Source organism: Microplitis mediator, chromosome 4, assembly GCF_029852145.1.
Source record: "Microplitis mediator isolate UGA2020A chromosome 4, iyMicMedi2.1, whole genome shotgun sequence".
Classification (NCBI taxonomy): Eukaryota; Metazoa; Arthropoda; class Insecta; order Hymenoptera; family Braconidae; genus Microplitis; species Microplitis mediator.
In genome coordinates this window covers 8,102,986-8,157,985 of record NC_079972.1, presented here as the reverse complement: position 1 = coordinate 8,157,985, position 55,000 = coordinate 8,102,986, and the positions used below count along the sequence as shown (strand labels likewise).

Genomic DNA, 55,000 nt, shown 5'->3' with positions numbered 1-55,000 from the left:
ACTCGATACAAATTTAAATATTTGGAATTTAAGAACTTCATCGAGAGAACATATGGTAGAAGAAATATCGGGCAACTTGTGGCGGAATTTACAGAAGATAGTGCGTACCTGGCACTATCACTCAAGGAATTATACCCTTATCTTACCACACGAAGAATGAAAAATAGATTCACTAGAATAAAAAACATAATTGAAAATAACTGCCTGGACGACAGTCTTACAGACTCACTCTCTAGCTATTCAGAAAGTGATGATAATCTTTAAAAATTTGATTGTAAAAATGCTCATCATTCAGTGGAATTTAAACGGCTTCTCCCCCCGTCGTGAACGAATACAGTTACTCAAACAAAAATATAATCCAGCCATATTTAGCTTTCAAGAAACTAATTTTAAAAATAAACATGCAGAAAAGATCAAACAGTATAATTGTTTTCACAAAAATAGAACTAATATAGTACAGGCGAGTGGCGGGGTAGCCATATATATAAGAGATGATGTTAAAGCTACCAATATAAATTTAATTACCCCACTGGAAGCGGTAGCTGTTAAAGTTAAAATACCCTTCGAAGTAACAATATGTAGCTTATACATACCCAACTCATTAAGAATGGATAATACAGACATGCTAGACAATTTAATTGAACAACTACCGGGGCCCTTCATGCTAAATGGAGACTTCAACTGCCACAATCAGATATGGCACTCGAAAATTACCAATAATAGAGGAAAGCTAATCGAAAAAGTTATAGAGAACAATGATCTTATTATTTTAAATGAAAACAAACCTACATACTTCTGCACAGCTACTGGCCAAACAAGCATCATAGACCTAAGTCTATGCTCACCTAGCATTGGTCATCGATTTAGTTGGGATGCAGAAGATGACCCTAACGACAGCGACCACTTTCCAGTGCTCATAAACATCCATAATAACATAAATATTACTGATAATAATGACGTCACTATACGTCAGCATTCTTGGAATTTAAAGAGGGCAGATTGGGAGTACTATGCGTATTTAATGGATGAAAACATCACACCAATCAAGGAATTATTATGCACGGACTCAAATGGATTATCTTCCCTAGATGAATTTACGAGTAGGATGAAATTTGCAGCTAACCAATCGATTCCATCGTCCACTAATAAAAATAGGAAAAGAAAGATGCCCTGGTGGAATACCGAATGTGAACATGACGTAAAAGCAGCCAAGCACGCCTTCTACCTATATCGTAGGACACGTTCACAGGAGCTCAAGATAAATTATAAAAAACTGAGAGCCAAGGCCCGAAACACACTAAAAAAAAAGTAAATCCTTAGCATGGGAAAAATTTATAAAATCCCTAAATCCTCAAGCACCAACTACACACGTTTGGAACACTATTAGACGCATTCAAGCTCCAAAATCATCATACCTCACATCTACTCTGATAAATAGAGAAAATAAAGTGATCAGTTCTCAATCTGACATGGCTAACTTGCTTGCAGAAACTTTTACGCATAACTCAAGTGACGATAAATATTCCAAAGAATTCATTGAATATAAAAGGAAAACAGAAAGGGAAAATCCTATATTACCTACAACGGAGGTCTATGATAGCTCGGATCTAAATCATCTAAATCAGGAATTCACGATGGACGAACTTATGAGAGCCCTGGCAACTTGTAAATCTAACAGCCCTGGACCAGATGAAATTCCATTAGCTCTAGTTAAAGAATTGTCACCTAACTGTAAGCATCTCCTATTATCATTATATAACAAAATATGGTCAGCAAACTCCTTCCCGGAAATATGGAAGTGCTCTATAGTGATACCTATTGCCAAACCAAATAAAGATAAAACAATCCCTACCAACTATAGACCTATTGCTTTAACATGCATAATAGGGAAAATTATGGAAAAAATGGTTAGTTACAGATTAAAATGGTTTCTCGAAAATAATAATATATTGTCGCCGTACCAAAGTGGTTTTAGACAGTGCAGATCCACCTATGACCACTTAGCAATGCTGGAAAAAGTTATCTGCCAAGCGCTAGCCGAAAAGGAACATGTTATATTAGTAAGCCTGGATATAGAGAAGGCTTATGAATCTACCTGGAAACATAGAATCATCACTATACTAATTAAAATAGGCCTGAAAGGTCATATTATAGCCTTTATTACTAACTTTTTAGATAACAGGTCAATAAGAGTGAGAATCGGGCAGTTCTTATCCAATCAATTCAACCTGGAAAATGGTCTCCCTCAAGGCACAGTCCTTGCAGTAGTCCTATTCTTGTTAGCGATTAATGATATTGTCAGTTGCATCAGTCGCCCTGCCATAGGTGCTTGGTTTGCTGATGATGGGGTGGTGATGGTCAAAGGCAAAAACATCCAGACTTGTACCGAGATTATTCAAAACTCTCTGAATAGTTTAATAAAATGGTGTGAAACTTCAGGATTCAAATTCTCACCTACTAAAACAGAATTTATGATATTCACTCGATCAAATAAAATCAGTTCGGCACTTTCTGACTTATATCTTGGTAAAGATACTATAAGAAAGGTAGATTCTATAAAAATTCTGGGTCTAACGTTTGATTCGAGATTAAAATGGAATAATCATATCAAGGAATTAAAAAATGACTGCAAACGTAGAATTAATATTATCAAGACCTTGGCATCTATTAAATAGGGAGCGGACCGTAAAATTCTGATAAATACCTATAAAGCTATAATAAAACCAAAATTAGATTATGCAGCTATATTTTATATGTCGGCCAATAGTCAACTACTCAATACTCTAAATGCAATACAAATAACATCCCTACGGCTTGCCATTGGATCATTTAAAACTAGCCCGACTAATAGTATACTAGCAGAAGCGAATGAAATCCCCTTAGAAATACACCGTTGGACCTTGGCAATAAATTATAGCAACAAGAATAACAACAAACCCTGGAATGATATGGATAAGGCTACATGGGATCTTATGACAAAGCAACAATCACTTCCTAAGCCCCTCAAAATTAGAGTTAAAAAATATAAAGACCAACTGAATATACAATCGTATGTACCACTTGATAGAATCATCCCAAGCTTCCCACCTTGGTCAACTCTAGCTATTAAAATTGACTGGCATATATTAACCTTGGCAACAGGAAAAGAAAATACCTCAGATAACACCTATATAGGTTTATTTAACGAGATGATCTCCAAATACCCTAATTATGTAAAGATGTACACGGATGGTTCATCAAACTCACTGAATAAAGGATGTGCGTTAATAAGTAACAGCCAGGAAAAATTATGGAGACTGCCTAACGCATATTCCTCCTTCTCATGTGAAGCATACGCTATTGAACAAGCTATCCAACAATTCATATGCTCAGATCAGAATAAGGGAATCGTACTGAGTGACTCCAAGTCAGCATTAGAAGCAATAGACAACCCAAACTCAAATAATCCATTGATAATGAAGATACAAGAAGCCTTATGGATGAGCTATAATAAAAACAAGGACCTCATCCTAGCCTGGATACCTTCTCATATAGGAATCGCTGGTAACGAAAGAGCTGACCAATTAGCTAAAATGGCTGCACTATCTCCTCTAAACACAAACATAAAAGTTCCGCACAATGACCTTAATAACTTAACACTCATAAACAGAGATACATATTGGAACGCTGAATGGCTGAGTTCTAGTCCATCCAAAATATTCGCGTGTAGAGACAATATATGGCAACTGACACCTCACCCATACAAAAGGGAGGACCAATGTTTATTAACTCGATTGAGAATTGGTCATACTAACTATACGCATAAATATATATTCGAAAAATCAACACCGGCGAGATGCCAATTCTGTCGTATAAAGTTGGCATCTATATATCATTGGGTAGTAGAATGCACAAAATTAGAACTACAGCGTAGAAGATTGGATATTCCAGAGACTCTACATGAAAACCTAAATAGTATTAGTGGATTCAACAAAGTTAAATCGTTTTTGAAAGTAACAAAATTAATAAATTTAATTTAAACTACTATAAATTTGTATAATGCAAGGGAAACTAGATATTAAACAAATTGTATAATGTAACATTTATCCATATTTATATTATTTATATTCTTTATATTCTTTATATTAATTATGTAAATGGCGGTCGCTAATGACCTTGTTGTTGAAGCGACCTAAATCTCTAAATAAAAAAAAAAAAAAGTAAATAATATATTTACTTTGATAACTAACTTAATAAAACAATAAATGAAATATTATAAAAAAACTCATGTCTACACTGTGAAAAATTCCCAAAAAATTTTACTATGGGTGCATAGTAACACTGAATTATAAGGAAACTGATACAAAATTTACAAGTGTTCCATATTAAACGTATGCGTAGACTATACGATTGTGGCCTATGTGCATACGTTTACTATGGGACACTTGTAAATTTTGTATCAATTTCCTTATAGTTCAGTGTTACTATGCACCCATAGTAAAATTTTTTGAGAATTTTTCACAGTGTATTTGTTATTTTTTTTTTTTTTATTTCAACATTGAATAACTTTCTTTTATTTTTAATAACTAAATTAAATATTTCTTAAATTAACTATTTATTTATTATATTAAAACATCTTTTCAGTGATGATACTGCAATATCGCGTAACAAATATACTTTGTTAAGTTTTATACCAAAGTGTAATTATGCGGTATTGCAGTATCATGTCAAAAAATATTTCTAGGTAAAAGCTTCTTTTTTTATTTGTCACATAAAGTCATACAAGTAACATCATCTATTTTTTAATATTTGAAATTTTATGGTGGGTACAAAGATTTAGATCATTTATTTCATGCCAAAGCCTAATGGCCAGATGGCAAAATACAATTACATAACATAATTCTAAAATACATGCTATAATTGAGGAGACTGTAATTGGTTTAAAGTCTCCTGGTTCTGACCCTCGCGGATTTGGGGTTACTGTGAAATCACAGTGAAATCACAGTGAAATCAATTTTACCGTAAGTTTACTGTGTATTGATGGTAATTTCATAGTGAATTCACAGTCGTTTTGTGCCATTTCGTCACTCTGGTTATATAGTAATTTTACAGTAATTTTATGGTAGTTCCATAGTGATTTCACTTGTGATTCTTTTGTAGGTTTACAATTAAATTACCATACTTTCATGATAATTTTACTGTCGATGAGCTATCGATTTATGGTAACCCAACAATGGTAACACTGAGGCTTTATCATGGGTTCACAGTCAGTTTATCGTGATTTCACTACGAATTCACTGTGATTCCATAGTAATCTGATAGTGTTAACTCTGTGACTTTACAATAGTTTCACAGTCAGTTCATAGTGGTTTAACCATGAATTTACCGTGATCCCATGACAACCTAGTAGTATTAGCACTGTGACTCTATGATATTTTCACAGCAAATTATTAGCGTTTACTCCATGATTTCACTCTACTTTGATAGTGATCCGATACGGTACATCTATCATTAATCCAATTTCAAAATCAAAATTTGAATTTTTAATGTCATTAATCGATAGAAATGGAATTAAAAAAAAAATAATATCAATTATTTCATAAATGCTCCTATAATTATTTGTAAGTTTTATTTATTATAAATTTAGCTATTTTAGGAATTTCCGAGCGAAACTTTATCTGTAATTATCTAATTTAGTTAATTTTATAAAAGCTTAAGACGGTAAAATTCTTCAGAATTATGAAAAAAAATAAATAAATAAAAAAATTGAATAACTTTTTTTTTAAAACTGTATAAATTGAATTTAAACTACTGCAAAAAATAAAGAGAACATCATTTCGATTAATATTTCAATAGTAAATATTTATTATCTATCATAATTTAAAATAAAATATTCTTAAATTAAGAAAACTTGATGATTTACAAATGAAGGCAAAAATTTTTTTTTGATAAATATCGAATTCTTTTAATTTTATAGTATTTAATAAAATAATTTTTCTTATAGCTTAGTCTTGAGTATATATAGTATTGAATAGCATCAAGTAACAGATTAAATATATAGTTCCACATGCGTGTGGTGGCCGAGCGGGCTAAAGTACATGACTTAAGCTACTCTCAACCGAAGGGTCGGCAGTTCGAGTCCCATCATGCGTTAAAATAAAATAAAATTCCTTCTTTACCGAGGGTAAAAAAATAGCATTTAATCCTCTAGAGGAATTACATGAAGTCGTACAGAGGGATAATAAATAATTTTTTTTAAACAAGAAAAATTATTTATTGAAAAACCAAGATTAGGATTATTGTTGCTATTATAATATTATTTTTAATTTTATTTTTATTATCTTTGAATCAATAAATATAGGATCTCAATATTGCCCCTAAATCTCGATGAAAACTAAGCAGATCCAGGATTAAATGATTAAGAAATCACAGTAATATTACTGTCAATTCACAGCGATATTATTGTGATTTCACGAAGAATTTATAGTAAGACTGCTGTGAAATCACTGTATGATCACGGTATTATTACTGAGAAAGCATGACTGAAGCACTGCAGATCCAGCATAAACTGATAGTGAAATCACTGTAAATACACAGTAATACTACTGTCAACTTACAGCTATACTACTGTAAATTGACTGTTATGCTATTGTGATTCTACTATGAATCGATGGTGAAATCATCATAAAATTACCATCGGATGATAATTATCACACAGTAAGCAAATGGCACAAAGTTACAGTGATTTCACTGTCATTTCACTATGGGTTCACTATCTTTCCACTATGATTTCACCGAAATTTCACCATGATTTCGGAGTAATCCCGAGTCCGCGAGGGGACGCTCCATCCTTATTAGGTATGAGGGTAGTCTCAGACTCCAAAAGATGTTCAGGGAGTCGACCACAATACAAAAAGATGTTAAATATTCTAACCCATACACTTACTGGAACCTCCTTAAAGGTTTTTGCAGATAATCGATCTGGATCAGGAGAAGTACCCAAAAAGGGAAGAGCAAGCTCTACTTCCTTGGGAAAAACTGAGCTCCAAAGATCTTTAAGGTCGTCCTTCAAGTTAAATTTTGGCGTTTCGACACCTGGTGTTGTATATCTGCGACATTTAGTCATTAATCGCTCCCAGAAGGGAACCATGTTCTCTTTAGATGGATTATTATTTGTCTTTTTATCTTTGAGAAGATGTCGAATGCAATTGGATCTATTCTTTTTCCTCATCGTTTGGATTTTGGAATACTCGGCTTTACGAGTTTTGCGCCGTGACAAACCAATGTCCTGTTGGATGTTAATATTAAAATCAGTTTCAGGCTTGTGTTGGTGGTCGAAGATATATCCGGAGACACGGCAGTGTCTCGCGCCAAGTACACGTTCAAACACATAATATGTGTGCGTGTACATGGGCGGCGCGAGGTGACTGTGTGTGTCTCTATTCCCGAGTCAGAGGCTTGTTTAACCTCACTCGTATTTTAAATGATTTGAAATTGATAATTATCAATAAATATAGCATATTTTTATATTTTATCTATTTATTTATTAATAATTATCTTATTGCTATCGAATTTACTCATAATTTTCGTAATTTTATGATCTTAGAAAAAAACAATTTTTAAAAAATTTCTCTTGCGCCGATTTAGGGATCCACAGAGAAAAATTCCGATTTTTGTCTAATTTTCGCCTTTCAGCTGACTTCATATCGTAGTATGCAATGAAAGTAGCTAACTCAATTTTTTTTCTATAGAAATTTCTTCAAGTTAGCAACTTAACAAAATTAAATTTCTATAGTATGTGTATCTTATTGGAAACCTAATAAATATATATATATATATATATATATATATATATATATATATATATATATATATATATATATATATATATATATATATACTTAGATACCATAATAGCACCATTTGCTTTAGTAAAAGTTTACTTACAAAAATTTTATTGAATTGTTCGTCAAATTTGGACTTTTCTATTTTTTATGACAATTTGAATGCAACTTGCTATTTAATTTGACGTAAATTTACTACCTGAATTAGAATGCAAATTTACTTCAAAAGTTTGACTAGAAAAAAGTTGTCGTCAATTTTCAGGCAAATTTTATGTCAATTTATTGTTAATTTGACGAAAGATTATTAAGTATTTTTTTACCGTCAAATTGTAGACAATTTTATGTATAAATTCCCTTACCTTCTAAAATAGTTAGAATGAACATTACCGACTTTTTTTTTGTAAAAAGTTTCCTTTAAATTGAAGCAAAATTAACCGTAAATTTTTTTATTTTCAAGTTTTGCTGTCAAATTGTCAGCAAATTTGGGCATTAAAATTCAGGTAATTTCAACACCAAATTACCGTCAATTTCAAGCTAAAATGGCTATTTGGGTAGTCAGGTTTGCCAAGTCAATGTTTGTTCAGCAAAAATTATCATTAACTTGACGACAAGCTGTTGCCAATTATATAAGATATTTCAACTTTTGACTACAATATGATTTTGATAGGAAGTGTTGATGGAAAGTTGTGGAAAAGAATCTGAAGAAATACAGTTATTTTGATTGAGTGGAATCTCTGATAGCCAGAGTTTCTGATCAAAAAGTTGGTGTACCTGAGTTGCGACCAACTTGACGACAACTTTCAGCTTGTGTAACTGTTGACTACAAGTTGCTTAGAAACTTGGCAACAATCTACTGCCGCAACCTGTCACAAAGTTTCTGAGCAACTTGTAGACAAGTTGTCGGCAACAGTTACACAAGCTGAAAGTTGTCGACAAGTTTCTCTGAAAGTTGCCGTCAACTTATGGAAATGCCAGCTTTTGCGGCCAATTTGGCAACAGGTTGCGGCAGTAAGTTGTTGACAAGTTGCGGCCAACTTTGCTATCAGGGATACAACTGCCAGAAATTGACGTATAATCGACTGTAGAGAATTGTTGTTTAATTAGTTAACCATAACTTTTGAACGACTTCCTGTCAAATTGAAAACAATTGTTGTTTTTCGGTAACTTTCTCGTAACTTTCAGGCTACTCCTTCCATAAACTTACCTTCCAAAAGTGGCAGTTGATAATTATTGAAATTTATCTTACTTCTAATTGGCAACAATTTGTCGTCAAATTAAAGGAAACTTTCAGTGCGCAAAAGTTTACTAAAAAAATTTGGTTATCTGCTTCAGTAACCATTTTCCCCGCATATTATTATTAACGTAAAATTTAACGACGGAAATCTACTTCTATGATTAGGCGGCAAAATATAAGTAATCTCTTGCTCAGAAATCCTGGCTATTTGATTGGGGAAAGTTGCAGAAAAGTTGGTGTCAACTATGAGAAAAGCATCAGCTCTCGGCAGTCAACTTTATAATATTGTAGTGACTGGTATCTTAAATTAATATCACTTATACACTACAATGATAACACACTTAAATTATAAATAACAACACCACAATTAACAGTAGTAAAGAAAGCAAGAGAGAGCAATATAGTTTATTTAGATACAATGTTTGCTGTTTAGTTGTCAATATAAGACTGACTTTTGTCGCGTATCTATAAAACAAGAGAAGAAGGCATTTGTTTTTTAGCTATTCAAATATTTTAAAGATCAGTTTCACATTCGTTACACTACCCCCTTCTCAATAAATTATCGTCCCGATAAAATTTGTGTTGGAAGAATCGAACTTAATTGAAATTAAAACTATTTACAATCTTCGTTCGATTCCGCTATGGTCCCAACACACCCTATCTATCACCCTACAGGGAAAAAAACACCATAGCCCAAAAACAACCCTGTAGGCTAACGCAAAGATAATAAAAAAATAAAAAAAATAGTCTATAGTTTAATTGAGCTAAGAATTGATAATAAAAAAAAAATAAAATATTCTGCTAAGAAGTTAATTGGTATGCGTGACTCTATTTTTCTATTCACGAATCAAAAATAGATAAAATTTAAAATGTAACCCTCCTCTTGATTGAATGGACCTTCAATGGGAATGGGATCAGGTACGGGATGGGAACAGGAACTCCTTCCTCTCCTCCTTGAAGGACTAGGAATGGACTCCTTCTCTCCTTCCCCAATGAAATTGGAAATATTATCTGCACATAATAAAGAACAAAACAAGTATCTCCAATATTTTATTAAATTTTATAGTTAAACATATTTCATCGTTACATTCCATTATTTATCAGTTGTTAATTTATAAACTTTTATTATCGTGATGAATTCAATAATTTCGATCTTATATGCTCAATGTTCTGCCGTTCGATTCATCCAGACCATTCTCCGATATGTTATCTCGAGCTAACATACCAATGATTCTGAATAACACACGTTGCAACGAATTTCATTTTTCTCCCTAAAAGCTCCTCGGAAACTCTCCAGGGCATCCATCTATCTCTCAGAAGTCGTGGCCATCAACAAAAGAGAAATGTCGACTGTGTCAACTCCGGATGGATCCCAAAGCTCCAGTCAGGTTGCTCTTAGCCATTGATAAGTCCTCAGAATCAAACTTTTGATCCTCGTTGAGCTCACTTAGATCAAAAGAAATATCCAGTCTCCGATCAATGACTGAGGAATCTCGGGAACCCCGCAACGATTAATCGTTCAAGGCCCACGGCCAGACTTCCCTTCAGCTAATATACTCAAACCCAGAACATTTCCAGTCCTTATAGAATCCCGGGAATCCCTCGAATAACGTTACCACCGAGATCGTTCAGAGCCCTCAGCCAGACTTCTTTCAGAATCTCGGGAACTCTTCAGCAACGTCTACAGTGTGGCTATTCAGGGTCCACTGCCAGACTTCTCCTAAGGACTATACCAGTCTTTAGCAGTCGTTCAGATATCTTCAATTCTATCAGTTTGCAAGATATCCTAGACTTACTAACTGACTACAGAATCCCGGGAACCCTTTACAACGTCTACACTGAGATCGTTCAGGGCCCCAGCCGGACTTCTCTTTTATTTCTTCTCATTGATCACAGTACGGTGCAAGACGGTTTACATGCACGATTTTATATTTTCCTTTGGGGATTTTTCTGATTCTATAAACTACGTTATTTAGCCTATTTTCAATTTCATAAGGACCTTCCCAATCGCATTGAAGTTTTGGGGATTTTCCTTTGACTCTATGGGGGAAATAGAGCCAAACTAATTCTTTTTCCTTAAAAGTTAACATATTCATTTTTAAATCAAAATTTGATTTCGCTTTGTTTGATTTAATTTCAAATTTATTTCTTGTAATATTGTGGACAGAATTTATTTTCTCTTTCAATTGACTCACGAAATTAGACAGTGATTCAGATTCCCCCGAATTCTCCAGGTTTATCGGAGAACCTCGAAGAAGATCTAAAGGAATTCTGAGTTCACGTCCCATCATGAGCATTGCAGGAGAAAATTCTGTAGTTTCATGTTTAGAAGAGCGATAAGCTAAGAGGAAAAGTGGTAACCATTTATCCCAATCTTTTTGATTTTTCGAGATAAATTTTGAAAGGTATTGAAGAATTGTCCTATTCAATCTTTCTACCAAACCGTTTGATTGAGGGTGCAAAGGAGTTGTTCGAGTTTTCTTTATTCCTAAGTATTCCATCAATTCTTTAAAAATTAAAGATTCAAATTCTCTACCTTGATCTGAATGAATTTCTAAAGGAAGACCATGACGACAAATAATATGACAAACTAATGCTTCAACAATCGTGGATGTTTGGTGATTTGGAAGAGGAATCGCTTCTGGCCATCTAGTGAAATAATCTGTGACGACTAAAATAAAACGATTTCCCGAAGAAGATTTGGTAATTGGACCGAGAATGTCAATTGCAATTCTTTCAAATGGTGACCCTACATTATAAATCTGATATTCTGCTTTAGTTTTACGATGAGGACCTTTTTTCGAGAAACAGACTTTACAATTTTTACACCATAACTCAACGTCCTGTTTACAAGTTGCCCAATAGAATCTTTGACGAATTTTGTCAAGGGTCTTATTGATTCCAAAATGTCCACCAGATGAAGAGTTATGTGCTTCATGAAGAATATCGTTAATTTTACTTTTTGGAACAATAATTTGCCAAACAATTTTTGAGAGGTTTGGAGATTCCCACTTTTTATAAAGTATATCGTTTTTTAACTCTAAAGAATCCCAATAGAGTAGATAAACTTTAAAGGTGGAGTTAAGATGAGAAATAGACTGCCAATCTGGTATAAGATTTTTTTTCTTAAAATTAATGACAACTTTCAATAATTCGTCTTCGTTCTGGAGTTTGTTCCAATTGATAGGATCTGCAATACCTAAATTTATTTGTTGGATATAGAGACAATCTTCTGAAATTTTTGAATTTAATTTTTGACATTTTTTACAATTACAAGGACGACGAGACAATGCATCAGCGTTTTGATGATTTTTACCAGGGCGATGAATAATCTCAAAATCATATTGAAATAGAACCTCTAACCAACGAGCCATTTGACCTTCAGGGTTTTTGAAAGATAATAACCATTTCAGTGCGGCATGATCTGTTCTAATGATAAATTTTCCCCCTATCAAATAATGACGAAAATGTTCAATTGATTTTACAACAGCTAATAATTCTTTCCTAGTTACACAGTAGTTTCTTTCCGCTTTGTTTAATATTTTGTTATAATAAGCTACTACTTTTTCAACTTCTTGTTCTTTACCATCAGGAGTTTTAATTCGATGAACTTGAGACAAAACTGCACCTAATTGGAAATAGGAAGCGTCAGTATCTAGAATGAAAGGAAGATTCGGATCTGGAGGTGTTAGAACAGGGGCAGTACTTAAAGCTTTCTTTAAGTTTTCGAAGGCTTGATGAGCTTTATCATCCCAAATAAATTGTATTTTCTCCTCGGTTAATTTATGAAGATCCTTAGCGATTAGGGAAAAATTTTTTATAAATCTTCTATAATACGAGCAGAGTCCTAAGAAACCTCGAAGATCGGTTTTATTTTTTGGAATAGGCCAATTGGTGATTGATTCAACTTTCTTTGGGTCGCATTCGATTTTATTTCCGGAAATTACATGACCTAAAAATGGAACTTTGTGTTGGAAGAATACACATTTTTTAGTATTGATCTTTAGGCCTGCTTGAAGAAGTCTATCAAATATGATTTCTAAATGTTCGAGGTGCTCTGAAAATGTTTTACTACGAATGATGATGTCATCAATATAAACTTCACAAATTTTTCCTATTAATCCTTCTAAAACAATATTCATTAATTCGATGAAAGTAGCTGGGGCATTACATAACCCGAACGGAAGAACTAAAAATTCCCAAAGTTGACCACCTATGCAAAATGCTGTCTTTTCTCTATCTTTCTCATTCATACGGATCTGCCAGTATCCGCTTTTAAAATCGACGACTGAAATCCAAACCGTACCTACTATAGAGTCGATAATTTCTAATTGATTAGTAATTGGAGTAGCCTTTTTCTTTGTCACGGAATTTAATTGTCGATAATCAACACAAAATCTAAGAGTCTCATCCTTTTTCTTTTTAAATACGACTGGAGATGCCCATGGACTAGAACTAGGTTGAATAACACCCTGACTTTTCATGTCTTTTAATAATTCGAAAGCTTCTTTCCTGTAATGTAATGGAATACGCCTAGGTGATTGTTTAATGGGTTGAGCATTTCCTGTGTCAATATCATGTTCAATATAATTACAAACGCCAATGTCATTTTTATTTTTTGCAAAGATATTTTTATATTTTATTAAAAAAATATTAAATTTTTCTTTTTGTGAATCGTTTAAATTTTTAATTGATGAATCATAAACTTCTTTTAAAAATTCTGGTAATAATAAATTTGTTTTAGTTTTTAATTGATTTACATAAATCTTTTTGTTATTGTTAAATTTTTCATTTAAAAGTTTATTGAAATCTTTTATCAATTTTGATTTTTTTAGAAAGTCTTTACCCAGTAAACAATCCTCTCTAATTTCTGCAAAAACAATATCTAAATCGATGGAGAAATTCGAAATTTTAATCTGACTTTTATGAATAAATTTATATGGAAATTCTTCATTAGATGCCGTATAAATTTTATAAGGTTTATAATTATTATTTTTTAGATTATTAAATAAATTAACATTAGCAATAGTAATGTCAGCCGCAGTATCAATATTCATTTCGCAAGGAATATTATTAATAGTTCCGTGTAATTTAAAATTTATATCCGAATCTAAATTATCTAATTTAATTTTTTTTAATAGAATAGGTTGATTCGTCCCCCGTCGAATCAACCCCATTTAGTTTCCCTGACGCTGGTTAGATGTATTATTTTGGTTAAATCTAAACTTCTTTACTTGTTGAAAATTTTGTTGATTGTTAGTTTGTGGTTTTCTACAATCCTTCATAACATGACCTTGTTGATTACAATTCCAGCATTTACGAATATTATTATCAAATTCTAGTTTTCTTTTTAAATTATTTTTATAATTATCTAATTGTTTAAAATTATTATTTGGATGAATTTTATTTCTTTCCTCACTGTCAATTAATTTTGAAATTGATTCTAATTCTAAAGCTCTTTCTAAAGCTTTATTTAACGTAAAAATTTTTTCGGATCTTAAAGAATATCGTAATTTTTTGTCCAGTAACCCACTAATAAATTGTTGAGAAGATTGACGTTCAATCATATCATCCGTTAGATCGGGATACGCGAGACGAGAGAGTTTGTCTATTGTTTCAGCAAAGCTGTCAAGAGACTCGTTAAATTTTTGTTTTTGATTTTGTAATTCATTTAAATAAACATAAGAAAATTTTCTTTCTCCGAATCGCGATATTAAAATTTCTTTAATTTTGTCGTAATTTTTTAATTCATCTGACGATAATTTGTCTAAAATTGTTTGAGCTTTTCCTCTCAATGAAGCTCCTAAGTATGACGCTTTAATTTGTTCTGACCATCCGTTATGATTTGAAACGATTTCAAAATGTTTTAAATATCTATCAGCAGACACAGAAGCATCAAATGTGTTTGGTTTAATTGAGTCAATCGGTTTAAAAACAAATGATGGGTTTGATGTCGCGATTATTTTTGGTTTGTTTTTATCAAATTTTTCGCCCGATTTATTTTCTAAGTTTTTATTTATTTCCGCGTCAACATGAATTTCCGCGTCAACATTAATGTTCCGAGGAGGAACCGCATCAAATGTTGTGTCGCGACTACTATTATTATTATTATTATTATTATTATTAGTAAGGGGTACATCACCGGATATGTTTCCTTTTGATGTATCTTCTAATTTATCCATGATCCTGTTGAGGAAACCTTCCATCCTGGAGAATTTGGATTCCAGGCTGTCGAACCTCTTCTCATCCTCCTCTCTCTTCTTTTTATCTTCCTCACTCTTTTTTTCTAGATAACACGTAATTTGCTCGCGGAAATCTTCCAGCTTGTTGTCAAGCTCGCTCCGCAATTTATTGTCCCGAGCGTCCTCGATGATATCCGAGACATCATCGGAAATTGTTCGTCTTGTTTGTCGCGGCATAATTATTAATATTGTTTTTTTTTTTTTTTTATATATGTCACTTCACTCACTCACGCACTTCTGACACCAAATTGTAGTGACTGGTATCTTAAATTAATATCACTTATACACTACAATGATAACACACTTAAATTATAAATAACAACACCACAATTAACAGTAGTAAAGAAAGCAAGAGAGAGCAATATAGTTTATTTAGATACAATGTTTGCTGTTTAGTTGTCAATATAAGACTGACTTTTGTCGCGTATCTATAAAACAAGAGAAGAAGGCATTTGTTTTTTAGCTATTCAAATATTTTAAAGATCAGTTTCACATTCGTTACAATATAATAGCCACTTTGCATTGAAATTGACGGTAATTTGATGTTGAAATTACCTGAAATCTGCTGCCCGAATTTGCAGACAATTTCACAGCAAAAGTTGAAAATAAAAATTTGCGGTTAATTTTTCTTCAATTTTAAGGTAAACTTGTACGAAAAAAAAAACGGTCGGTAATATTCATTCCTACCATTTCAGAAGGTAAGCAAATTTATACGCAAAATTGTCTACAATTTGAGCGTAAATATATACTTAACAATTTTTCAAATCAAATTAACGATAAATTGACATAAAATTTGCCTGAAAATTAAGGACAACTTTTTTCTAGTCAACTTTTGATGTGAATTTGCATTCTAATTCTGGCAGTAAATTTACCTCAAATTCAATAGTAAGTTGCATACAACTTGTCGTAAAAAATGGAAAAGTCCGAAGTTGACGGAAATTTGAAGAAAAATTCAACGAAACTTTTGTACAGTAAACTTTTGCTCAAGCAAACTGTGCTATTAAGGTTAGAGTATAATTTGCGGTTATTATTTTGTCAATTTACACTTATGTCGTGGTTATATTTTAAGCAATTAAGTTTACTACCCTCCCTGATTAAAAACTCCGATTGAATCCGATTGAAAACGTCCAATCGGATTTTATCGGAAATTTCTGATTGACTTTCAATCAGTTTCAATCAGATTTAATCAGAAACTTCCGAATATTTCCGATTGAAATTTAATCGGAAATTTCTGTTTGACTTTCAATCAGTTTTAATCAGATTTAATCAGAAATTTCTTGTTGACTTTTAATCAGGTTCAATCAGATTTAATCGGAAACATCCGAATGATTCCGATAGAAATTTAATCGGAAATTTCTGATTGACTTTCAATCAGTTTCAATCAGATTTAATCAGAAACTTCCGAATAATTCCGACTGAAATTTAATCGGAAATTTCCGATTGACTTTCAATCAGTTTTATAAGATTCAATCAGAAACTTCCGAATAATTCCGACTGAAATTTAATCGGAAATTTCCGATTGACTTTCAATCAGTTTTATAAGATTCAATCGGAAATTTCTTGATAATTTTCAATCAGGTTCAATCAGATTTAATCAGAAGCATCCGAATGATTCCGATTGAAATTTAATCGGAAATTTCCGATCGACTTTCAATCAGTTTTAATCAGATTTAATCAGAAATTTCTTGTTGACTTTCAATCAGTTCCAATCAGATTTAATCAGAAATTTCCGATCGACTTTCAATCAGTTTTAATCAGATTTAATCAGAAATTTCTTGTTGACTTTTAATCAGTTTTAATCAGATTTAATCAGAAATTTCTTGTTGACTTTCAATCAGTTCCAATCAGATTTAATCAGAAATTTCTTGTTGACTTTCAATCAGTTTTAGTCAGATTTAATCAGAAATTTCTTGTTAATTTTCAATCAGGTTCAATCAGATTTAATCGGAAACTTCTTGTTGTCTTTCAATCAGATTTAATCGGAAACTTCCGAATGATTCCGATTGAAATTTAATCGGAAATTTCTGATTGACTTTGAATCACTTTCAATCAGTTTTAATCGGAAACTTCTTGTTGACTTTTAATTAGTTTAAATCAGATTTAATCGGAAACTCCCAACTGATTTCGATTGAAAGTTTATCGGAAATTTTTGATTAAAACCAATGGAGAGCTCACTGGAAATGTTCGATCAAACTCGATGGAAATTCCTCTCGTGATGTAAAATCCTGATCTAATCGTGTTAAAACTTAATCGGATTCGATCGGTACATCAAAAGTACTCGAGAAATGCTGCAGCGTAAAAGTAATGTAAATATAGATGATTATTTTCCTTCTGGAGAAATTTTTATTTATGACAAATAAATATATATTATTAGTTACAAAGAAATTTTTAACTATAATATTTATCCCCACTATTCTAATCATTTTCATTATCATTATTATTTTCTTTTCCATGATCAGTATCATTTTCAATATCACTGTCATAATCAGTATCATAATGGGAATCTTCATCTCCTGATATTTTCTCATGTCCCTCGCTCTCAATATTATCTGGATGATTTTCTTTGTTATTAATATGGTCAGTTGCTTTTGGTGTTTTTTTACAGCCTGGTTGCTGTGGAATCTTTTTGAGATCTGAACTGAGAACAGCAATTAGTCGAGGTATACTTGCAAGACCATCGTCTATCTTAAACTGGTCGGTAACTCCTTTATATCGAAAATAATACTTCAAAGAATCTAGAAGCAAAATATAACATATATTGTGTAGCAAAGTATGAAATACGACGATTTCTACAGGCAGAGAATTGCGGAGTAAAAATTACCCAAAAATTTGAGGTGACGGTGGGACATTCAAAAATTCTTCAAAATTATATTACATCTTTAACAGGGGTTATCGGATATTTTCGGCTGGGGTTTTTTGGGAAACAATATCTCTAAAAATGTTGGAAAATCCAAAATTGCACACCTCAATCGCTCATTTTATTGTTAATCATTACTTTTATTTTTTTTTTTTGTGAATTATTTTATTCAACTTTTAAATTATTAATTTGATTTTTTTATTTCTTAATTCCAGTTTAATTTTTTTTTTTTTATTAAAATTTTTTCTAAATATCCCGCATTTTTGTTGTAGATGTCGCTCTTTTTTTTTCAATCCTACTGTTTTACGCTAGTGCTGCTGCCAGTAGTTGATGGGGAGAAAAAAAGAAAAAAATAATTTACTTTTTTAATAATAACAATAGTAAAAATAAAAAAATGGCCGCTAAACTTTTCGTGAATAATCAGTCTTATTATTTTATTTAATTACAATTAAACTAAAAGGATTTAGACAGTAATTTTCAATAGGGTTCCTGTGATCAAAAATACAAAGATAATAAAAAAAAAGTTAGGCCGATTAATTGTGTCTATCGAGAGTTATTTGGTTTACTAAGTTTCATACAGGACAATTGACAACTCGTGTCACTGGGATTAAAATAATTTATATTTAATTAATGGAATAATTAATCGACTTAATATTGGGTCGAAGTTATTCTTTAATAAATTGTCTTTGTGTTGATATAAAATTTGACCCATTTTAGTGTAATCGAAAAAGTCTAGAGATAATTTAATATGAGTGAATGAGTCAAAAAATTTAGAGCGATCATAAAGGACACAAGCGCTTTCGCGCTTGAGGTGTGCAATAAACTACAGACTGCACATTGATGCACTACTGTATAATCTAGTGAAGTGCGCTTCAATTTTTTTGATAATATTCGATTCTTCAAGTGAAAAAATCGCCCGTTCAAATTAGAAAAAGAAATAATAATTACCTCTTACTATCGAAATTAATATGGGATCTAATTGCTCAGGAGTAACTACTTCTTCTTCTTTATCCTTACAAAGTTTAATTTTACGATTGCTCGTTTTTCCCGTGACCGTACTCTTCTTCAAAGTTTCTTCCCCAAATAAATATCGACATAGTTGTTTAACAAACAAAGAATACTTGTTGTTACGCAATAATGATTTAAAAGTTCTGGAATCAATCCAAACGTCAGGACCGAGATATACCTAAAACAAAGAAAAAAAAAATTACGCTTTAAAGGATGTTTAGATATTTCATTTATATAGTTTTACATTCGATATTATTAGTTTCTACCTTTGATACTTTCGTGTCTTCATAACCGCAAACCATACCACCGTTGCTCTCGGTTTCTTGGATATTCTTTGACATCATTTCTATTAAAGAAAAAATTTGTAAAAAAATCAGGAAAAATTAAAAATGTTTGCAGTATTAAATAATGCATACATTGATCACTCGCAGTAAGGATATTATTAATAAATACATAAAAATATTAAGTAATGTAAATAAAACATGACTTCCTTATTAAACTTTAAGTAATAACAATAAAAAAGTTTTTAGAAATTTGCGGAGGAGTTTATATTATATTTGGTCGGTTAGGCTTTAATCGCTGGTTGAGTATTCTGATTGAGTTTAATCGCAATGAATTGGTTTCAATCAGAAAAAATTGCCCAAAAAAAAAAAAATTTTATTTTCTGATTGAAACTAATTGAATCGCATTCAAAATTTTTAATCGGAATGAATCGGTTTCAATCGGAAAATAATAACGAAATGAAAGTATTACTTTCCGATTAAAACCGATTTATTCCGATTAATAATTTTAAATGGGATTTGATCAGAAAGTAATATTCTTATTTCTGTGCATTCTTTCTGATTGCAACCGATTTATTCCGATTAAACTCAATCGGAACCCAATCGAAAATGTCCGACTGAATCCTACTGAAGTGAATCTAACTGCCTTTTTGATTCTAATTGCTTAATTTTTTCGCTATTCGAGTCAGTTTATAATAATTTTTTTTCTAGATGACATTACAATCGCATTGAAAAAACAAACTATCGGATTTTTATAGTCAAAAGAAAAGAAAGTCAAAATTTTTCTAACTTAGTAACAAATTTTTCAACTTTTCCACGAATTTTCTAGTATATTTAGAATTCTCTGATATTTTCGGGTTTTACAGAAATGTGGCCACCATGTAAATAAAATTTTTTTTCCTTATCAACTAACACAAAAAAAAAATAATGGATAACGCTAATTAATTACTAAAAATTACCTGTCAACTGCTTAATTCGTTTTATCATGTCACTTTCCAATTTTAAGTTCTTCTCTGTTAGTTCATTTATCTGCTCTGCTTGTCGTCGCTCATTTCCGTTCTTTTCGTGTAATTGACTTTCCAACATTTCCATTGTTTTCTTCATTTTACAAATTTCAACGGTATATTTTTCTTGTAAAGTAAGCCAGTTGTTGCAGTTATTGCGTACTTAAATATTAAGTAATTTTTAGAACAAAGTAGGTATACGTATAGATTACTATAGTTTTAAAGATATCACAGAAAATAAAATGTGAAATTTTATTAATTGTATTTTATAAATTGAAATGAATGTGTGACAGAAAACTTATTGACAGTATAAATGACTGTGGAGAAAAAGAACTCATAATATGTAAATTATTTTTGGAAAGAATTGTGATAAAATATACAACTCATTCAATTAAACAGAAAATAAAGTTACAAAAAATAAAAAAAGAGGTTTTTTTTTGGTGGATTAATGACGGATCATTTAGCGTTCATAGAGATCACTTATAATTACAATTTTAACTATTTACTCACATTCTTAGCTATGCAACTGCGATTGCGCACATATTAAATAATTGGGAATAGCTGAATCTTGAAAAAAAATTGTATCCTTTTCCGGAAAAATTTTCTCTTAAAATGAATCAGTGAAAAGTGCTGCAAATCAGTGAATATTCACTACGAATCAGTCCCAAGTATATCACTGATTGAATCAGTGGTATACTTGAAACTATTTATGCTGTGAATATTCACTGATTGGAATACTTTTCACTGATTCATTTTAAGAGAGTTAATTAAATCTTTAATTATCTTAGCATTAGATTAAGATGTGACTAAATTTTTGAATAAATGATTTTCCGGACTTACCGAATTGACATCATGTGTTGTTATCACAGGCTCATCATGGTCATCATTGACCTTCTTACTTTTGGCATCTTTAGAGTGGTTAATTTTTGATAATGAACCATCATTTTCGTTCATATTTTTAATCAAATGGTTTGCTGAATCAGTCTGACATTTTCGCTGAAAATCAATGCATTTTTGTTGTTAATAATTTTAAAACTATAGGTTACTTTCTAATTACCTTAAGCGATTGAACTTTGATTTGTTCCAGCTGCATCTGAATGTTACTGTCAGTTAAACTTTTGCTCTTCGAATCGTTAGTTTTTTTTTTTTTTTGTTTTGGGTTGGTTATCGTCAAGTACACTTAAATCTGAGGCGCTTTTAAGCATTTTGGTAGGAGGGCACCGAAGTCTTTGTGACTTCATTTGTTCTCGCACAGCTTCTCTACTATCTAAGATAAAATTACGTTATTAAGATTCAACGATTCAAAATTACTCGAAATTTTTTGATGATACTGAAGTTAAACAACGTCTAATAATTGTTGGATTTTTTTAAAAATGGTAGATAATAAAAAAAAAAAAACAATTTTTTAAATTGCACCTATAGTTAATTGAATTTTTTATAAGTGCGGTTTGTAGAATTTTGATGTTTTAAAATTAAATTGTTGATACGGAAATTCAAAAATTTTGAATTGTCTGCTAGTTTTTGAATCATAATTTTTTGTGGATATATTACTTACCAGCTACACACATAACAACCCCTTGCTTATAACTATCTTCATAATAAGCGTAGTATTTTTTTTGCTTATCGTAACTTTTGGGATCAAATTTATTTATAAGTTTCGTTTTTAAAATGACTTTTTTACGATCAATCATCATACATGCCCATGTTTGGGGCGTAAAATCATCATTTGAATTTAAAAAAGACAATATCAAATTTTTAGCGGTAGCAAAATTTTTATTGTAAAAAATAATTATCTTATCATAATTATGAAGCACTTATTATTGTTTATAAATTACGTTAAGTAATTAATGATACTGAAGTTAGCAGACGTTTAATAATTTTTTGATTTTTTTTTAGACGATAAACCATAAAAAAAACATTTGAAAGAATTCCACCTGTACTTTTTTAAATTTTCTACACGCGCATATTTTTATTTTATTTTTTTGCAATTGATTTGTTAAAAAAAAAAATTCAAAAATTGTCAAATGTCTGCTAACTTCAGGATCATCGGTAATTTACATATGATTTTGATAAAAGGTTATACGGAAAAAAAAAAAAATTTTAATAAAATTTTAATTTATATATAGATGAATAATTACCATCACTTTTCTCCATATTGACACGGATTCAAATAATTTAAATAATTTAATTGCTTAAAATACAGGTTTAATAATTATGAAATGTTTAAAGAAAACCAATATGCACGCACATATACGTTACAGAATAAAAGGACGCGACCAATTTCTTACAAGTGAAGAATGTTCTAGAAGTTTCTTAAGAGTCAAGTTCTCGGCACAGAGGGGAAACTCACGGTAACTAGCGCGGGTAAATACCATGTTGATAAAGTAGAAAACAGTTGAGTTCGCTGTACCTGAAATGAATTTTACGCTCTCTTGTGCTTAATTTCATAAGCATAAAAAATAATAATAATAATTAAATTTTTATTTTCTAACTTATCATTAATAAACAGATATTATTACTGAAAAAATATTTATACAGAACCTTAAATAATAATTATAAAAGTGTATAAACTACACGTAAAATCAACTAGTGTTTGTATAGCTCAATCACTACTGGTAATTCTATAGTTAAATTTGGTTGTTTATGGAATTTGAAATATTTCATTAAAGAAAATTAAAAATTTTAACAAAAGAAAATAGAAGAAAAAAAATTGTACACAACTGTGTGAAATAATATTTGGAATACCGGTTAGTATAAAGTTAAGCATACTTATTAACCATATATAAATGTTTAATTTATAAATTAAAAATTTATAATATATCCATCTGTCTACCTATCCATCTTTGTATATATATATATATATATATATATATATATATATATATATTAGGGTGAGCCAAAAAAAATATAACTTTTGAACCGTGTGAGATAAAAATTCGGCTCTAGAATATTTTTGTATAGCATTAAATTTCTTTGAAAAAAGTCCTGGGAGTCGAATTTGTAAACTTGATATTTCGAATACTAACTCAAAGTCTAGAGTAAACAGAATCATACAAATTTAAGGCTTTATTATTAAAAATATCAATACTACGAGAAAATTCGTTCTACATGTAGTGCAATGAAATCACCAACAATATCCACGTTGTAACAAATAATATTTTTTTATCGATCACAATAAAAGAAAAGTATTTGGAGAATCCAAATAAAGCCTTAAATTTGTATGATTCTGTTTACTGTAGACTTTGATAGCCTGTTAGTATACGAAATATCAAGTTTACTAATTCGACTCCCAGGACTTTCTTTTAAGAAATTTAATGCCCTACAAGAATATTCTAGAGCCGAAATTTTGTTTCACATGGTTCAAAATTTATAATATTTTTAATTAAATAAATTTTTTTGCATGTTATTTAAATGGGAAATTTCAAATGGCTACCGACACCTTTTAAAATTGAGCTAAAAATTTTGCCCAATGGGAGAATTTTTTTCTCGATGTATAGGTTTATTTTAAGACGTAAATTCGATAGGTTGGTTTTTTTGGCTCACCCTAATATATATATATACAGATAAAATTAAAATATAACACTTAATTATTCCAAATACGATGTTTGTGTTCAAACTATAGACACAGATTAGTATACATATAATTCGATCTACTTACATTTAATTTATAAAACTTGGTTATATTTAGTTCCTTGTAATATAATTGATTTCTGTTGATTTTATAGACGATCAATCCAGTCTCAGTGGAATTGATTCAGTTAGTATGGACGTTGACGAGAATCAAGATGAAGCTGATGAAGTAAATGAAGAATATGAACAATCAAGTGGAGATTATGAAATCATCGATGAAGACGACAGTGACGTTTTTGAAGATTACGATGTTCTCAGCGAGGACGAAAGTGGTGTATCAGATGATTATGAAGTGTTAAGTGACGATGAGGAACTAATTATAGAAAATGAACCAGAAATAAATGATAATAAACAAGAAGAACATGATTCGACCGAGTCATCAAGCCACAAGTTTGATATTAATGAGTTGGTTAAGTGGGTCATGTTTAAATCGTCGGGAATATCTGTTTGGGAAGTTCTTCATATGGTCACTGCCATAACCATCCGATTCAACTTATCTGATGAAGCTCAGCAAGCTATTTTACAACTTATCAAACTTTTGGCTGGACCTGAATTTGATTATTTAGATACCTCAAAATATTTTATGAGTAAAATATTTCATCCACCAACGAATATCATGTTGTATGTGTTCTACTGTGAATCGTGTAATCTTCCACTTAATATACCAATGAGCAAATATAAAATAATGAAAAAAAAAAGTACAAAGTGTGAAAAATGTCTCGCTGAGTATAAATTATCGACAAGTAAAGATAACTTTTTTATGTCTTTGGATGTAAAGTACCAAATTAAAAATCTGTTATCAAATCAATCAGTCCGAAATATGATTGATTATCAGTTATTGGTACAAAATAATAATGATTCGCAAGTTATTCGGGATATCTGTGACAGTGACAGATACATTAATGATAATTATATAATATCAAAAAAAAATGTTGGAGATATTGTTTTAACTTTAAATGTAAACACTGACGGTGCACCTCAATTTAAAAGTAGCCAACGCAGTTTTTGGCCAATCCAATGTGTCATCAACGAAATACCAGAATCTGTGCGGCACAAATTTGTTGTGCTTGCGGGTCTTTGGTATACAGCTACTGAGCCGAAACCGCAATTTATGAATTTATACTTACAAACATTCATCAATCAAATTTCGAATTTAATGTATAAAGGCCTAGAGATAAAAACTGAAAACGGCGCTGTGAGAAAATATTTCTGCAAAGTATTCTCATTTCCGGTGGACTCAGTCGCTCGACCAATTTTACAAAATCGTTTGCAGTTCAATGGCACATATGGTTGTAGCTGGTGTTACCAACAAGGAGTATTCAGGTCTGGGGCAATCAGGTATCTATTTACAGAAACCACTCCAGAAGAACGAAGCCACGAGAAGTTTTTGAAAGACGTGGAAGACCGTAAAGAGCACGTGAAGAATCTTAAGAAAACCAAGAAAAATGAAAAATATACCGTCAGAGGTGTTAAAGGACCGACTAGTTTGTCTTCACTTAGTAATTTTGACTGCATATGGGGTTTCCCTCATGATTATATGCACGGCGTTCTTCTCGGAGTAAGTCGACAGCTATGGACAGTGTGGAGCACTAGAAATTTAGATGTAAATGACAAAAAAGTTATCAACGAACGTTTATTAAATATAAAACCACCAAACGAAATTCATCGTGTGCCGCGTGTGTTAACAAAAAGGAAAGCCTGGAAAGCAACCGAATGGAGATCATGGTTACTATTTTACAGTATTCCAGTATTGACAAATATATTAGATCAGGAACGTTTAGACTCTTATAAACTTCTTGTAAAAAGTGTTCACAAGTTGCTCTCCAGGAACATTAGTGACGATGATTTAACGGTCTGTGAAATGAATCTTCTGCGTTTTATCTATGATTGTCAGCGATTTTACGGGTCGTCATTTATGACATTTAATGTGCACAGTTTAAAACACATGGCTCGTAGTGTAAGAGAAAATGGTCCATCTTCATCGACATCTGCATACCCTTTTGAAAATAATATTTATAATTTGAAATTAAAAGCTACCGGTCCGCATGGAGTTCTTAACCAGATGGCAAATCGTTCCTTGCGAGATATTATGTTTAAAAGTAAACTCAATACAGTTGCTGATAGTACTTCATGGGTATTTTGTAAAAGTATTTTGAATAAACGAAAAGAAAAAACTATCAACTTTATGAGATCAAACGATGGAGCAGTCTTAATGAAGGAAGAAAAAAAATGCGTTATTAATGAACTGGGTGAATGTTACAATCGTTGCGTATATAACGATATTATGTATCATAGTTGTCAGTATGAAAAAACTAATAAGACAAATAACACGATAGTACAGCTAGAAGATAAACGCTTCGCCGAAATTCAATGTTTTTACTTAAAAAATTATTTAACGTTTATAGAAGTAGATATTTTAATAGCTGATTGCGTTAATGATTTCGAACATATATTTAAGATAACAAAAAGAGCGAATAAATCAATAATTTTACCTGTAACAAAAATTATTTCTAAGGTGATACTTGTAACTGTTGGTAATGATAACTATATTTGTATGCAACCAAATAATTTTGAGGTTCAATAAAAAAAGTTTAAATTTCAACCCTGATGTTTACATTTTTTTTAATCAACAACATAATTACCAACTTTAGGAAGAAAAAAAAGTTTTGGATGGTTAATATTACATAGAAGATAAATTTCTCTGTACAATGTCATTATTCGTATGTATATTATAATATGTGATGTAGAGACTTTCAGTGGAGAGGGTTTTCGAAGTTTTGATAAAATATTTAGTTTACAGCATTTATGAAAAACAACGACTGTCAGTACTTAAAGTGATGTATTGAGCTGTAATGTATGTCTAATATGTTTTGTTTAAATTGTAATTTAATGACACAGGGATAAATATAGTAAAATTAAAAAATGCACAATTTTAATGACTAAATTCGAGAGATAAAAGTTCAGATTTAAAATTTCAATATGAAGGTAATTTGGCAACAACTGATTTTTTCCGACTGAATCCGATTGAAAAAGTTCAATCGAAAATAATTTTTTAAAAAATTATTATTTTCCGATTGAATCCGATTCAAACTGATTGAAAAAATTCAATCGGATTTAATCAGATTCAATCGGACAATAATTATTTATTTTTCGACTATATCTCGATTGAATCCGATTGAGATTTTTCCAATCAGGTTTAATCAGTTTCAATCAGAAAGTAATTTTTAAAAAATTCATATTTTCCGATTGAATCCGATTAAAACTATTTGAAATATTTCAATCGGATTCAATCAGATTCAATCGGGATGTAATCAAGAAATAACTTATTATTTTCCGATTGAATCTGATTGAATCCGATTGAATTTTTTCCAATCAATTTTAATCGGTTTTAATCGGAAAGTGATTTTTAAATAATTCTTATTTTCCGATTGAATCCGATTAAATTTATTCCAATAAATTTTAATCGGTTTCAATCGGAAAGTGATTTTTAAATAATTCTTATTTTCCGATTGAATCTGATTGAATCCGATTAAATTCATTCCAATCAATTTTCATCGGTTTCAATCGGAAAATGATTTTTGAATAATTCTTATTTTCCGATTGAAACTTATTAAAATATTTCAATCGGTTTCAATCAGATTCAATCGGGATATAATAAAGAAGTAAATTATTATTTTCCGATTGAATCTGATTGAATCCGATTGAATTTTTTTCCAATCAGGTTTAATCGGTTTCAATCGGAACGGAATTTTTAAAAAATTCTTATTTTCCGATTGAATCCGATTAAATTTATTCCAATCAATTTCAATCGGTTTCAATCGGAAAGTAATTTTTAAATAATTCTTATTTTCCGATTGAATCTGATTGAATCCGATTAAATTCATTCCAATCAATTTTCATCGGTTTCAATCGGAAAATGATTTTTGAATAATTCTTATTTTCCGATTGAAACTTATTAAAATATTTCAATCGGTTTCAATCAGATTCAATCGGGATATAATGAAGAAGTAAATTATTATTTTCCGATTGAATCTGATTGAATCCGATTGAATTTTTTTCCAATCAGGTTTAATCGGTTACAATCCGAAAGGAATTTTTAAAAAATGATTATTTTCCGATTGAATCCGATTAAAACTGATTGAAATATTTGAATCGAATTCAATAAGATTCGATCGGAAAATAAGAATTTACTTCTTGATTATATCCCGATTGAATCTGATTGAATACGATTGAATTTTTTCGAATCAGGTTTAATCGGATTCAATCGGAAAATAATCATTTTTTAAAAATTCCTTTCGGATTGTAACCGATTAAACCTGATTGGAAAAAATTCAATCGGATTCGATCGGAGAATAAGAATTTACTTCTTGATTATATCCCGATTGAATCTGATTGAATCTGATTGAATTTTTTCCAATCAATTTTTATCGGTTTCAATCGGAGAGTAATTTTTTAAAAATTCTTATTTTCCGATTGAATCCGATTAAAACTGATTGAAATATTTCAATCGGATTCAATCAGATTCAATCGGGATATAATCAAGAAGTAAATTCTTATTTTCCGATTGAATCTGATTGAATCCGATTGAATTTTTTCCAATCAGGTTTAGTCGGTTTCAATCGAAAAGTAATTTTTAAAAAATTCTTATTTTCCGATTGAATCCGATTAAAACTGATTGAAAAGTTTCAATCGGATTTAATCAGATTCGATCGGAAAATAAGAATTTACTTCTTGATTATATCCCGATTGAATCTGATTGAATCCGATTGAATTTTTTCCAATAAATTTTAATCGGTTTCAATCGGAGAGTAATTTTTAAAAAATTCTTATTTTCCGATTGAATCCGATCAAAACTGATTGAAATATTTCAATCGGATTCAATCAGATTCAATCGGGATATAATCAAGAAGTAAATTCTTATTTTCCGATTGAATCTGATTGAATCCGATTGAATTTTTTTCCAATCAGGTTTAAGCGGTTTCAATCGGAAAGTAATTTTTAAAAAATTCTTATTTTCCGATTGAATCCGATTAAAACTGATTGAAATGTTTCAATCGGATTTAATCAGATTCAATCGGAAAATAATAAAAATAAAAAATTAGTATTTTCCGATTGAATCTGATTAAAACTGATTGAAATGTTTCAATCGGATTTAATCGGAAAATAATCGAAAATTGAAATTATTATTTTCTGATTGAATCTGATTAAAACTGATTGAAATATTTCAATCGGATTTAATCGGAAAATAATCGAAAATTAAAATTATTTTTTTCCGATTGAATCTGATTGAATCTGATAGAAATATTTCAATCAGACTCAATCAGAAAATAAAAAATTTTTTTTTCCGATTGAATCCGATTGAATCTGATTGAAATTCAATCGGAGACCTCAACCGCTCCCGAACATTTCCGATTGAAAATTCGTTTCCGATTGAAACTGATAGAATTCTGATTGAGTTTTGATCAGATTCAATTGGATTCAATCGGAGTTTTTAATCAGGGCTAATAGCACAGTTTGCTTTAGCAAAAGTTTACTTACAAAAGTTTCCTTGAATTTTTGTCAAATTTCCGTTAACTTCGGACTTTTCTGTTTTTGACGACAATGGGGTTCCGTTTTTGTCAAACTCGGCCCAGGGGGCAGCATTACCGCTAATTCGGTGGCGCGCCAAAATTTAACGTTAAAAATAATTTCTTAACTTGTCTAACAATATAGATACAAATAATTCTCAAAAACGAATATAAGAAAGTTGAATACGTGTAAAGTCAAATTCTATATTTAAAAGTTATTGTCATCGTTAAAACATAGAGAAAAATTGAGTTGAAAAAATTATTTTAGTGGTTAGTGAGTTGAGGCGACATGGAGGAAAGACGTCTCGGCAACACTGTCAGAGACACCTGTTGTGTGGCGCCAATTTTAAAAACATAAAAAATGAAGAAAAAAAAAAAATTTTTTTGGTCTTCTCGGTAGAAACTCCAATTTTTAAGCAAACATGAAGTATAATAAAACAGTTTGAGCGATAAACATTTTTCTCCATTTTTAAATGAAGGGAAATTATTTATATTTAAATTTTTGCTAAACACCCGACTTAAGCGGTTATGTACGTTTACACACATGTTTATATATCTCTATCAAAGAGTACTGGTGTCATATCTTATTTAAAATTTTTACTACGAAAGTATTTTTTAAATATTTTAATTTATTAAACATTAATTAATGTATGTATATAAACTACAAAAAATTTTTACAATTAAAAAAAAGAATTATAATCATATTTTTGTCGGCTGAAGAAATGAAAAAGCTTAGATGCTTTTTTGAGTCATTTAGTAACGCTTAAACCTCCTTAACAGAGCAAAATTAGAATTATTGTATGTGTATACAATTAACGGATTGGAACTCTTCAAAAAATAATTTGCAGCTTGAAGGAATTACTTCATTCCATTAATCCCTCGCAGATTTGAATCACGGTGGAAACACGGTGGGTTTGTTCCATTTTACCACTGTGATTACGCGGTGTATCCACCGTGATTCCACGGTGGCTTGACCACTGTGTATAAACGGTGTTTCCACTGTGATTACGCGGTGTATCCACCGTGATTCCATGGTGGCTTTGTGCTATTTCACCACCGTGGTTCCACGGTGTATCCACCGCGTAATCACAGTGGAAACACCGTGTATACACGGTGGACAAGCCACCGTGGAATCACGGTGGATACACCGCGTAATCACAGTGGAAACACCGTTTATACACAGTGGTCAAGCCACCGTGGAATCACGGTGGGTACACCGCGTAATCACAGTGGATACACTGTGTATACCCGGTGGTAAATTGGAACAAACCCACCGTGTAACCACGGTGGATTCACGGTGTTTACACTTCTACGGTGTTTCCACCGTGATTCAAATCTGCGAGGGATATTATTCCATACCAGAGAAAATTTTTTCATCGAAAGAGTAGTAAAATCAATAAAAATTATCTGTTACAAAAAAATTTGAAATCGCCCCAAAAACAGATTCTCTGTAAATGGTTGCGCCAAGTACACGTTCAACATTGATCTCAGGTTGCATAATAAATAATATTTTCACAAAAAAGGCTGAAATCATAAAACACCAAGTAATTGAGATGTTTAATAATTAAAAAAAAAAAATTTTTGAATAAAAATGAAAAAAAAAAAAATGCTTGAACGTACTTGGTGTGCGTAAATGCAAAAAATTAATTATTCAGTCATGTGATATGTTTTGAATATCTTACTCTTATATCTTACTCTTAAATTATTGTTAAAATTGATTTTAACAGCGCACACCAAGTACGTTCAAGTATTTTTTTTTTCATTTTTATTTAAAAAATTTTTTTTTTTTAATTATTAAAAATCTCAATTACTTGGTGTTTTATGATTTCAGCCTTTTTTGTGAAAATATTATTTATTATGCAACCTGAGATCAATGTTGAACGTGTACTTGGCGCAACCATTTACAGAGAATCTGTTTTTGGGGCGATTGATATATCCTCAAAAACTTGGTCTTTATCAGAGTCCCTAAGTGACTGTAGGATCATCTTAAGGCTCCTTGTGTTATAATTATTGTTACAGGCAGGTAAACTATCTAAATAGTCACAAATCGCATCTTCATAATTAACCTCGTCTACATTTGGAGTGTTTGGGTGGTTATCAACACTACCTTGATCTTCATTGTCTGACTCACTTGATGAAGAAGAAGAAGATACTGTCCTAGCGGTCTGAGACCGTATACTTTCAATAAGTTGGTTGACTTTGTTCTTATGATCATTCTTTCTTCATTGACCTTTTATCGACTCCAGAGTTTTGTCCGTGAACAGTTTATGCAACTCCAGGTTTAGGTTCTTAGTATTGTTAATGGTCAAGCGAGCTTCGTGACGAACGAGTAAAGCCATTTCCTCCTCTGTCCATCGTGCCTTTTTATAATTGGTGTTCTGTTGAGCATCATACCAATCCTTGTGTGTTTTTTGCTGGTGCACTCCACGACCGGTCTTGGTTTTGAATGGCCGGTTACAACTAGGAAATTCACAAATGTAAGCATGAATATCTAAGGACGGTACATTCACATTGTCTCTATTGACTGGTGCGGCCACATCAGAGGATGGGTCACTAAGCTGACCAGTGTCACCCATCCGAGGCAAATTATTATTGATTGAGCCAGTAAAAATAAGGTAGTTAGGGCAGGCAACCCTAAAAGCCATGTAGCAGCGGCATCTATTGGCTTCCCCCAACTAAAGTAAGGGTAATAATAGCGGGACTCACGAAGAGGGTGATGCTTGCTAACTATGACATAAAAAAAAAGATGTTAAGAGAGTCATAGTTACTCCCAGTAATTGCCGAAATGGCCAAATATGGTTTGTCACCTATGCCGAAGAAATGCTGCTGCTTTTCACTTGTCTTTTCAGGTCGAGATAAGAAGATGAAAGTGGTCACGGAGCAGTCATTTACAATTCTAGGAGATTCGGTTCCTCAACTTGGCATCAATGACTATTCGAAGCAACTTGGAGTAGAGTTTAGCGTCAGAGGTCTTAACGTGCCATCTTTGCAAATGAATGAGTTACTCGAACGTGTCATGAAAGCTCCATTGAAGCCGCAACAGCGTATAAAAGTTTTTCAGACATTTTTGATCCCGCGAATTATACATAAACTGGTATTTGGAAAGCTTACATATGGCGTCCTGAGAAGAATTGATAAACTAGTCCGCAAAGTAGTAAGATCGTGGTGTCGGTTGCCTCATGACACACCCACACCGTACTTTCACGCGCGTCTAAAAGAAGGAGGCCTTGGAGTCATGTCGTTTGCCCCGAAGATTCCTGAAATGCTACATAACCAACTAAGTAACCTGCAAAAATCAAGCTTTTCTGCTGCAGTTAAAGCTAGCAAGAGCAGTTGGGCACAGTCTAAAAGAAAATGGAGTCTAATGACGTCCCTAAAGGACAAAGATTGGGCCAGTAAGCTGCACAAGTCAACTGATGGTTTTGAGCTGAGATAAGTAAAAGATACGCCACTTTCGTATAAGTGGTTCGATGATTCGTACATTCGCACACCGGCCAGAGACTGGGTCTAGTTTGTTCGGCTCCGTATTAACGCGCTACCATCAAGAATGAGAACATCCCGAGGTTTCAGAAGGAACACACAACCAAGTGAATGCCAAGCAGAGTTCCGTGTGCAAGAAACTAGCGCACACACAATCCAACAGTATCACAGAACGCATGGAGGCAGAATTGAAAGACACAACGCCATTGTCGATACAATTGTCCAAAAGCTCGAGAAAATTGGGTACTAGGTTCAGAAGGAAAAACGCTAGGGTGTATGGTCAAAAGCCTCCCACGATGATCTCAATGGAATGGGCTTAAGCAATAGTTCGTTAGTTGGCATTACCACACGAGTCCTCCAAGGGTCACATATAAATTTTACACGGTTTAATCAAATAACCACCATGGCTAGTCGTGACATAATAAGAAATAGACCACCTTAAATGATACATGTTTTTCATGGGTTTAGCTTTTAAGTATTTATTTATTATCATACTTATATTAATTGTATTAATAAAAGCTTTTTTTTATTTGTCACATAAGTCATACAAGTAACACCATCTATTTTTTAATATTTGAAATTTTATGGTGGGTACAAAGATTTAGATTTAGCCTTTGTCGAAAGTGTGACCAATCGAGTTACTCTCAAGGCGTAGTCCCTCGGTTTCACTTTCTCGTTGAGTTGTGTTCTTGATGTCTATCGCAAATCTAAATTTTGCCTTAAAATTCACTATTAGGACGACTGTCAACTCAACCGAGTTGCTTGACGCTGGCTTCGGACCTAACAACCCATAGAAGCTGTTCGTCGCATTGCTTGAGATACTCATATGTGCATAGGACTTGTTACTCACTGACGATGAACCGTTTCCGGAACTTAGAACGTCATTGATTTGGGTTACTGCTCGCTTCACCTCAATCGCTAACAAATTTTTCACATCATTCTTTCACGGAGAGCACGCAGACGTCATGAATACAGAGCCATCCAGTTACTTTGGTCAAAGAATATTTCGAAGGCAGCTCACTAAATCCTAGACAGTGATTCTGAGGAGCCATCGCACCCAAAATTAGAGCGAAGAATTTGTGTCCAAGATCTGGCGTGACTCTAGGACAATACTAATACCGAAAGAATCTGGTACACTTTCACAGAATTTTTTCTAGCCGCCTTACAGATCTCGAAATGTTCGATGAGCGGCAGTGTGGCTTCATACGTGCAAACGGAGTTGCGGAGAACACCTTTGTCCTGTCTGCTGTTCTTGACGATACATGGAATAAATTACGACAATTCAACTTGGAGATGTTCGACACGGTTTCACATAAGACCCTTCTATAGATTCTGAAGAAGAATGGAATTCCCAATCGTCTGATATCCTATATAATGGAATTATATATCTTGTAATGAATGAAGTGATCCAAGCGTAAGTGATGTCGTTGGATACAAGCTAAAACGGGCAGCAGTCAATGCATTAGAATTTGTTGATGACTTAGTCCTACTTGCCCGCACAAAAAAGGGTCTACAACAAATCCAGAACGCCATCATCAAGGAAATGACTAAATACGGTCTGTCACTGATGCCAAAGAAGTGTAGTTGTCTTTCATTGATGCCATCAGGAAGAGCCAAGAAGGTGAAAGTCATCACGGAGCTCTTATTCAGGATCAATGACGTATCCGTCCTGCAACTCGGAGTTAACGACTGCTGGAAACAACTTGATATTGAGTTTGGTGTCAAAGGCCCCAAAAACCTCTGTTGCAGCTCAGCAACCTGCTCAGTCGGGTAACTAAAGCCCCTTTAAAACCTCAGCAGTGCATAAAGATCCTCCAAACTTTCCTGATTCCTAGATTTACCCACAAAATGGTGTTCGGGAAGCTAACGCATGAAGCTCTGAGAAGAACCTGGATTAGTCTAACTTTGCAGCCGCTGTTGAAGCCAGCACTAGTCAATGAGCCCAAGACAAAAGAAAGTGGTGTCGACTGACTTCTCTTCGGGATCGTGAATGGGCATCTAAATTGCACAAGTCGACCGACGACTTTGATATCAGGGAAACTAAAAACTCTCCATCGTCTTATCAATGACTCAACGACTCATTCGTGAGAATCCCAGCGCGCGATTGGGTCCAATTTTTTCGCGGCCGCATCCACGCCCTACCATCAAGGATGCGGACAACCCGGGGTATGAGAAGAATTGTGCAAGAGAGCAAGTGCCGTGCCGGATGCAATGAACCTGAAACGACATACCACATTATTCAGGGTTGTCACCAAACACACGGAGAAAAGTTGGAGAGACATAACGCAATTGTCGCGGCAACAGATACAAAACTGGAAAAAATGGGATACCAAGTTCAAGTAGAAAAGCGTTGCTCCACTCTGGTTGATGGCATGCAGCCTGATATGGTAGTCAAACGCAGCAACAAGGTTACAATCCGTGATGCTGAGATTGTCTCTGCGCATCAGAATCTAGATAAGTTCCATGAGAATAAACGAAATAAATATGTTAAGAACAATTCACTGATTTCATTAGTTTCAGGTAAATTCAATGTCCGCAGATCCATCATACCTAGCTGGTATAACTCCATTTATAACCATATATAAGTATATATGATCAGATCTGATCATGTATGAGTTTATATATAATTAGATATAATCATACCTAGCTGTTATAACCACATATATAATCATATATAAGCCTATACATGATTAGATCTGATCAGACATGGCTAATGTAAATTCATGTATAGTCGTGCATAAGTTTATATATGATTGGATCTGATCAGACATGACTTATATAAACTTATATGTAGTTATATATGTCTATGTATGATTAAATCTGATCAGACTTTATTGATATGAAACCTATAAATATTTAATTATGTGTATAGTTCCAATAAATATATATATATACACATATATATATATATATATATATATATATATATATATATATATATATATATATATATATATATATATATATGTATGTTGTATAGACGTTTGTGTGACATTTTCAGTTATATTTTATTACGCTTGTGTGACTTTAATACCTTTCTGTGACGTTACACAAAGGTTTTTATATTATACATTACGCTTGTGTGACGGTCACATAAGGGTATAGTGCACAAAATATTATTTACTATCATTTATACCTTGCTGTGACACACGTTACTGATAGTCAAACCTTGTGAAGCAAAATTTCTAATGAACTTATGAATGTGAAATACCTTATTTTGATTCATTAGACTACGATAAATTAACAAATTTTTTCCAAAAGAGAAACAACTTTTTGAAGAACAGCTCCAAGGATTTTTAAGGCTTAAAGATCTAAATAAAATATTGCATTTATGATGTGTAAAGATTGATGATAGGAGATTGATAATATTCTTGGTCAACTGTTTGAAATTTGATAAGATTAATAAGAATCGAGATTGTACAAAATTTTAATAATTGTTCAATTGATCTGCGACGATTTCAGTTTATCTGCAGTACATTTTTCGCAGTTTGCGATAGAGGTAGAAAAAAAAACTAAAAGCCCTTTGAACTTGCGAATCAGTATCCAAACTTTCCAGAGAAAGCATTGATAATTTTGATCTCAACACATAAGAAAAATTATCTTGAGTCAAGAAAACATTTCGGAAGACAAACGTTTTCAGGAACCAAGTCAAGATTTTCTTGAGCCACGAGAATTTGTCTTGGTTAAAAAAAATTCGTCGTGGTCGGAGAAGATTTCTATTTTATTTGAGAAAGTTTAGGTTTTCAAAAAAATTTTCTCGAATGAAGAATATTTACCTTCAGTCGAGAATTTTTTTTTCTGTGCATGAGCTGGAGAAAAGTATCAATTTATACTTCATAATAAAACTAGAGAACATAATCGATGTGTAAACAAATGATTTTCCAATTTTTGTTTATGCTTATGCTTGATGAACTCAATATATTCAGACGGAAATCAGAAGAAGTGATTAAAATAGAGTCAAATAAATTTTCAGTTAGATCAGACGGTAAATTTGTTGAACCTTCGAAAAAAATGTGAAAGAGATTTTCAGTTATATTTTATTACGCTTGTGTGACTTTGATACCTTTCTGTGACGTTACACCCAGGTTTTTATATATACAGGTTTTTATATTATACATAACGCTTGTGTGACGGTCACAGAAAAGTAGAGTGTACAAAATATTATTAACTATCAATTGTACCTTACTGTGACACACCTTATTGTTCGTTAAGCCTTGTGAAACAAAATCTTTAAAGACTTGATGAATGTGAAATAATTCATTTCGATTCATTAGACATCGAGAAATTAATGAAAGTATTTGACAAGAGAAATATCTTGTTAAAGAATAGCTCTGAAAATTTTTAAAATCAAAGGATTAAAATAAAACATTGCATCCAGGGTTTTTTGTTCGTTGAAATATTGATAATTGTAGATGAATATTCTTGCTAAACTAATTAAAATTTGATAAGATTAATTTGAATTGAAAATGTAGGGAATTCGCGATGAGGGTAGAAAAGGAACCTAATAACACTTCGAACTTCCAAATCAGCATCTAAACTTTCTAGAGAAAACATTGATAATTTTGATCTCTATACAGAAAAAAAAAATTATCTTGAGTCAAGAAAATATTTTGGAAGACAAACGTTTTCAGGAACCAAGTCAAGATTTTCTTAAGCCAAGAGAATTTGTCTTGGTTATTAAAAAATATTCGTCATAGTCGGAGAAGATTTCTACTTTATGTGAGGAAATTTAGGTTTTCAGAAAAATTTTCTTGAATCAAGAATATAATATTGACCTTCAGTGGAGAATTTTTAACTTCCTGCTAAGAAAATCGACGATTTTCGAAAAATTGAGAAGTTATTGTTTTTACCCCGATTTTCGAATGACGAGTTTTCATCAGATGTCGACGTTTTGAGGTCCTAGGAAGCTATTCTGTCTATTTTCAGAATGATGTCCGTGTGTATGTATGTGTGTGTGTGTGTGTGTGTGTGTGTGTGTGTGTGTGTGTGTGTGTGTGTGTGTGTGTGTGTGTGTGTGTGTGTGTGTGTGTGTGTGTGTGTGTGTGTGTGTGTGTGTGTGTGTGTGTGTGTGTGTGTGTGTGTGTGTGTGTGTGTGTGTGTAAACTCTTTGTAACTTTTTAACTAATGAATCGATTTTGATGGTTGAGGTGGCAATCGAAAGAGCTTGTTGGCCCTCAACTTTCTTGAAAATTTCAGATCATTAGATAAAGTAGACTCGAAAATATTGGCGAATTACGAAAAAAAAAAAATTCTTTTTTTTAGTTTTTAGTGATTTCTCAGAAACGACTCGAACGATCGACTTCAAAATCTAATCAGCTCTAGAACTTTATAAGCCGCGTCGAATGCTACCTCAACCATCTTAATTGGTTAATTTGTTCGAGAGAAATCGTTGGCGAAAGAAATGATAAAAAACGGTTTTTTTTTATTATCTTTGAAGTGACTCATCCGATCAATTTCAAAATCTAATCAGCTCTAGAACTCAATAAAACGCTCCGAATGCTACCTCAAACGTCACAATCGGTTCATTAGCTCAAAAGATATTGGCGCTGAAAAGTTAAAAAAATAACATAAAATGTTATTTTTTCCGGATAAATTAAAATATAATGTACTAAATGTTTTTTAAATCATACCCACTCTTTCTGTTTATAGTCCCTTTCGATTATCATTTAATGTCATCTAACTTGTTCTTTAGTTTAAAACATATTATCAGCAAAAAATTGAGAAAATCCAGTTTTTAATGTTTTTCTCGGATATTTCATATATAATTGCTCTGACCTAAGTCAAAACTCACTCAAATCTTGATTTGGATCACTGACATTGATTTCTGCCTCGATACATTTATTTCATTGAACATAATCGAGAATTAAAATTTAAAAACCGCTTCTTCATTAACAATTTTCGATTCTTAACTTGTCAAACTTTAGCAAAAAACGCAACTTGGTAGAGCTTGAAAAGCTCATAAAAAATAATCGCAGGTAATAGCATTCTCGATCTAGAAGAGCTCGAAAATATATTCAGAGTAATGTTTTCCAGCTCCTTGAGCTCAAAAACAGCGGGAAGTTTTGGAGCTGGCCCGCAGGGTCAACCGACGCCCAGATTTTTTTTTCTGCGTATGAGCTGGAGAAAAGTATCGATTTATACTTCATTATAAAAATTAGAGAACATAATCGATGTGTAAACAAATGATTTTACAATTTATGTTTATGATTATGCTTGATGAACTCAATATATTCAGACGGAAATCAGAAGAAGTGATTAAAATAGAGTCAAATAAATTTTCAGTTAGATCAGACGGTAAATTTGTTGAACCTTCGAAAAAAATGTGAAAGAGATTTTCAGTTATATTTTATTACGCTTGTGTGACTTTGATACCTTTCTGTGACGTTACACCCAGGTTTTTATATATACAGGTTTTTATATTATACATAACGCTTGTGTGACGGTCACAGAAAAGTAGAGTGTACAAAATATTATTAACTATCAATTGTACCTTACTGTGACACACCTTATTGTTCGTTAAGCCTTGTGAAACAAAATCTTTAAAGACTTGATGAATGTGAAATAATTCATTTCGATTCATTAGACATCGAGAAATTAATAAAATTATTTGACAAGAGAAATATCTTCATAAAGAACAGATTTGAAAATTTTTTAAATTAAAAGATTAAAATAAAACATTGAATCCATGGTTTTTTGTTCGTTGAACTAATTAAAATTTGATAAGATTAATCAGAATTGAAATTGTAGAGAATTTAAATTGTAGTTCAATTATTTTGCGACGATTTCAGTTTATCTGCAGTACATTTATCGGAATTTCTTTTAAGGTTGGGAAAAAAATTTTAAACTGGTTGAACTTACGAATCAAAACTTTCCACAGAAAATGTTAATAATTTCAATCTTTTTGAGCTCGAATAAAGTAATTAAGTAATTTCTGACAAAATCGTACTAATTTATTGCAGACGAATGTTTCATAGATTAGCGAGAGTTTTGATCGACAAGCTGGCAAATTTCTGAATAACAGAATGTGTCATTGCCTCATTAAACTAGAACTTACAGCTAAACTATTAAGTTTCCGAGCAATGTTATTGAAAACTTTTGAATAGACAACATAATTTCTGACAAAATTGTACGAATTTATTTTAGAAGTATCGATCATAATTTAGCGACTATTCTGATTGTCAAGCTGGCGGATTTTCAAATAACTGAGTGTTTCCTCGAATTTTCGTATTACCTCATTCAACTGAAAATTACAGGCACATTATCGGGTTCACGCGCAATATTATCGGAAATTTTTATACAGACGAAATAAATTCTGACAAAAATTGTACTAATTTAATGTAGACGTACCTCTCATAGTCTAGCGAGAAGTTTGATTGACAAGCTGGCAAATTTTTTTAAATAACTGAATTTTTCATTACCTCATAAGACTAAAAAGTACAGCTAAACTATTGAGTTTACAAGCAATGATATCAGAAACTTTTATATAGACAATGAACTTTCAAAAAAAATCGAACTGATTTATTGTAGCGGTATCTATCATAGTTTAGCGAGAACTTTAATTGAAAAACGAGCAACTAATATATTCTTTTCTACGTAAAGATGCTTTTCTATGTAAAGATGAGAATTTAACATGTGCGACTGGAGAAAGAATTGAAAAAAAATTTTTTTTTGTTTTTTTTTAAATTTCTCAAAAACGGCTAGATAAATCAATTTCAAAATTTGATCAGCTTTAGAACTTGATAAAACACGTCGATTGCTGCCTCAATCGTCTTAATCGGTCCATTCGTTTACGAGATATCGTTGATTAAAAAAATAGTGAAAAACGTTTTTATTCGGATATCTACATAAAAATTGAATCATTCGATTTCAAAATCTAATCAGCTCTAGAACTTAATAAAACGCGTCGATTGCCGCCTCAACCATCAAAATCAATTAATTCGTTCGCGAGATATCGTGGGAGAAAGAAATGCTAAAAAATGTTTTTTTAGAAAACAATGGCATACAAAAGTATTTTCGAGCTCTAAGAGTTCGAAAATATATTCACAATAATGTTTTCGAGTTCAAGGAGCTTGAAAACAGCGGGAAGTTTTAGGGCTGGCCCGCAGGGTTATCCGATAGACCGATTTTTTTTTCTTTAATTACTGTGAAAAAAATTGTTAAAAATGATGATAAAAAATTATGGTGAAGTTTGAGCTCCTAATATTAATAAAAAGAGATGCCTCTTCATGATTTTTATATCATTTAAATGACTTAGGAAAAAAAATTTTAAGTTTGGAACTGTATACCTCGGCCCTGGCTTATATATGTACAGATATATTTAGAATATAGTTTTGTAGGAAATTGAACGCTCTACAAAATGAGTCTCTTATCATTTTTTGATAAATCCATCTGTTCAAAAGTTATTGGAGCTCTAGGTCAAATTATCGTAAATTTCTAGACCTTTTTACATGTCCGGCGAAACTATTAGACTTATCACAAAACTTCAGAGGATCTTTTTTGTAGACAATTTCATCCCCTATAAATGATTTCCAGTCAAGTTTTTTCAAATTCCACATTGTTTCCTAGTTATTTCCATTTCAATATCGAGTTCTTGAGATCGACCCAAACACCATTTTTTTCAAGAGCTTTACATTAAAATAATAATAACTAGAAAACAATGTAGATTTTCAAAATACTTTTCTGGCGACAATTTGTAAGAAATAAAATTGTCTACAAAAAAGGTCCCATAACATTTTACGATAAGTCTGACAGTTTCGCCGAAAAAGTTGAATAGTGGTAAAATTTGCTATGAATCAAACTTTGGCCTTGAATAACTTTTAAAAATTCAAATTTATCGAAAAATAATAATATACCTTTTTTGTAAAGCGTTCAATTTCCTTAAAAAAATGTTCTTCAATTTTACGGATGCTTTGATTTTCTAATGCGTGATAAAATTCCACTCAAAAAAAAAAATCCCATGTTAATCAAATAGGTAATAGACAATCGCGATTAGGCAACCATTCATATTAATAATTAAGAGCTGTCATTTTAACAGGATCATTTTTCCGTAATTTTAATCAATATTTTCAGAGTATTTTAAAAAAAAAACTAGTCGATGTTTTTGTATAGTCTAGTGTATAATTTCCCACTCCGTAATTGATTTTTTTTCTCTTTAGGTTGTTACATTTATAACGTTAGTGATAGATTTTTTAAGTATATAACTTTTTCTGCTGACATATATCCTGCCATTTCTAACTTATTTATCGTTTGAGGAATGTAATTTCCAACAATTGTCAAAAAAATCGAAGAAAAAAAAAAATTGAAACTTTTTTTTTGTGTTCTAAATTTTTTTTTTGACATTTTTTGGAAATTTTTTATTTTTTTTGTCATTTCTTTGCATTTTCCGAGTCACCAATGCAAAAATTTGAGAAAAGTCCAGAAAAAATAATTTTTTCACTTTGATTATGATTACAAAATTAAAGGAACAAAACTTGCTCCTTTAATTGTTTAGCAAAACTTTGATCGATGATTCTCAAAAAACGGTTCGATAGATCAATTTCAAAATTTACAGGGGTCTTGGGGGTACATTAAGCTAAAAAAGTCCCTGGCAACATTATTTTTTTTTCGATATTTTTCGAGTAGCGGTTATTTTACTAAAAAACCAAAAAAAGTCATTTTTTTGTACTTACTTCTAATGGATGTTAAAAATAAAAAAAATTTTGTTTTTCAAAAAATGATGACAGGGTCTTGTAGGGAATTTATTCAAGTTTTCAACGCCGCCCTTTAACTTTCTGTGCAAACATTAGTACCTGAAATATCGATGATCAAAGCCAAAAGGATCATTTTCTGTTTGAAGGCTGATATCTCTGCGACAAAACGTCCTACGAGGTTAAACAAAAAACCAAATTGAAGCTGAATAAATTTGCTAAACAAGCTATGAATTTGTTTAGTGAAAAGAATTTTTCTGCGGTCCGTGGGCTCTTCGGAAAAAAACAAAAATAATTTAGAAATTTTTGTCTCGCGGTATTTCTCATCTTGGCGCAATAACCGGAGCTTTTAAAAAATTTTGAAAAAAATGCACCAAAACTAGAGATTTTAAGCTACAAAATGATTTTTCTAAAATCTCGATACGATTATTTTTCACCAAGTTACAGCCTTCCAAAAATCACTAAAAAATTTATAAAATTTTTCTGCTCCTTTAATTTTTTGCATTAGTGTATATAACAAATATATTGTTTATCGAAATTTTATATATTTTTAACTTCCCGCTAAGAAAATTGAAAATTTTCAAAAATTCGGGAAGTTATTGGTTTCGGTCCGATTTACGAAAATCGAATTTTCATCAGATGTCGACGTTTTGAAATCCTAGGAAGCTATTCTGACTGTTTTTAGAATGATGTTCGAGTGTCTGTACGTATGTATGTGTGCGCGCGCGCGTGTGTGTGTGTGTGTGTGTGTGTATGTGTGTGTGGATTCCGTCACTCGTTATTCGAAGACATTAAATCCGCGACAAAATATCCGCAACAAAATATCCGAAGACATTTTATCCGATAGACAAAATATCCCCGGACTAAATACTCAATAGATAAAACATCCCCGACAAAATATCTTATAATATAAATAGTACGGTACTCTTTTATCAGAAATGTTTAATATATTTTCACATAAAATTTGAGTGTGAAATATTAAAAATAGATTAACACATATGCTTGAAATCGTATGGTGCCCTTTTTTCACAGATTTTGGGTGGGTATTATTTTGGAAATAGGTCAATACATATGCTTGGAATGGTACAGTACCCGTTTATCGAAAACCATGAATTATTTTCCACTGAAAATATATTTTTCTGAATAAGATTTATCGACAGGATATTTTGTCACGGATTTTTTGTCTCTTGAATATTTAGTCCAAGGACATTTTGTCTATCGGATAAAATATCTTCGGATTTCATGTCGCGGATTTGACGTCGCGGATCTATTGTCCACGGATTACGATTCGTGTCACCGCGTGTGTGTGTGTGTGTGTGTGTGTGTGTGTGTGTGTGTGTGTGTGTGTGTGTGTGTGTGTGTGTGTGTGTGTGACCAGTCTATAACTTTTTAATTAATCGAAAGAGCTTGTTGGCCATCAAATTTTCTAAAAATTTCAGATCATTAGATCAAGTAGACTCGAAAATATTGGCGAATTACGAATAATAACAAATTTTTTTTTTAGTTTTTTATTGATTTCTCAGAAACGACTTGAACGATCGACTTCAAAATCTAATCAGCTTTAGAACTTTATAAGCCTCGTCGAATGCGACCGCAACCATCTCAATCGGTTTATTTGTTCGAGAGATATCGTTGGAGTAAGAAATGGTAAAAAACGTTTTTTTTCGATTATCTTTGAAGTGACTCATCCGATCAATTTCAAAATCTAATCAGCTTTAGAATTTAATAAAACGAGTCGATTGTCACCTTAACTATCACAATCCGATAATTCGTCCAAGAGTTTTCGTGGGAGAAAGAAATGGTAAGAAACGGTTTTTTGCGAATATATCTTTAAAACAACTGAACTAAATAACTCCAAAATCTGATCAGCTTTAGAATTTATTAAGACGCGTCAATTGCCACCTTAACCATCAAAATCGAGTCATTTGTCTAAGAGATATCGTGGAAGAAAGAAACGATGAAAAACAGTTTTTTGCCAATATCTTTGAAAAAACCGAACTAAACAATCCCAAAATCTGATCAGCTGGGAGAAAGAAATGCTAAAAAGCGGTTTTTTTCAAAAACAATGGCATACAAAAGTATTTTGGAGCTCGAAGAGCTTGATAATGTATTCACAACAATGTTTTTGAGCTCCTCGAGCTTGAAAACAGCGGGAAGTTTTAGGGCTGGCTCGCAGGGTCAACCGATTAACAGATTTTTTATACATAATTTATATATATTTATATATTTTTTATGTATTTCTTTTCATATGAAAAATATATTTTTTCATATTTTAACTTATATTTTTTTTATAAATTTTTTTCATGGGAGATATCTTTGTATATTATCTATGTGACGTACCGATCTGTGACTTATATATATAGTATACATATAAGTCACACAAGGGACTATATAATAGTTAATTCGATATCCTGTCAAAAGTCCTGTCTAGAAACAAAAATCCTTGAAGGACGAAAAAATATGCAGTTTTGAGGATACATATAGCAAACAAAAACGGGGGGTCACACAAAGGTCTATTCAACGTACATATATATATATATATATATATATATATATATATATATATACATATTGTAACGAATGTGAAACTGATCTTTAAAATATTTGAATAGCTAGAAAACAAATGCCTTCTTCTCTTGTTTTATAGATACGCGACAAAAGTCAGTCAGTCTTATATTGACAACTAAACAGCAAACATTGTATCTAAATAAACTATATTGCTCTCTCTTGCTTTCTTTACTGCTGTTAATTGTGGTGTTGTTATTTATAATTTAAGTGTGTTATCATTGTAGTGTATAAGTGATATTAATTTAAGATACCAGTCACTACAATTTGGTGTCAGAAGTGCGTGAGTGAGTGAAGTGACATATATAAAAAAAAAAAAAAAAACAATATTAATAATTATGCCGCGACAAACAAGACGAACAATTTCCGATGATGTCTCGGATATCATCGAGGACGCTCGGGACAATAAATTGCGGAGCGAGCTTGACAACAAGCTGGAAGATTTCCGCGAGCAAATTACGTGTTATCTAGAAAAAAAGAGTGAGGAAGATAAAAAGAAGAGAGAGGAGGATGAGAAGAGGTTCGACAGCCTGGAATCCAAATTCTCCAGGATGGAAGGTTTCCTCAACAGGATCATGGATAAATTAGAAGATACATCAAAAGGAAACATATCCGGTGATGTACCCCTTACTAATAATAATAATAATAATAATAATAATAGTAGTCGCGACACAACATTTGATGCGGTTCCTCCTCGGAACATTAATGTTGACGCGGAAATTCATGTTGACGCGGAAATAAATAAAAACTTAGAAAATAAATCGGGCGAAAAATTTGATAAAAACAAACCAAAAATAATCGCGACATCAAACCCATCATTTGTTTTTAAACCGATTGACTCAATTAAACCAAACACATTTGATGCTTCTGTGTCTGCTGATAGATATTTAAAACATTTTGAAATCGTTTCAAATCATAACGGATGGTCAGAACAAATTAAAGCGTCATACTTAGGAGCTTCATTGAGAGGAAAAGCTCAAACAATTTTAGACAAATTATCGTCAGATGAATTAAAAAATTACGACAAAATTAAAGAAATTTTAATATCGCGATTCGGAGAAAGAAAATTTTCTTATGTTTATTTAAATGAATTACAAAATAAAAAACAAAAATTTAACGAGTCTCTTGACAGCTTTGCTGAAACAATAGACAAACTCTCTCGTCTCGCGTATCCCGATCTAACGGATGATATGATTGAACGTCAATCTTCTCAACAATTTATTAGTGGGTTACTAGACAAAAAATTACGATATTCTTTAAGATCCGAAAAAATTTTTACGTTAAATAAAGCTTTAGAAAGAGCTTTAGAATTAGAATCAATTTCAAAATTAATTGACAGTGAGGAAAGAAATAAAATTCATCCAAATAATAATTTTAAACAATTAGATAATTATAAAAATAATTTAAAAAGAAAACTAGAATTTGATAATAATATTCGTAAATGCTGGAATTGTAATCAACAAGGTCATGTTATGAAGGATTGTAGAAAACCACAAACTAACAATCAACAAAATTTTCAACAAGTTAAGAAGTTTAGATTTAACCAAAATAATACATCTAACCAGCGTCAGGGAAACTAAATGGGGTTGATTCGACGGGGGACGAATCAACCTATTCTATTAAAAAAATTAAATTAGATAATTTAGATTCGGATATAAATTTTAAATTACACGGAACTATTAATAATATTCCTTGCGAAATGAATATTGATACTGCGGCTGACATTACTATTGCTAATGTTAATTTATTTAATAATCTAAAAAATAATAATTATAAACCTTATAAAATTTATACGGCATCTAATGAAGAATTTCCATATAAATTTATTCATAAAAGTCAGATTAAAATTTCGAATTTCTCCATCGATTTAGATATTGTTTTTGCAGAAATTAGAGAGGATTGTTTATTGGGTAAAGACTTTCTAAAAAAATCAAAATTGATAAAAGATTTCAATAAACTTTTAAATGAAAAATTCAACAATAACAAAAAGATTTATGTAAATCAATTAAAAACTAAAACAAATTTATTATTACCAGAATTTTTAAAAGAAGTTTATGATTCATCAATTAAAAATTTAAACGATTCACAAAAAGAAAAATTTAATATTTTTTTAATAAAATATAAAAATATCTTTGCAAAAAATAAAAATGACATTGGCGTTTGTAATTATATTGAACATGATATTGACACAGGAAATGCTCAACCCATTAAACAATCACCTAGGCGTATTCCATTACATTACAGGAAAGAAGCTTTCGAATTATTAAAAGACATGAAAAGTCAGGGTGTTATTCAACCTAGTTCTAGTCCATGGGCATCTCCAGTCGTATTTAAAAAGAAAAAGGATGAGACTCTTAGATTTTGTGTTGATTATCGACAATTAAATTCCGTGACAAAGAAAAAGGCTACTCCAATTACTAATCAATTAGAAATTATCGACTCTATAGTAGGTACGGTTTGGATTTCAGTCGTCGATTTTAAAAGCGGATACTGGCAGATCCGTATGAATGGGAAAGATAGAGAAAAGACAGCATTTTGCATAGGTGGTCAACTTTGGGAATTTTTAGTTCTTCCATTCGGGTTATGTAATGCCCCAGCTACTTTCATCGAATTAATGAATATTGTTTTAGAAGGATTAATAGGAAAAATTTGTGAAGTTTATATTGATGACATCATCATTCGTAGTAAAACATTTTCAGAGTACCTCGAACATTTAGAAATCATATTTGATAGACTTCTTCAAGCAGGCCTAAAGATCAATACTAAAAAATGTATATTCTTCCAACACAAAGTTCCATTTTTAGGTCATGTAATTTCCGGAAATAAAATCGAATGCGACCCAAAGAAAGTTGAATCAATCACCAATTGGCCTATTCCAAAAAATAAAACCGATCTTCGAGGTTTCTTAGGACTCTGCTCGTATTATAGAAGATTTATAAAAAATTTTTCCCTAATCGCTAAGGATCTTCATAAATTAACCGAGGAGAAAATACAATTTATTTGGGATGATAAAGCTCATCAAGCCTTCGAAAACTTAAAGAAAGCTTTAAGTACTGCCCCTGTTCTAACACCTCCAGATCCGAATCTTCCTTTCATTCTAGATACTGACGCTTCCTATTTCCAATTAGGTGCAGTTTTGTCTCAAGTTCATCGAATTAAAACTCCTGATGGTAAAGAACAAGAAGTTGAAAAAGTAGTAGCTTATTATAACAAAATATTAAACAAAGCGGAAAGAAACTACTGTGTAACTAGGAAAGAATTATTAGCTGTTGTAAAATCAATTGAACATTTTCGTCATTATTTGATAGGGGGAAAATTTATCATTAGAACAGATCATGCCGCACTGAAATGGTTATTATCTTTCAAAAACCCTGAAGGTCAAATGGCTCGTTGGTTAGAGGTTCTATTTCAATATGATTTTGAGATTATTCATCGCCCTGGTAAAAATCATCAAAACGCTGATGCATTGTCTCGTCGTCCTTGTAATTGTAAAAAATGTCAAAAATTAAATTCAAAAATTTCAGAAGATTGTCTCTATATCCAACAAATAAATTTAGGTATTGCAGATCCTATCAATTGGAACAAACTCCAGAACGAAGACGAATTATTGAAAGTTGTCATTAATTTTAAGAAAAAAAATCTTATACCAGATTGGCAGTCTATTTCTCATCTTAACTCCACCTTTAAAGTTTATCTACTCTATTGGGATTCTTTAGAGTTAAAAAACGATATACTTTATAAAAAGTGGGAATCTCCAAACCTCTCAAAAATTGTTTGGCAAATTATTGTTCCAAAAAGTAAAATTAACGATATTCTTCATGAAGCACATAACTCTTCATCTGGTGGACATTTTGGAATCAATAAGACCCTTGACAAAATTCGTCAAAGATTCTATTGGGCAACTTGTAAACAGGACGTTGAGTTATGGTGTAAAAATTGTAAAGTCTGTTTCTCGAAAAAAGGTCCTCATCGTAAAACTAAAGCAGAATATCAGATTTATAATGTAGGGTCACCATTTGAAAGAATTGCAATTGACATTCTCGGTCCAATTACCAAATCTTCTTCGGGAAATCGTTTTATTTTAGTCGTCACAGATTATTTCACTAGATGGCCAGAAGCGATTCCTCTTCCAAATCACCAAACATCCACGATTGTTGAAGCATTAGTTTGTCATATTATTTGTCGTCATGGTCTTCCTTTAGAAATTCATTCAGATCAAGGTAGAGAATTTGAATCTTTAATTTTTAAAGAATTGATGGAATACTTAGGAATAAAGAAAACTCGAACAACTCCTTTGCACCCTCAATCAAACGGTTTGGTAGAAAGATTGAATAGGACAATTCTTCAATACCTTTCAAAATTTATCTCGAAAAATCAAAAAGATTGGGATAAATGGTTACCACTTTTCCTCTTAGCTTATCGCTCTTCTAAACATGAAACTACAGAATTTTCTCCTGCAATGCTCATGATGGGACGTGAACTCAGAATTCCTTTAGATCTTCTTCGAGGTTCTCCGATAAACCTGGAGAATTCGGGGGAATCTGAATCACTGTCTAATTTCGTGAGTCAATTGAAAGAGAAAATAAATTCTGTCCACAATATTACAAGAAATAAATTTGAAATTAAATCAAACAAAGCGAAATCAAATTTTGATTTAAAAATGAATATGTTAACTTTTAAGGAAAAAGAATTAGTTTGGCTCTATTTCCCCCATAGAGTCAAAGGAAAATCCCCAAAACTTCAATGCGATTGGGAAGGTCCTTATGAAATTGAAAATAGGCTAAATAACGTAGTTTATAGAATCAGAAAAATCCCCAAAGGAAAATATAAAATCGTGCATGTAAACCGTCTTGCACCGTACTGTGATCAATGAGAAGAAATAAAAGAGAAGTCCGGCTGGGGCCCTGAACGATCTCAGTGTAGACGTTGTAAAGGGTTCCCGGGATTCTGTAGTCAGTTAGTAAGTCTAGGATATCTTGCAAACTGATAGAATTGAAGATATCTGAACGACTGCTAAAGACTGGTATAGTCCTTAGGAGAAGTCTGGCAGTGGACCCTGAATAGCCACACTGTAGACGTTGCTGAAGAGTTCCCGAGATTCTGAAAGAAGTCTGGCTGAGGGCTCTGAACGATCTCGGTGGTAACGTTATTCGAGGGATTCCCGGGATTCTATAAGGACTGGAAATGTTCTGGGTTTGAGTATATTAGCTGAAGGGAAGTCTGGCCGTGGGCCTTGAACGATTAATCGTTGCGGGGTTCCCGAGATTCCTCAGTCATTGATCGGAGACTGGATATTTCTTTTGATCTAAGTGAGCTCAACGAGGATCAAAAGTTTGATTCTGAGGACTTATCAATGGCTAAGAGCAACCTGACTGGAGCTTTGGGATCCATCCGGAGTTGACACAGTCGACATTTCTCTTTTGTTGATGGCCACGACTTCTGAGAGATAGATGGATGCCCTGGAGAGTTTCCGAGGAGCTTTTAGGGAGAAAAATGAAATTCGTTGCAACGTGTGTTATTCAGAATCATTGGTATGTTAGCTCGAGATAACATATCGGAGAATGGTCTGGATGAATCGAACGGCAGAACATTGAGCATATAAGATCGAAATTATTGAATTGATCACGATAATAAAAGTTTATAAATTAACAACTGATAAATAATGGAATGTAACGATGAAATATGTTTAACTATAAAAATTAATAAAATATTGGAGATACTTGTTTTGTTCTTTATTATGTGCAGATAATATTTCCAATTTCATTGGGGAAGGAGAGAAGGAGTCCATTCCTAGTCCTTCAAGGAGGAGAGGAAGGAGTTCCTGTTCCCATCCCGTACCTGATCCCATTCCCATTGAAGGTCCATTCAATCAAGAGGAGGGTTACATTTTAAATTTTATTTATTTTTGATTCGTGAATAGAAAAATAGAGTCACGCATACCAATTAACTTCTTAGCAGAATATTTTTTTTTTTTTATTATCAATTCTTAGCTCAATTAAACTATAGACTATTTTTTTTATTTTTTTATTATCTTTGCGTTAGCCTACAGGGTTGTTTTTGGGCTATGGTGTTTTTTTCCCTGTAGGGTGATAGATAGGGTGTGTTGGGACCATAGCGGAATCGAACGAAGATTGTAAATAGTTTTAATTTCAATTAAGTTCGATTCTTCCAACACAAATTTTATCGGGACGATAATTTATTGAGAAGGGGGTAGTGTAACGAATGTGAAACTGATCTTTAAAATATTTGAATAGCTAGAAAACAAATGCCTTCTTCTCTTGTTTTATAGATACGCGACAAAAGTCAGTCAGTCTTATATTGACAACTAAACAGCAAACATTGTATCTAAATAAACTATATTGCTCTCTCTTGCTTTCTTTACTGCTGTTAATTGTGGTGTTGTTATTTATAATTTAAGTGTGTTATCATTGTAGTGTATAAGTGATATTAATTTAAGATACCAGTCACTACAATATATATGTCGGAAGACCAGTAACATGATGGGCATCACCCTGACCATCGGGTTTATTATTATATCCATCCTGTGACCGTGGCTACGTTTGGTGAACAGATGTCACAGCGAGCCTAAACCTCCCGTAATAAACATAATCTACTTAAGTTGTAAACAACTAGAGCTTAAGTTTTATTTAATTGTTACTGTAAAAACTAGTCTCGACTGTTAGGAATTTCCCGTCCCATTGGAAAACCCCATTTTATTCTTTCATCTCCGACACGGCTATCCTGACGATCACGCGTCCTCGAGTGAATCTAAAACGTTTATTTTGAATCACATATAAGTTCCTTGTATTAACTACTATTTACAATGCAACATAATTTACAGATTTTTTCATTATCCAGTTCAGAAATCCATAGTAGTGTTAAAAGCTTTCAGCAGTGTTTCATTAACATTATATTTTATTTTACTATACGATCTCTTAAGTATGCCTTTCATAATTCCCTCGAGCAGTCGTTTCACCATGTTCGTATTTTCGTCCACCATAGATCCTCACACTCAATGACCCCTGCATGCCACGTGCAGTCCGATACTACCATAGTTGTCATAACTAGGTACACTTTTTCAAGCCCCCGCCACACTATCAACTGCCACAGTATGATACGTGTAGTGCGACTTCCAGAAATTCCAGACCCCCGTCACCTCACCAGTTGCCCATCGCCCCCTGATCAAACCACTCCCGGTTTGCAGTTACGACCTACAATCTGGTGCAAGTAGTGCGATTTTTTCTGTCCAATATTGCCATAGCCACAACTATGCAATCTTTTATCCAAGCCCCCGCCATACTATCAACAGCCACTGTATGATACGTATGGTGCGACTTCTCAAAAACTTCAGACCCCCGCCACTTCACCAGATGCCCATCGCCCCCTGATCAAACCACTCCTGGTTTGCAGTTACGACCTACATCCTGGTGCAAGTAGTGCGATCTTTTTTTTTTTCTGTCATTAGTGCTTGACCTTTCCCCTGGTGGCTCAAGACTCTGCCTCAGAGTCTCTTTCATCAACACTCCCATCTGAAACATCCAACTCGCTAGGAATATGACTTTCCGGCATTTTTCTTAAGTTCTCATGACTATATTTGTAAGTTCTATTACAGCTTAAAGATTTTAAAGTATACCGATCATTATCGAGAACTTCTACTACCACGAATGGACCTCTGAATTTTGGATCAAGCTTAGTTTGATTTCTTTCTTCGTTTTTAATTAAAACAAAATCACCTAACTTGAATCTAGTTACCTTTGCTTTATTCTTATCAAATCTAGACTTATCATATTTAGCATTTTTTTCTATATTTTCAATCGCATTTTGTCTTACATCAGAGATATCGACTTCTTTTTCATTATCATCGACTATTAACCCAAACGGTCGCGCTACTCTACCAATTAACAATTCTAGTGAACTAGCTTTGGTGACACGATTGGTAGTGCAATTCATCGCTAATTGAACCTCATCTATTGCCGCCTGCCATGAGCGCCCGTTTGTTTCAACTGTAGTAAACATATTTTTAAGAGTACTCATTACTCGTTCAACCTGACCATTTGCCCTACAAGCCCCCGTTGCTATTAAGTGTAATTTAATATTTTGAGAAGTACAAAAATCTTGGAACTCTTTGCCGGTAAAACATCTACCTTGATCTGCTATTACACGAGTAGGTGGACCAAACAAGGATACAGCGCGATTTAAAGCTTTGATAGTATTTGCCGTGTCTATTTTTCGAGTATGATGTAATAAAACAAATTTAGTAAAGGCATCTATCATGACAATAACATATTCTTTTGAATCGCTTTTACCACTCAGTTTACCTGTTAAGTCTATATGCACTAGGGTGTCCGTTATTTCCCAAATCGATTTTTATTTACCGATCGCCCCCTGAATCTTTAGTTAATGACCTAAAAAAAAATATCCAACACAATGAGGCTCTTCATTTTCACATTAAACCGTGCCCAAATCATTTTATATTTCCCATTTAAATAACATGGGATTTTTAGACTTTTGACTCTTAATTTTTATTCTCAGAAACAAATGAGAGTAAAATTTTAATCAAAACATATTCTGATAGGAAATTGAACGTTCTACAAAAAAGTTCTCTTATGAATTTTCGATAAAATAACTCCTTCAAAAGTTATTTAACGTTAAACTTATGTTTGTTATCAATCCTATAATATTTTTAATTCTATTTTCATTTTTACCGTTTTTGGCTATAAACTCGTTAAAATAAAAGATAGTTGTTATTATCACCAGAGTACCGATGATCATTTCTGTAGATTTCATGGCCTAAACAGAAAATCAAGGGAAAAAAAACATTGTTTTATGAGAAATAATAGAAATAACATACCTTTCCTCATACAGACGAACTTTAAAATGAATTGATGGTAAGTGATGAAATAAAAATGTAATAACTTCTTTGTCTATAATATTATAAGCAGATTTATTATCATTTTTGCTTTCTTTCGAAAGCCTTCTAAATAGTCGTTATTGCCCGCCTACGTTTCACATCTAATTTCAAAAAATTTCTATCAATGTTAAATCTTTTAAAAAATTGTAAGGATTCCAAATTTACCTGCGAATTGTTAACAATTTACAAGTCATTACTGATCTCACCGAAAGAGCAATTAAATCAACTTAAGAGTATATCAACATTTTAACAACACGAGAAGACCAAAAACAATATTTGATTTAAGTTGTAAATGAGTACAAAACAAAATATCCTAATGCGACCATAGCTTTCTTAACAAAAAATTATAGAGAAAGCAAAGTTGATAATAAATCTGCTTATAATATTATAGACAAAGAAGTTATTACATTTTTATTTCATCACTTACCATTAATTCATTTTAAAGTTCGTCTGTATGAGGAAAGGTATGTTATTTCTATTATTTCTCATAAAACAATGTTTTTTTTCCCTTGATTTTCTGTTTAGGCCATGAAATCTACATAAATGATCATCGGTACTCTGGTGATAATAACAACTATCTTTTATTTTAACGATTTTATAGCCAAAAACGGTAAAAATGAAAATAGAATTAAAAATATTATGCACGGAAAAAAATAAACTTTAAAAATTACTATTTGAAATTATAACCCGGAACCCGGTTGTCAATATGGGG

The 55,000-nt window shown here is 32.1% G+C and overlaps 2 protein-coding genes across 8 annotated transcripts; one reads left to right on the top strand and one right to left on the bottom strand.

The window, feature by feature from the left end:
* Nucleotides 1–17,632: 17,632 nt before the first annotated feature.
* On the bottom strand, nucleotides 17,633–22,753 carry LOC130666849 (uncharacterized). 7 transcript variants are annotated; one of them, XM_057468165.1, is made up of 8 exons: nucleotides 22,588–22,753; nucleotides 21,507–21,716; nucleotides 21,290–21,445; nucleotides 20,960–21,079; nucleotides 20,405–20,611; nucleotides 19,431–19,510; nucleotides 19,105–19,342; nucleotides 17,633–18,034 (listed from the first exon to the last, which is right to left on the bottom strand). In XM_057468165.1, exons 5-8 carry the CDS (start codon nucleotides 20,547–20,549, stop codon nucleotides 17,715–17,717), a joined length of 783 nt encoding a protein of 260 aa, XP_057324148.1. In that variant the 5' UTR covers nucleotides 20,550–20,611; nucleotides 20,960–21,079; nucleotides 21,290–21,445; nucleotides 21,507–21,716; nucleotides 22,588–22,753; the 3' UTR covers nucleotides 17,633–17,714. The 7 variants fall into 7 exon arrangements, with proteins under 7 accessions (XP_057324148.1, XP_057324147.1, XP_057324144.1 ...); XM_057468164.1 differs by having other exon boundaries at nucleotides 20,960–21,055; XM_057468161.1 differs by having other exon boundaries at nucleotides 20,960–21,035.
* LOC130666848 (uncharacterized) lies at nucleotides 22,589–26,681 on the top strand. Its single transcript, XM_057468160.1, has 2 exons — nucleotides 22,589–23,196; nucleotides 24,175–26,681. The coding sequence occupies exon 2, from the start codon at nucleotides 24,213–24,215 to the stop codon at nucleotides 26,661–26,663; it is 2,451 nt and encodes an 816-aa protein (XP_057324143.1). The 5' UTR covers nucleotides 22,589–23,196; nucleotides 24,175–24,212; the 3' UTR covers nucleotides 26,664–26,681.
* Nucleotides 26,682–55,000: the final 28,319 nt, after the last annotated feature.

Coding starts and splice junctions, on each gene's coding strand:
- LOC130666849 (XM_057468165.1), bottom strand. CDS start 20,549: ATGAAGAAAACAATGGAAATGTTGGAAAGTCAATTACACGAAAAGAAC. Junction 19,343..19,430: donor AAGACACGAAAGTATCAAAG/GTAGAAACTAAT, acceptor TCTTTGTTTTAG/GTATATCTCGGTCCTGACGT. Junction 18,035..19,104: donor ATTAATTTCGATAGTAAGAG/GTAATTATTATT, acceptor TTTTGCTTCTAG/ATTCTTTGAAGTATTATTTT.
- LOC130666848 (XM_057468160.1), top strand. CDS start 24,213: ATGGACGTTGACGAGAATCAAGATGAAGCTGATGAAGTAAATGAAGAA.